Source organism: Mytilus trossulus, chromosome 11 (assembly GCF_036588685.1).
Source record: "Mytilus trossulus isolate FHL-02 chromosome 11, PNRI_Mtr1.1.1.hap1, whole genome shotgun sequence".
Lineage (NCBI taxonomy): Eukaryota > Metazoa > Mollusca > Bivalvia > Mytilida > Mytilidae > Mytilus > Mytilus trossulus.
This window is the reverse complement of record NC_086383.1, coordinates 22,595,830-22,667,918: the sequence shown is the minus strand read 5'-3', so window position 1 is coordinate 22,667,918 and position 72,089 is coordinate 22,595,830. Positions and strand designations below refer to the sequence as shown.

General features: G+C 31.6%; 2 protein-coding genes across 3 annotated transcripts; both read left to right on the top strand.

Moving 5' to 3' along the window:
* The first annotated feature begins 17,205 nt into the window (after positions 1–17,205).
* On the top strand, positions 17,206–55,088 carry LOC134690885 (phosphatidylserine synthase 1-like). 2 transcript variants are annotated; one of them, XM_063551022.1, is made up of 13 exons: positions 17,206–17,388; positions 31,245–31,336; positions 32,522–32,566; positions 37,282–37,400; positions 38,023–38,181; positions 40,022–40,173; positions 40,352–40,411; positions 41,292–41,373; positions 42,881–42,993; positions 44,765–44,830; positions 46,022–46,121; positions 49,715–49,777; positions 50,776–55,088. In XM_063551022.1, the coding sequence occupies exons 1-13, from the start codon at positions 17,222–17,224 to the stop codon at positions 50,962–50,964; spliced, it is 1,407 nt and encodes a 468-aa protein (XP_063407092.1). In that variant the 5' UTR covers positions 17,206–17,221; the 3' UTR covers positions 50,965–55,088. The 2 variants fall into 2 exon arrangements, with proteins under 2 accessions (XP_063407092.1, XP_063407093.1); XM_063551023.1 differs by lacking the exon at positions 17,206–17,388 and adding an exon at positions 30,143–30,263.
* Positions 55,089–62,726: 7,638 nt separating this feature from the next.
* Positions 62,727–64,466, top strand: LOC134689857 (uncharacterized). Its single transcript, XM_063549826.1, has one exon. It carries the CDS (start codon positions 62,727–62,729, stop codon positions 64,464–64,466), a length of 1,740 nt encoding a protein of 579 aa, XP_063405896.1.
* The last annotated feature ends 7,623 nt before the right edge of the window (positions 64,467–72,089 follow it).

Sequence of the window (72,089 nt, the reverse complement as noted above, 5' to 3'; positions counted from 1 at the left end):
AAATATAAACGTCGGTATCATTATTTCTTTACTTCAGCATTGTCAGCAAAATACTATTCATGTCCACATATTGAAGAAAATATATTTATTGACCGGTTATTTTGCTTCTGAGTATGTTGATAATTTCGATTTTCAATGCCATCACCGAAATTTGTTTTGTGAAATTATCACTATTATATATACGGTATTCGGAAAATCAGGAATCATGCGGAACATTAATTTGACATCTGCTTGACAACAGTTTTTTTTTAAATTCTTAAAATTTGGGATCAAACTATCAATTTTTAGGATCAAAACCCTACACCCCCTTTTTATAAAGTTAAAAGGCTAATCCCTTAGTGTTCTGATATGAATAGTATTTTATGGAATTGTTTGAAAAAAATATTGATTCTAACGTAAATATTTTATTTTTTTAAAAAGACAGGAAATATGTCGGTAAACCAAAAAGGTCAAATCTCATTGTAAGTTAAAGTGCCCATGAACTCACTGATCATGCACGAGTGATTCTATTCATACAAAGTGTCCGTGTAACATCTAAAAAGAGTCCGTGAATCATCTGAAAAGAGTCCGTGTAACACCCGTTAATGTACTGTTTTTTCTATAGCTCTGTGGGGGGGGGGGGGGGGATCGTACAAGATTATTTTATTGAACCAAATAACGTCAGAACGAAAGACGATAAGAATAGAATTGTGGATTGTATGATTTCCTCATCAATATTCAACAATCAATTTAAAAATCAGGAGGTGTGGCGTTATTGCCAATGAGACAACTATTCACCAAGGTGAACAATAATAATCATTAAGTGTCAGCTCTCTCACAAGCAAAAAAACCTGTAAAACGACAATACATGAAAAACAGGAAAATTCTCCATAAAATAGAGACGAATGATACCAGAGGGATATTCAAACTCACAACGCCTGGCTTAAAATGAAAAAGACAAACAGACAAGCAGAACACATGACACAACATAGACAAACTAAAGAATAAGCAACACGAACCCCTCCAAAATATAGAGGTGATCTCAGGTGCTCTGGAGGGGTAAACTCACACATTTGGTACCCACATAACACGGGCAACAAACCCTGCAATCAATATTAAAAACAGGAGGTGTGGTATGATTGCAAATGAGACATTATACAAGTTAAAAAAAACTATAAGAAAACAAAAAAATACTTTGAATTCGTTCATCCTGTTTCGTTAAAATATACCTATATTATTCATCCAAAAGAAATTATAATGTAACTGCAAACTTTTTATATATTCAGAGAGCTGGAAAAATCCAATTAAAACCGAGCTGTATATAGCGATAGGATTGGTGTCTGGTTCATTACTTCTACAAACAGTAGCCGTAGTGATACATTCTGTAACGAAACAGAAACTGTTTGTTGTCATTTTAAGTTTGTTTGCTACAGGAATAGGCACTGCAGGAGGTATGTTTCAAATTTAACCAAGTTTCTTTCGAGATGACGATGCACAAGAAAAATACGAAATAGTTCTCTTTGTATAATTATTATGTTTGAAAGGTTTTCGAAAACCTATTGTGGATAAATATGATATAATTTGAAAACCTTTTGTGGCTGAATGTGATATACTTTGAAAAGTCAGAACGTATGTCACCTGTCCATGCAAAATACTGAATATTAGATGTTTAGAATTTCTGAATATCAAAATCAAAATTTATGAAATGTTTGGTATAAATCATTAAAAAAGCCTTGGATACATTAGTTATAGAATCGTTGGAGAAAAATCAAGTTAATAATTGAAAGTGAAATATTTCCATAGAATCAGAACCGTTAGTGATGAGTTTAAAATAATACTTTATATAAAAATCGGGAGATGATGTTTGATTGCAAATGAGATAGCTAAAGTTCAAATGTAGATGATGTAAGCAATTATATACTATCATACGTCTTTCATTCGCCTATATTTTAGAACTGCTTAATGTAATTTTCGTACACAAATTATCTGGTGGAACTTTTTCCTTTTCTTTTTCAAAATGTTCTGTAGGCCTCATCGTCTGGAATGCCTTTCAAACTATTGCCAGATGAGGTGGTGAAATGATTGGTAAAAGCTATAATTAAATAACTATTATGCAAGAACAGTGTCAACTTGGTAATTTTATGTATAACGAAGAAGCGCGAGATACCAGGGAGGCATTAAAACGTACAAGCCGAGTTAAGTAGACAAAGTTATGGCAAAAACCTATTGATAAACGATCCATTGAAATTACTGCAACGTTTTAGACAATATTCTCATCGCAGATACTAGGATTGAAATTTTATATTTCCGCAGGGCGAATTATATTCGTTTCTCTGTGTGTTGCATTTTAACGTTGAGTCGTTTGTGTTTTCTCTTATTTTTGAGATATTGAGATAAGACGTGGCACGGTACTTGTCTATCCCAAATTCATGTATTTGGTTTTCATGTTATATTTGTTATTTTCGTGGTGTTTTGTCTGATGCTTGGTCCGTTTATGTGCGTGTTACGTTTCCGTGTTATGTCGTTGTTCTCCTCTTATATTTAATGCGTTTCCCTCGGTTTTAGTTTGTTACCCCGATTCTGTTTTTTGTCCATGGATTTATGAGTTTTGAACAGCGGTATACTACTGTTGCCTTTGTATATAACAGTCAACCAACTGATGATGTCGTTATTTAAACTTTCGATTGGCTGACTTATATTATACCAATTGGCACACTTGAATAAATACTATAGCTTCTTTCTAAGCAAAAGCCTGCTTATAAGGAATTTGTGATAAAAAGCAAGCATATAATATTGTGTTTGGGTAAAATATATTGCATACGCATGCGCTGCTCGAATGTAGCTTTAAGAGAACGCAAAGATCACAATTAAAATGCATTAATTATTCCGCATACCAAATGTACTGATTTTTGTTGAGTACCAATCCTTGATAGAGAAAAACTTGTATTTTCATGTTATTCGTGTTTAATTTTGTGGCTTTGGCAAATTTTGCATTCATTCCTTTGGAGAATTTATAATTTGTTGAAAATTTAAATACGTGTTTCCCCAGTACCCACCAAACCACGAAAATTGGTATCCAACAAATGTGAACGAGACCACAGTGAATAAATCCTACCTAATCAATAGTTTGAAGCATATCTACCAAAAAATATTTCTTTGGTTTTTTATTTCTAAATTGAGAGTATGAAATAATTGTTATGTAGACATGTATGAAAACACAATTATAAGATAGTGGACAGTATGCGTAGAACTCTGGTTTAAAGGCAAAGATTTAAATTTTGAAATAGTTTAAAGGTACAGAACCGTGTATATGATTTATATATTTTAAATGTATTCATATCACACTTTGAATGGGCAAATGTTTCGGTAAAATACTCAAAATGCGCATCTGGTGCAAGAAAATTGGTGCCGTCAATTTTATAATGTATGATTTCGTAACAATTTGATAAAATGAACGTGTTTTGTAGCTGTAATAATTCCCTGATTAACTCCTAGATAGCTGAGTTTGGCTCTTATAGGAAAATCTATTGATAGTTAAGTGTTCTACTTTTAGGGTATTTTGATTTGACAGCAACTGGAGATTACAAAGATGGACTCCCTGGTGCTATATCTAGTAACGTCAAACCATTTTATAATTCAAAAAAGGAGAAAATGCTGATCGGGTATGATCTTGCTAAATTCGGTGCAGTTTTAACGATTTTAGGAAGTGTATGTATGCTTTTATACATCAGCCTTTATATTCCGTTCGGCGATGGAAAATGGATATGGCAAAAGAAAACTGAAGTGTTACCAGCTGCAGATAAGTCGAGGTCCGGTAAACTGTCTGATGCGGTTATACGAAGAATACAACAAAACATTTATAAGGAAAAACCACTAGAATCAGTAAAAACGACAGTAAAATTTATCACTGTTCAAGAATTTAACTAAAATTAGTTCCGTGTTTCTGTATACTTGTCATATTGTATAGCCTGTATTATTTTGGTTATCCCCCTTATATGTAAATCTATAGCCTATAGATTTGTTTAGATTTATTCATAAGTTGTTTCTCTGAGGTCTAACAGTAAATTGAAACTTCTTCAGAGATGCTTATCCATTTTCATAAAGTTGTTGAAGATTAATATTTCAGATTGTATTAGAGTAAGACTTCAAGATAACGGGCTCATCAAATATTTCTATATCAATTAGTTTTGAATTTTAGTAGTAGAAAGCAAATGAAAACCATAAAGATATGAAGTTTTATTCTGGATGTCTTAAAAAGTAAAATCACAAAAATACTGAACTCAGAGGAAAATCAATACGGAAAGTCCATAATCACATGGCAAAATCAAATAACAAAACGCATCAAAAACGAATAGACAAGAACTGTCATATTCCTGACTTGGTACAGGCATTTTCAAATGTAGAAAATGGTGGATTAAACCTGGTTCTATAGCGCTAACCCTCTCTCTTTTATAACAGTCTCATCAAATTCCGTTATATTTACATGATGCGTTAAATAAACAGTCACAATTAATAAAATAGTCAAATTACATCAATGAAATAAGACACAGTATAAACGTAATCAAAAACTATCCTTACAAGAATATATATTTCTTACATATTCTATCAAATCGGCTTCCGAATAAGATTGAAAATCTGTGATAATACGTAACTTTGACCATTCACCTTGCAGACGAATTATTTTCTTGGAATACCTAACTATACTTCACCTTTATTTGAGATATAATAATTAGAAGTAAAAATCAATCCAAGATTTAACTTATAACAAGAGCTCAAAATTTTGTCGTAATATTTTACATCCGTCTGCTTTATATAGTATAAAATTGAGAATGGAAATGGGGAATGTGTCAAAGAGACAACAACCCGACCAAATAAAAAAACAACAGCAGAAGGTCACCAACAGGTCTTTAATGTAGCGAGAAATTCCCGAACCCGGAGGCGTCCTTCAGCTGGCCCCTAAACAAATATATACTAGTTCAGTGATAATGAACGCCATACTAATTTCCAAATTGTACACAAGAAACTAAAATTTAAATAAAACAAGACTAACAAAGGCCAGAGGCTCCTGACTTGGGACAGGCGCAAAAATGCGGCGGGGTTAAACATGTTTGTGAGATCTCAACCCTCCCCCTATACCTCTAACCAATGTAGAAAAGTAAAAGCATAACAATACGTACATTAAAATTCAGTTCAAGAGAAGTCCGAGTCTGATGTCAGAAGATGTAACCAAAGAAAATAAACAAAATGACAATAATACATAAATAACAACAGACTACTAGCAGTTAACTGACATGCCAGCTCCAGACTTCAATTAAACTGACTAAAAGATTATGATTTCATCATATGAACATCAGTCACAATCCTTCCCGTAAGGGGTTTAGTATCATACCATCATAACATATATGAGAAGAACATAACCCGTGTCATGCCATCAACTGTTTTAGAATAAATGTGTTTAGTTCCGACGCAAAGACCTTATCAATGACTCAATATTAACGCCAAAATATGCAATCTTTAATGACTTGACAACAGTATCGTAATTATATCCCTTCTTAATAAGTCTATTCAAAGGTTTTGTAAGTTTATGAGGTGAATATTGACACCTTTGTGCTTTATAAAGAATATTTCCATAAAACATTGAATGTGAAATACCTGAACGTATAAGAAGTCTGCATGTTGAGCTATATTTACGAATGATGTCTTTATACCGATGATAAAATTTAGTAAATGTTTTGACTAGTTTGTGATATCGAAAACCCTGGTGTAATAATTTTTCAGTAATACATAAATTTCTCTCGTTAAAATCTAAAACATTGTTACATACACGAGCGAATCGTACAAGTTGAGATATATAAACACCGTAAGATGGTGACAAGGGAACGTCACCATCTAAAAACAGATAATTAACGATAGGAAATGAAAAATCATCCCTTTTATCATAAATATTAGTATTCAGCTTTCCGTTAGTGATATAGATATCAAGATCGAGGAAAGGGCAGTGGTCATTGTTAGTATTAGCTTTATTTAAAGTAAGTTCACCAGGATAAATTTCATTCATATACATACTGAAGTCGTCATTATTGAGAGCCAAAATATCATCCAAATATCTAAAAGTAATATTAAATTTGTTTATCAGATGTTGTTTTGATGGTGTTTTGCTTATTTTTGTCATAAATTGTAACTCATAACAATACAAAAAGAGGTCCGCAATAAGTGGTGCACAGTTCGTCCCCATTGGAATTCAAATAATCTGACGATAAACGGAATCCCCAAAGCGAACAAAAATGTTATCTAGTAAAAATTCAAGGGCATATATAGTATCAAAACATGTCCAATTAACATAGTTTTTTTGTTTATTGCTACTAAAAAATGACCTAAAAGAGTTTGAACATATATATTCACATTCTGATTTTTTGAATGCCCATTTAATTAGGTGTGTATATTTTTTCTTAATGAGAATGTGAGGCGATGTGGTATACAGGGAAGAAAAATCAAAACTTTGAACAGATTCAAAATCACCAATATAAGCATGCAATTTATCAAGTACTTCCAACGAGTTCTTGACATTCCAAAAGTAATTTATTCCACTATTTGCGAAGGCCTTATTTCAACAATTTATTATAAGGTTTTTAATTGTACCAAGTGTGCTGGTAAGAATAAAAGACAATTTAGTAGTTGAACAATGGCTTGAAGACGAAATAAATCTATATTTGTGAGGGGTTTTGTGTAGATTCGGAAGCCAATACATAGTTGGGACTTTCATTGTATTTGGCTCTGCTTGTAAAGCGGTGGCTAAAAGTTTATGTTTGTTACAGATTTCGTTTTCTGAAAATGGAGTCAGTTGGAATGTTGGTGAATTGGTGATTTCCTTTTTCAGAACCTCAATGTAAAATTTACGTCAAACAATAATAATATTATTAGCAGCTTTATCGGCCGGGACAAAAACAAATTCCTTGGTTAGTTCTTTTAGTTTACGTTTGATACGAGAAATAGGTTTATTGTGGTTATTGTTAATAGTAAAATGTTCTTTAAAATGTTGAATACGTATATCAACTATCTGCATTACTCAATTAAAAAAAGAGTCCAAAGATTTTTTGTCAGCTTTTTCCCGTTTTATCCATTTCATACAGTAAGTATGGAGTGAGTCGTGGATGATATTACGACACTCATTCCAATTTATATTTGACGGGGGACGATATTTAGGTCCTTTACTGAGAAATGATTTTAACTCTCGGTCTTGAACGATGTTAAGATCTCCTGTTATAACATGGGAAATGGGTCCATAAATATATTCGGAATTACTGCAATTACATGAAGTAGGTGTATTTTCACTGATATTAACATCTTTACACAATTGACTATAATTAAACACAAATTTCCGGGTAGATTTCTTGTAAATATAACAAATAAGAGGTAGCTCAGTATTGTCAAAATATCCAGGAATTTGTTCTTTAACAGAATGGTCTTTAAATATACCGGCAATATTTACAAAATCAAAGCCTTTATTGACATACTTAATTTTAATAAAATGTTTTTTTATGATCTTCAGGGCGATCAATTTTGGGAAATAATTTAGAATAACAATATGCCATAATAATTTGAACAATTTCATACTTAGAACTGCTATATGAAATTGTGTTGCAATCCTTCAAAATTTTATTTAACTTATTAACCGGTAACGAAAAGAGTTTTGTTAACAGATAATGTCTGCCGTTGTTTTTTTAAATAGAAATTAGGTCCGAAATATTGGTAAGATTGGCCCGAAATTTTCTTTGATTGCGATTTGTTCTACAACCGTGAGAACGGTTTTTACGAACAGTTTTAGAAACAATATCCAAAATGTTAACGAAATTGGTTCTAGATATATTACCAATTCCCATGATATTATCATTTAGACCGAGAGGGTAAACTGTCTGTAATTTTGTAATCCAATGTAATTCAATTATTTTCCGTGGTCGTACAAACTTTGAATGCGATTCACCAGGCTGCTTTTTTACTACTTCTAAAGGTTGAACTGCTAAATATTTAAAAGGATGGTTGTGCTTCTTAAGGTGTTGGTAAATGATACTTTTGAATTTATTAGGTCTTTTAAAACGATACAGATGTTCTTGAGTGCGTTTTGATAAATATCTTCCAGTTTCTCCTACGTACTGAATACCACATCCCGGTTTGTTTCATGTGAGTAAATAAATAATACTGTTTGTTTATCAAGTAATCAGTTTCAAAATTTAAAGAAAATATGCGACCATTAAACGTGGACCTTATCGTATTGTTGGTGGAAAGACGGGGACATGTAAGTCATTTTTTGGCATGACACTTATCGATAGAAGGGTAACCACGATTTTTATTGTTAAAAATGTTAGCGATGGTAGTATTTTTAGATAACCGATTTTGAAGATTGAGACGTGTAGATACCCTTTGAACAAGTTTAGTATTTAGTATTTTTCCATTTCTAAGCTTCATAATTGTTTTGTTAGTGAATTACATAATAAAGGAGCAAAGATTGGCGTCCAGAATATGAACCAGCATACAATAATGAAGTTATGTAAAAGTGATTAATTTGTTCGGCTGAAAATGTCAAACGCTATCAGTATTAATTACCCGAAAAAGATAGTGTATATCAGGGTAGGACTGATGGCTGACCAAATAGTAGAATGGGGCTGAATATTGAAATACTACTTTTTGATAAACATTCCTAAAGTAATGAACTAGAGCAGTTCTCGCTCGGACACACACTCCATAATCTAGTATATTATACGATGTCAAGCCATCGATCAACCCTAGTTAATCACGGGTATAATATTTAATGAAACTAAAAGTTACAGAATAAATTATTTAGAATACAAATGCCGATGAAAAATTGCCAAAATACATAAAATGACAAGGTTCCCGACTTTAAGCTGGAAAATTAACAAACGATCGAACTAGACTATTGGGTACACAAACCATGCATTATTTGAATAAATAAGTACAGATGTAAAAATTTAACTTAATTTTTCAAAATGAAACAAGTTACTGACAGTAGGCAGATACATCTAAATTGTACAAAGTTTTGAGCATTGTTGTCAGAAAAAAAAACATGTTGCCATTAATGTTATTTTGTGATATTTTATATTTTAAAGTTTATCATTTCTAATTTGTTTTGACTACATATATCTGTCATTCAGAATCATAACTACACTTACCCACTGTAGAAGACCAATAAATGGTTGACAAGTTTGTTTCGCCACCTTTATGATTGAACTCCATTTACCTAACTTTGAAATATTTGTACAATTTTTATTCTTCCATACTATGCTCATGATGTTAGCACTCTGAATAATTTGTAGATTTTGCTTTTAATAATTTCAGATTAATTACTTGTGACTGTCATTTTTTAAAATGTCATTTACGGGACGTGACATTTTCTTGTCGAAAGTTGGTGGTTCTTTACGGGCATTTCAGCTTTCTCAAACAATAAAAAACTGGCCGACTCAAAGATGCAAATAATGAAGCACGTGTAATATGGAAAAATAACCAATCAATTTTGTAATGAATTCCTTACCTTATAAATACTTTACGTGATCATTCGGATTTTTTAAAAGGCCTCAAATTGCTAAAGCAATGAATGAAAACAAGTGTATATAATTTCGTTTCTACTTTTATTCCTTTTTAGCAAAAAGGTCAAAAAGGTCTTTGACTATCATCCTTGAATAAATATTTGGTTTTGAGCGTTCCTGCTTCAGGTGAGAACAAAAAATCGCTTCGGATTCATGACATTTATGAATAGATACAAATGTGTCAACGTTTTTATTCATTCCTGTACAACATCTTTGGATTTGAGCTTTTTTGAAAGAGCACTTTTTCTATTGTAAGTTTCATTCGCAAATTCTCAATATTAACCAGCAGAAAATAAATTCACCAAATTAGACAGCCCTATTTATAATAACTAAAATTTGAGTATTTTGTTTATATTAACATGTCATTCTATAAATAGTTTTACATTTTTAAAGGACTACTTGACTAATCTGAATTGTTTGTATAATGTTTTAAAAATTTGTAAAACATTGTTTTGCATTGTATCTATGAAAATAACACCATGTAGGCCGTTCTTCACGTCAAATTTGATGTGATTGTAGTTTCAAATGTGTGTATTTTGTTTAACTGGTTAAAATTGTTACACGGACAAAATCCGAACTTACTAACGGTGTGATAATGGAAAATAAAACATATGTCAATTATTTTGCCATTAGCTTTCACAGTTTTAAGATAACAGATAAATATTTAATAACACTCATATACTATGTACCTTATGCAATCCGGGGGAGATGAAACTTGGGGTCTTGAGTTAACAATGCTTCATCACAAGTGGTTTGATAATGAAACCTTTTATGAAGGGTGTCGTTATATTCATAAACATGGTACACTTGTATGTAATCATTTCACCTTAAAATGCAATCTTTTTCAGATACAGATTCTGCGCACTCGTTTAATCCATGCGTCGTTCGGTCACGCGTTGTCTTATTTTTGATATTCAAATACGGCGATTAGTTATACTATAGAGATAGATTCTTACATTGATACCAGTGGATTATCGGATTTATTCATTCGAGATAGTTAAATTATCAATTTTATAATTTAACTATCGAGATTGGATAAATCCGATAATCCACGAGTAACTATGTAAGAATCTGTTTCTCTAATGATTTGAAAAAAAGTCAGTTTCTTTTTTGGTTTACCGAAAATCTCCCTTTCACATTGCACGAAGTTGTCAATTTCATTAACACCTGTTATCATATTTTGATTCATCCAGTTAGCTAAAAAGGTCATGACCCTTAAAATCATCCAATGATCTTTTGAGATCACCAACAACCACATGTTGATTAATTTTTTTATACAATGGGTTCGGAAAAGGATAAATTTCCATAGAATAAGAGAAATATCAGTAAAGTTTTAGAACGAAATAGATTGGAAATATTATCGAGTTCATATACTAACATATACTATCAATACTATTTTGCGGGTTTTTTTTTTTTCTTTCAATTTTTCTTTTTAGTAAGTTCACTTCCTTTAATGGGGTGCATTTTTAGAGGTTTTATGGTTTGCTTTTTGATGTCATTATCAATACAGCTATTCATCCCACGATGATAAATGGACATATTAATAAAAACGGTGTGGATGTCTATAATAACAGTAAAACAAGCAAAATTTGCTAAAAAGGACTCCAATCACTCGAACAAAGAATGCAAACATTTGTATATTCTTTTATTTTTACATTAATTCATTTTTATTATTATAGCTCTTTGACTGTTTCGGTTTTTATACATCTTGGCTTTTAAATATGCAGCTATAAACATTCCTGTTGAAGGTGATTCCAAAACATTGATTCGCGTGCATGAAAATAAAAAAAAATATAACTACTAACGTGCCAATCGATTTAAGCATATGTACACGATGTTTTGGTATGAGCTTTTCTAATGGAAATAGTTATCAAATGTACCAGGCTTATAACTTGATACGCCAGACGCGAGTTTGGTCTATATAATAATTACATTGCATGTATGTTTCATTTGCTTACGGTATTTTTGATTGGTTAACAGCATTCTCTCCTACTTCTGAAATTGACATGCATTACACAATGAAATTTAACATTTATAATGACACGAGATCTCACACTGATTAAATAAAAACTTGAAAGAAATCGTGCTTTCACGATCCTAGAAAAACATGGAATTTCAAGGGGTTGTAAAAGCGTTGACCGTGCGCACATTTTTAGAATGAAGCCTTGTCGTACTTCTTACAAAACGTACTTCGGTCAACGCTTTTACATCCCAATGGATTTATAAAAAGAAGCATTCAATTCCTAAATACTCATCAGTGACGCTCAGATAAAAATAGTTAAAAAGCCATACAAGTACAAAGTTGAAGAGCATTGAGGACCCAACATTCCAAAACGTTGCGCCAAATACGGCTACGGTTATCTATAAAACATTGCTTTTTATTGTAAGATTCATTCGCAAATTCTCCGTATAAAGCAGTAGAAAAATTACCATGAAACTTATTTTCACCTTACTTGGCATCCCTACTTATATAGCTATGCTATTTGACATGTATGTTTGCACTTGATTTGTTTTATGTTGTTTATATCAACCTGTCATTCATTGTGTAGTTATGCATTTTCAAAGGACTTCTTTATTAATCTGAATTGTTTGTATATTGTTTTTAAAATATGTACAACATTGTTTTGCGTTGAATCTTTGATAATAACACCATGTAGGCCGTTCTTAGTGTCAAATATGATGTAATTGAAGTTTGAATATTTTTTCAAATGTACAATGAAATGTGTATATTTTCTTTAACTGGTTAAAATTACTACACGGACAAAATCCAAACTAACAACTGGTGCGATAATGTAAAACAAAACATGTTCGTCAATTATTTGTCCTTAGCTTTCACAATTTTAAGATATTAGACAAATCTATATAACAACACTTAAATAATGTACCTTGTGCATTCCGGGGGAGTTGTAACGAGTGTCATGGGATAACAATGCTTTATCGCCAATGAAAAAAAATGATTTAAGTTCAGAATGTATAATGGTTAACGAGAATGATGTCTTATAAATATACATGTAAAAGGTTTATTAAAAGAAAAATGTCAATCAATGCCAATTTTTTAAGGCTTTCAAATGGATATATAAAATCAGAGGATTCCGAAAATCTGGCATCCTTATAAGTCTTATAAAATCTTTATTTTTTAAATTATATTCGAAACCTTATCCGTGTCAATGATAAAGCTATGAAAAATTAAAAAAAGAACATTTTCCCACAAATGATTCATATCTCGAAAACAAGCACTTTAACCTATATTGTATTTTTGCTATTTTGGTTCCTTTATTAATTGATATCAATATATACTAGTGTTATGAAAGCTTATTATTTTGAATTTGAGTAGTGTTCTTCCTTAAATTGATTTTTATTCGACGCTTATACTATTTTGAACATATGCAGCTACTGTTTGGTATGTTTTATCATTCAAAGAGAGGTAATCATGACGCATGGACTGTCTAATCTACCTTTAAAAAATTAACGTATTTTTCCCAAAAATTCGTTCAGTTAGAAAAAAAGTATTTAGATATTCTTGTCTGATTTGAGATTTGGTACTGTCCAAAAAAATGTTCAATGCATCATATATCTGTACACATTTTATTCATGGACTTACAAGGTTACCCAAATAGAATTAGTTAACGGATACATTTTTTAGTGATTTTTGTCACATTTGCAATCCTACCGCCTCTCTTATTTTTCATTTGTATATTTTGTTGTCTAAGAGTGCGAAAGACACCAGAGGGACAGTCAAATTAATATATTGAAAAAAAAACTGACAACGCCATGGCTAAAAAATACAAAGACTAACAGACAAATAATAGACACAACATAGAAAACTAAAAAATAAGCAACACGAATCCCATCGAAGACCGGGGTGATCTTTGATGCTCCGGAAGGGTACACAAATCCTACTTCAGATGTTGCACCCGTCTTGTTACTTATGTTATTACAAATTCGGTAAGTAGTCTCCTTTTAACACCGGCTTGAAAATAGTGTAGAGGTCAAAAGTTAAGGTCATTTCTAAATATTTTCTCATGTTTGTGTGAGCATTTTATTTTATACTAATAAAGCTGCAAACAAACAAAAATGATGCTAAAAATTCTGGTTGATACGAAATAATGGTACATTAAATCCGAGTCGATCTGATTATACCTTATATGAGTAATTGTATTAATTAGTGTTGATCATTTATTATTTTTCTGAATGAAAAGAAAAATAAGGGACAACATTTTTGTTACAGTGATTGTTAGAACACTGAATGGCAGATAAATTGTCAATTTATTAAAAAAAAATATATCATGGTACATTTGTTAATTATATCTTCCAAGCAACAGTAATTGTTCCTTGTTGAAATATTTTCTCGTTTTTAAAGTAATTAAGCTTATAACACAAAGTTGTCTGCTGTACCCCTATTTCTTATATTCTTACCTATTATATGTTTGTTTTATTCACACATATTGGTCATTACAGTGGAACTGCATGCGCTAGTCATACAGGTGAGAGGTTTAGCTAGCTTTATAACCATGTTGAATCCACCATTTTCTACATAAGAAAATGCCTGAACCAAGTCGGGAATTTGACAGTTGTTATCCATTCGTTTGATGTTTTGGGGCTTTTGATTTTGCCATTGGCTTAGGGACTTTAACCTTTACAATTTTCCTCGGATATCGGTATATCTGTAATTTTACTTTTTAGATATTTCATAAGCTCGTGAATCCAGTACGACAATACCAAACTGTCAGACTGCGTCAACAAGGTTAGCGTTCCCTGTCAAATAAAGGCAACAGTAGTATACCGCTGTTCGAAATTCATAAATCGATTGAGAAAAAAACAAATCCGGATTACAAACTAAAAATGAGGGAAACACAATAAATATAGAGGAGAACTACGACACAACAGAAACACAAGACTAAAATGTTACACACACAGAAAAGAACTATAATATAACAATGGCCATTTTTTTTTTATACATGTCAAAATTGTTTCACTTGAGTTCGATTATCCCTTACTATCGTTTATATTTTTCACAAAAATATATATTATCTTAAAATTTTCAATTGCATAAAAACCGGAACATGCCAACGTCTCTCTGATCCTTTCTAGTTCAACACACATATTTATGGTTATTTTTTGTTGCCTTTTGAAAAGATTACGCTACAAGAAGTTTCATTCAAATAATATATTGTGGGGTCAATTCTGGTTTGATTTCATCGAATACGATGCGACTAGAAGCAGAAGTGTCACAAGATTATTTGCTTATTCTTAATTTCTGTTGAAATAAATAGATACTGTTGTATGGAGAATTATTACAAACAAAAGCAAGAAGTGAGCGAGAAAATAGCAAAAAAAAAGTTTTAAAACTAAGACAATGATGTTTAACAAAAAAAAAAAAACACCCAAAAACAACATCATAATACCAATGCTGTTCAAATGCAAACAGTTTGAAAGTAATATGTATGAAAAAAAAAGTATAAACAAAATCTCTGAAATCCATTTCAAGGTTATACCTAATAGGGAAGTCTATAAAACTTACAAAAAACAATCTAATTAAAATTAAATATCAGCACTCGCTCATTTTTTATGCTTGGTCGCTGTGTGGGTGCGTCATAATATTTCTGATACCTGTAACAACAGAGGCGGCTTTAGGGGGGCCAGGGGGCCCGGGCCTCCCCTTTTTGGGAAAAAATGTGGTTGCTTATATATAGGGAATCACTAAAGCTTGACTGGAGCGGGACCCCTCTTAGGCAGTCAGTGGGCCCCATCTATGAAAATTTCTGAATCCGCCACTGTTAAATCATTAGATACTCCAAAATAATAAAGCTTTCTCTCAGTTTGAAACCCATTCCATTTAATCTATCATGCAGCAACATATGAACTGGAAATTACTTATAAACCTAAAATTTGAAATTATAACAGTAATCGATATTTCGGTACTGAGATGTTTGATACTAAACCTTTATCAAATTGTACGTTTACAAATTTGAAAGTTTGTAGGAAAATACGGTTTTAACAACTTAAAGTATCTCAGGCCATTGTCCGATTTGACTATCAGTTTATAGGTCCTTTTTCGGTCATGTAATTCGTCAACTGTTGTTATACAGTCTTGGCTTTCAAACATTCGGCTTTTTCAGGGACTGAATTTTTGGCTCTCCCTTGACACCATTTGCGAGTATGGTCTTGGGGAAACGATGATAGTCCATCGGAAGGGGACGATAAATGGCTGACCCGTATAAAATAAAGTGTGATCCACCATTTTTTAGATAAGTAAAATGGTAATACCTTTACCCTGAGACTATTTTAACACATTATAATAGTCTCAGCTTTACCAAGTCATGAATATGACAGTTGTTATCCATAAATTTGAAGTGTATTGGGTTTTGGTTTTGCCAAGGGGCAAATGAATTTTTCTTCGAATTTTCCTAGGAATTCGATATTTATGTTGTTTAACACGGTATGTACATTTTCCATTCGTACGGTGGTGGTAAAACTAATGAGACTCTGACGAAAGCGTATAATGGAACGAATCACGGTAAAATGGAGAATGAAAATTGGGAACATTGTCAAATAGAAAACAACCCGCGCAAAGAGCAGATAACAGTCGAATGCCATCAATCGGTCTTCAATTCAGCGAGAAAATCCCGCTGGCCCCAAATATAATATGTACTAGTTCAGTGCCGAATGTGAACGTACCTCACACAGGCACAAATTGCCTCAGATAAAAAAAATCCTATATAAGGTATATAGACAAGTGCCTGTGGTACCTCATACTAAAGATGCTAAACTCCAAAACATAAATGAACTAAGATTTTTTTTTAAACCGCATACAAGTCTAGAAAAAAGGCCAGAGGCTAAAACTTGGGACAAGCGCAATAATACAGCGGGATTGAACATTTTTTGTAAGAACTTAACCCTCCCCCTATATATGTACCTCTAGTCAATATATAGTATAAAAACACACACATACGCACAGTAAAACACAATTTAAACTTGGAGTCCGAGTCCGCCAATGTCATAATACATATGTAAGTAACAAAAGAAACTAGGTAGACTAAAGAAAATGACAATGATACATAAATTATCAAAGGACTACTAGCAGTTACTAACATGCCAGCTACATACCTGAGTGAAACTGATTGAAAGAGTATGTCTTCATCATATGAAAATCAAACACATGTATATAGTTTTGATTGCTTTGGGGATATTTGTTGTTTTCTTTTTCGAATTGATCTCCAAATACAGTTTTACAACAATTTGAAATAGTGTTAGGGAGAGAAGAGAAAAATGGTTAACAAAATCAAATGGTCCGAGTTGTTCAAATTGATCATACTGTCTTTTAGAGTGTTCCATACATAGTTCTCCTTAAATTAGTCCGAGTTGACTTAGTCCGAGTTGTCTTTGGGTCGAGTGTTTCTGATTACTTTCTTGTGTAGTTTTACGCCTGTATATGCTACTTTAACTTATTCTCAAGCGGTCTATTCATTTATTTGGATCTTGTATCTTTTTTAATACAATAGATACAATCCGGAATGCATTGAAACAGGGATTGAATGAAATATAAAACCACAATTTTAATTTTGTTTGGCCTACCGGTATGAAATTAAACAACACTTAATTATCTCCCCTTGCTAAAACTCTTTAAATTATTCTTATGCAACATGGCGAGTGGCGATGATGACCTTCCTCTTGATGAAGAACAAGAACATTTTAGGATAATTAATGAGAAATCTGTGGATGATATTACATTGGCATTTTTCTACAAACCACATACTATAACTTTATTGACAGTTTCAGTGATAGGATTGCTGTACGCGGCTTTTACGAGGTAAGAAGTCGTGCGTCGGCTGCTTCGTCTGATACATCGATTTTGTAAACAGTGAAACACGTGTGTTTATCATGTTGTGGTGTGATGTGAATCAATTTTTTTTTCTCTCTCTCTCTTTTGATATATGTGCCTTAATACTGAGATATATGATAAAATTGAATAAAACAAATAGTTTTGTCCATGAGGTCATGATGACATTCGTTCCAAATGTTTACACAACGATGAACGTAAAAGGGGGAGGGGTCAAGTGGGGACGAACGACTATAAATCATTTTTGGATTTTTTGGGGTTATGATTTACTTTTCAATGTAAACGAAAGTCTAATATACGTTTTTTGTAAAATCATGACTTTAGATTAAAAAAATTTAAACAGATTATAATTTATAATATAAATGCAAGCAGTCCAAATAATGTCAATGATTAGACAATTTTGTCTTCTTAGAATGAATATGTATAGTTATTGTCATAGGAAAAAAGAAAACATCAAGACATCATAATTATTTGAACTAGATCTGGGCCAAAAAACTGGTTTATGCTGCAAGAAAAACTTCCTCAGTTGATAAAACCCACAGCATTAAGTGTTTAGGTCTTGGTGATAATTACATGTAAATACATATATTAAGAAATAAATAAATATACCAGCATGTTTAAAACTACTGATGATTAAAACTTAGTATGAGTGTATGGCACAAACTTATTAACAATAAATGGTTTCTATCACTATCAGAAACATATCCATAGCCATGGGGATTCCTGGGGTTCCGATGACCCCCCCCCCCCCCCCCCCTTGAAACCAAATAAGCACTGATAAAGTCAACATTCTGTTCAAATTGTGTCCAAATAGCCCATTATGTAATGTCTTTTTTATAACAAACCAGTTTTAAAAATGAATTTTTATTGAGTTCTTTTCTTAGACTGATAAATATACATTTTATTGAAAGTCTCATTCAAACAAGAAAGAAGAAGATTTCTGCGCAGATCCTGAAATTCTAAAACACGACATTCCATCATTAAAAAAACATATTTTTGAACGATTTTGAATTCATTAGTATTATAAAAAAATTCGGGAAATTTTCCTGATTTTTTTTTTTTTTATTGAATTTTCTACTGTAATAAGGGACTTCATCCGCATATAAGCAGAAAATTTCACTTTTTATTGGCAATATCTTTAAAGCAAAAAAAATATATAGTACTATCAAGCACTAAAGTCTAAAAGCTATAGCATAGTCACAATTTGACAAAGCAATGTTTGTGTTTGAAATTGTAATGAATGGGAGATAACTCAACATCAATGAAATGATTAAAGATAATAGGCTTCATTCTGTCTTCTCAGGCTATTTATCAGTTTGTCTATGAAAGAAAAAGACCATGGAAACAAATATAAATCAAGTCAAAAGAATTGAAATATTAAAAATTCTAAAATACAGTAATTATTCCCTATATACAATATCATTACCATCATATAAAAGTGAATCAATAAAAACTTTATCATTTTAAAATTTATAAATGGACCAATTTGAATCAAAACATGTACATGTGCATGTGTAACATAAAATAATATTTCGAATAATATATTGTAGGCTAGACAAAATTTCATAGAAATATAATAAGATACTGTCTGCAGACATATTTATCATGTTTATAATATGAAGATTCTGGACACTACAATGTACATGTATTTCATTATGAAATTATATAAGTAGATATAGGAAGATGTGGTGTGAGTGCCAATGAGACAACTCTCCATCCAAGTAACAATTTAAAAAGTAAACCGTTATAGGTTGAAGTACAGCCTTCAACACAGAGCCTTGGCTCACACCGAACAACAAGCTATAAAGGGCCCCAAAATTACTAGTGTAAAACCATTCAAACGGGAAAACCAAGGGTCTAATTCCTTTTCTATAAAATTTGGTCATGTTTTTTGCGACAAAATTTGACTGTGATATGCTGTACCTGATAATATTTCAGTGTCATGAATGTGAATTTCTGTCCATTACAGAACAACTGGCCTCATTTAAAAAAAAAAAATAGATCTACAAAAAATGTATATATGGACCATAACTTGCTATTGGGCTCCGTTTCCTATAACTATAGAAAAGTGATAAAATGTGAATAACTGTAAGAAAAGTTGTAACTACATCTAAAGATGCCATTATTTTTATCAACATACAAGTGTATGCTACTCTTCCCTAGAAAAAAAAAAATTGAAATATTCGAATTTCAAAGATTCTACAACCGTATTTTTGTGTGGTTTCTTGCCTTACTTTTTGCTTCCGAAGAGCATAACGCTGACTGATTTATAGATAATCGTCACCGGCAAATTCGTAACTTTTTCTTTCAAATAACAAAGAACATCGACTAATAAGAGTAGTGAGAAGAAAATGCCGAGAACTATAAGTATTTATGTAGCAGATGTAAGAACAGTGGCGTGACTTTTGTGTCCGATTTCGTAACGCAAATTTAGATGATGTAATCTGCTTTGTTGTAATAGAATTCTTAAAAACAATATGCAAATATGAACTCTCGCGAGATGTTCAAACAGGTAAATCAGAGATGATTTACATTCTTGTTTTGATCTTCGTAATAATTAAGTAAGAAAATGACGTTATCGTTATGCGTTACATTTCACACGAAACAGAAGTCCAGTTATTTATTAAAATTGTTTTTGTCCTTTAGTTCTAATCATTTCCAGTCATACGTGAAACATGTGACTAACATGTGATCACGCCATTACGACCGGATGTACGAAATACTATGTCTAAACATTGTTTTTGTTTCCAACGGGATGTTAGCAAACATAATCTGTAGACGTGTTTCGTCTTGTTTAAAAGAGGAAAATACAATTTTCAAAGAGATTGCGCCGGGGGTCTATTATTTTTCCTATGTGCATAATGTTACATACGATCTTGTGTGAAAATAAATGCCCAATGACTTGACAAAATCGATTTCAAATTTGACCGACGTTTAAACACACTACGTTTCCCAATAACGATGTAAAGGGTCCTTGGAAAATTCAATCGAAATTACGTCTCTTATCATAGTGCCGATGTTCGTTGGATTGATTTTGCTTCAGCAGTAAATATGACTGGATATTTTAGGTGAATAAAGATAATTAAATGAAAAATGCATGTTAATATACCGTTACACTTGGAATGTACAAAGTTGGTAACTTTGTCACAATTTATAATTATTTTTTTCTATTCATGTTCTGCAAACACTTTTCAGAAACGCAATAAACTTGTCAAAGGAAAAGTAAACTTTTACCAGGCATGACTTGAAAGGAAGTACTTTATTGATTTTAGCCCACTAAAGTAGGTTAAAATGTGGAAACCATGTAGATTGTTTACAGGTCACAAATATCACATGGTGCCTATTTTAAAGATTTTAATTCAAAGTTAAAAGTTTTTTTCTTTACTGGATTTAAAGAATTTTACATTGCCAATGATTTGGAATAAATTTTATATAACTGGAATTTCAAAACCAAATATAAATATATTTTTTTGGCCAAAACATCAAGATACAACGATTATGGTATCCTGTATCAATGAAGAAAATATGGAAAATTCTGAATAAATTGTACTAATTGTTTTCAAAACAAGCACATATTTAGGAGTTTTATAATACTGTTACATTTAAGATGGATTTTAAGAAAAAGTATACTGTTCAGATTATTTTAAGCAGATTTTGCAATAAAATAAAACTAAAAAAATGCTTTCGGTTTCTTATGGTTTCCTGTCACTTTTAATATAACATTGAAAATAGATTTTAAATATTAACATGAAGCAAGTAACACTAGTTGTGGTGTTTATTTATGCCTTTTGAATTATATTGTGCAAAATAAAGAAAATAAAGATTGGTTTCCTGTTTGGTTTCCTCTCGTGAAACGGTGAATCAAAATGTATTAATTTTTTCGCGAAAAACTCAATTGTTCCATTCATACTCTAACACCAACACAACCCTCAAAATAAAAGTTAAAATTTTAGAACTTATAAAAAAGGATACAAAAAGAAACAACAGGCCGAATACCAAATTATGGTCCATATAGGGAAATGTTGTGGACTTAAACAGTGTAAAACCAAAAATTTCCATAAAGAAAAGTACATGTATGGTAATTGAGGCAATTAGGCAATTAAAAGGAGAACAAACTTGTATGGAATACAATTAAATTTTTTATATAATTTAGCCTTCACTATAAAATTATGAGTCTGTCCACATGCCCCAAGCCAAAATTTCGAAAATTTTAGTTGGATTGTAAAGAACAATTTTACCAGTCCAAAGCAATTTTACAAGCCAATGATGTACTGTAGGACTTGTGGTTAACACACATTTTCAGAAGCCGAAACCCATCTTTTTGATAGACCTTCCTTTTCACCGATATTTTATACATGTATGTACTGGGTGCTTGTATAAAACTTCATCCTACTGAGAAAATCAGGAAGTCAAGATGAGCTGATTAGTCAGATTACTTTAACAGATTTAACCAGCTATAAACTGTAACAGTCTGTTTACTAATATCTTTAACATTGAATTTTTTATTGTATTAATACAATATAATAAATATTGCATTAATTAACACAGTGTTGAACAACATGACATCAGACCACACACCCATATTTTGCATAATTTTTTTTTTATGTTTTTTTTATACAAAGTATTAATGCTATAAAGGAAATTTTGCATGTCATAGGTGACATATATATGTGTAACATGACTTCTCTGGGTCAATTATTATGTCATACATGTACATGTAAGTTATATCATTTAGCATGGTTAGATTTGATTTATCTGTCAGGCCAAATAAAATAAGATGTGTGTTTCCTATTACATCTTTGATAAAATAGGGTTGGTAGGTTAGGTAGGGATTTTTTTTAAATATTTTACAGTTATATTTAAACATTGAATCTTTTTTGAGAGAAACTCTGGCTTCAACAGTGCTTTCTGAAAAAATGACAAAAAAACTTCTTTTTTTTTTAAGCTTAAAATATAGGGTAGGTAGGGAAATAGGAAATAGGAAACACATATATTTTTTTTGGCCTTATTGGTCTATATGTAGCAAAACTGCTGGTCCTCAATAATGTTTTTAATACAAAATACTAAAATTGTGTCGTCCTTTGCTTATTTTGATCGTCAAATCCTTCAGACCACCACTTTTTGAGAACTCTGCCTTCTAGTGTTCGTAGTGAGTGAAATATAACGACTTGATTATTCATGCTACATGTAGTATATAAGATGCTTCTGTAAATATTCTTTTAAGCATGCACATATGGGTGAAAGAGAACAGTTTTTTAGATGAATTGTTAATTATTAGTTGATATTAAGTATGTTGGGAGGGAGAAAGTATAAAAGTTATTTTGAAATGATCTAAAATCAAATGTCTGAAATTTAAGTTGATTTTAGTCGACATTGCACAAGTATGTTTAGACAAGAAGAAAACAATTTCCTCATATTACTTATTGATTCTATCTTATGATATTCTTCCTTAAAGAGATAAAACAATTGTTTTTGCTAAAATTGTTTTGATGATTATAGCAGACTTATTTCTTTTATGACAGAGTCTAACACCTGAATATTTAAGCTGCTTATGATTTTCATGTTTACAAAACAGATGGGGAAGTTTATCCTATTTATGCTTATCTAGTATGTGTATTACATTTTATTCATTTTAAGGATCGACAGTTACTCCTGTGTAAGACACGCATGTCTAGCTCATACATGTTTTCATTTGTTTAAAAAAAAATATTACATTTTATTCATTAATTGATTTAGCAAATAACTCCCGTGTAAGACACACATGTACAAAAATGTATGCTTAGCTGGTACATGTATTTATTTGTTAAATATTACATTTTATTCATTAATTGATCGAACAATTAACTCCCGTGTAAGACATACATGGCATGCTTAGCTCGTACATGTATTCATTTGTTAAATATTAAATTTTATTCATTAATTGATCGAACAATTAACTCCCGTGTAAGACATACATGGCATGCTTAGCTGGTACATGTACTCGTTTGTAAAATTTTACATTTTATTCATTAATGGATCAGACAATTTACTCCTATGAGACATGTTTTCTGTATTCTTAACATGCTAAAGGGGAAGTTTATCCTGTTTATGCTACCTACATTGTAGTACATGTATTCATGTGTTAAATATTACATTTTATTCATTAGTATGAGACGCACATGCTTATAGCTAGTACATGTATTCATATGTTAAATATTACATTTTATTCATTAATTGATCAAACAATTAACTCCCAGGAGATGCATTTGCTGTATTCCTAAACTCTTTTCTCCAGACACCTTATATGTGATGGCTGGGATAATTGAACTGGGTCGATTCTTTGTTTGTCTATAATTGATTTGGTGTATGATTAAGAAAACAGGCATAAATAGATACTTGATAACTTCTCTTAATCATAGTCACAACAGACAGTATTGAATTAAGCTGCCATGGATTTTTGCAAGCTTGTCGATCGCTGCTGATTTTGATACAGAAAAGCTAAAACTACTGTAAATTCAGAAATCATTGCAAGGTTTTATTATTGCGAAAAATTAAACAGAGTAGTAAACACAACAATTTGAACTCGCATTTTGAAATATTTTATATATATGATTGAGTTGAACAGGATTTTTCTCAATATCGTAAAAACTAAAACCGTGTCAAAGTTTAAAATGACATAATTATTGCAATAATAAATGCATGCAATAATTTCTGGATTAACAGTACATTTTTTGTACTTTGTTTTTCCAAAATTGATAGAAAGTTAATTTATTTAACTTTTCATTCTTTAGTCTCAGCTAGTGTATAGTTGTCCTTCTGACAATCATACCACATCTCTTCTTTTTAAACAACCACTTTAAAAAAAGTGGGGTATACTGTTCAAGGTCAGTCTGTCTATCAGTCAGTCCGTCTATTCGTCCCAGGAATATTTTTTGTCGCATCTTTCTAAGGAAGTACAATACATCATAAGGATTTCTGAAATTAGATTCATGACTCAACAACTTCACACTTACATACATCATGTACATATTTTTACACTATTAAAATTATTCAGTTGAAATGGGGGTAATTACATGTATATCAGTGAGCAGTTTCACTTGTTTTATATAGTTTCAAGTTTTTTTTTACATTGGAAGACTGGCCATCCTATTACATTTAAACCATTAGGGTTGGTAGGAGAGAAAATAAATCCCTGCAATAGAAATAATGTGTCCTTTATCGAGTCTTGCTCTAGAGGAGGAGCTTGATTTTACTGTTTGATAAGGAACTTTCTGTTTTGAATATTCCTTAGATTTAAGAATTTATTTTGTTTTACTTCTTTAATCGGAAATTCAAAAAGAATTCAATTGCAAACCTTCTTTATTATTGTGCTAAAGGTATTGAGAAATGTTTAAAGTTTTGATCTAACATAGTCTCAAATTACAAATGAATATATTTAAAAACAAGCAAACAATTTTTAAGGATATCATTTGGTATTAGAATTATCAATTCCTTGCAAAAGTCGTTGTCTGACGATAGTATCACAATAGGGTAGATAGGGATCAAAGAGCAGTAACACAATCATGCACAGTCCTCTCGTTATTTAAGTGTGTGAAATCCCAGGCTCCTGGCCTTGCCCTCATCTAAGAATGACAATTGGGTGAGTGGGGATCAAAGAGCAGTAGCACAATAACATACTCCCTCCCCTCCTTCTCAGCTACCAATTTGATTGTTAGAGGTCCATATTGCTTTGCCCTATCCCCCTTTCCACTTCTTTGTATAAATTTGTAAGATGTAGCAAGCATATTCCAGTCTTATTGTGACAATTGACAAGACACACAACATGACCAGATAATTATCCTCCTCAGGGACAATCTAAAGAAAGATATTTTCTTCTTCATTTAATTGATTTTTATGGGAACAATAGGAGATTTTTCCAACAGCTTGTACCAAGGCCATGTCAAATGATTTATTTGGTAATTAGGCTCATTTTATGGATGATTTCATTGCTGGGTGGTGTTAGGCCATGGTAATTTAATTATTAGTGACTCTTTCCATGTGAAAACGAGTTACATTTAGTCTAAGGAATTGGTATTATTTCTTTTATTTTGAATTTTAAATAAATGATTTAAGACCATGGGTATTTCAGTGAAATGGAACAGTTTGATTTATATTATGTGCAAAATACTATTCATTGTAAAATGTAGGAATTTTTTTTTATAGAATTTGATTTTGTTTTCCTATTAACCCTTTGCTTAATTGAACTGATATTTTGGCTAATTTGAATAATAGAATTGAGTATGGGCATTTGTATTCCCCACCTTAGATAGTCAAATCAACTTGAAACTTAGTACACTTGTTGCTTAATTCCAAAAAAAAAAAAATGTATGATATGATCTTTCTAATTTTAAGACCAAATTTGACCTTTGACCCCAATTTCAAGGTCCACTGAACTTAGAAGTGCAAGTTTCAGGTTAAAGTTTTTGGTCAAGGTAGTTTTTGATGAAGCTGAAGTCCAATCCACTTGAAACTTAGTACACATGTTTCTTATATGACATGATCTTTCTAATTTTAATGCCAAATTAGATTATTGATTTACCCAATTTCAAGGTCAATTGAACATGGAAATTGATGGTGCATCTGTAAACTTTGGACACATTCTTGTTTTTAGTAGTATTGTTTTGTATTAAGCAACTATTGTTCATCAGCAACACAAACTAATAGATTCACAAACAATGTGTAGAGATGGAAGACTCCATACATATTGAACATGTTGAACCATCTTTTAATGGATTAATGGTTAATTGAATATAGTTTTAACTTTTAAAAAACAGTTATAAAGGAGGAAAAGATTTTAAATAAAAACAAAAATATGGCAATTTAATTGAAAATTGATAGTGATACTGCAATCAGGAAATTCATTTGTCAAGTTTATCAGTACTTAAATTATTTTCCCTGTTTTGTTTCTTAGAAAATGTATAATAGTATAATTAAAGCTTGGGTTAAGTAAATATTTAATTTGATGACACTCTCATTCAACATATATTTGTTCCACCTAACAGAAGTTCCAATGGAAACTTTGTTATAAACATTGTCATAATATCTTTTCCTGTTGGAACAAATGTTCTATACCATTTATTCTGTTAGGAACATATACTATAATATTTATTCCTGTGGAAATAATATTCCAGAATTTTTTTTCCTTTTGGAACTTATATTATGAAGGAACTTCTATTATGTGACCACACTTCCTGCACATTAAGTTATCTTGTAGCATATTTAGGCGAATACTTTCAGTATCCTTATTAATGTTATTCCTTCTTAGAAGTTTTTCTATAAAACGGCTCAAAATTTGTAAAAAGACTATTTGTTTCAGAGTAGAATGTGACAACCATTTTCCCCAAACTACACAATTTTTCTTAGAAGCCAGCTGAAGTCCACCCCAGGGTGCCAGATTTTATCTCTGTGTTTAAGAATCATTTGTGGTCAGTGTATAACGATACATGCAAGCATGGTACGGTGACCTATAGTTGTTAATGTCTGTGTCATTTTGGTCTTTTGTGGATAGTTGTCTTATTGGCAATCACACCACATCTTCTTTTTATATCATCTGTGAACACATTTTCCACTTTCTAACTTGCTGTTACTGTAATTGATTTGTTTTTTAAGTGGTATCAAGTGTAAATATTGTGTCCATTTTTGCCCCGAGTGTTCAGGTTTAGACCTCAGCAATCTTATCCAGCTGCGCTCAGCGAAGCAATTTATCTTTGTTGCTTGTGCTGTTTCTGTAATTGATTTGTTTCTTATAAGTGATTAAACGAATAACTTAGGACACCCAATCTATTTTAATGATGTGTTTTATGTTAATCAATTGCTTAATTATATTTGTTTAAATGGATGCTAAAGACTTCATAGATTGTTGTCAGCTTAACACACACAAAGACTTGGTCATGGTAATTTAATTAGATGTATATATGCATTTTTTAATTAGTCTCATTTAATGGATGACTTGAGCTTGCAGTCAGTGTTGGTAGAAAAAAATCTGTGTTTGTAGTTGCTCACAACATCTATAATAATAATACTGTAAATTCAGAATTTATTGCATGCATTTATTATTGCGATTCCGTCATTAAAGTTTAAAATGCGTTTTTAATTTTTGCGATTTTGGAGAAAAATCCTTTCATAATTCGAGTTTAAATTTTTGCAATTATAATGTGTATGTGACTGTCCCAATTTAGTCAGGAGCTTGTAATTCCATGATTCTTTTTTGTTCCTCTATACTATTATATGAAGTTTCATCGTTTGTTTTTTGGTTCATAAATCATCCCATTTAGTTTGCATTGTTTAACATTTGTTATTTCTGGGACTTTTATAGCTGACTATGCCGTATGGGCTTTGCTCAGTGTTGAAGGCTCTATGCATGGTGGCATACATATTCAATTCCTAAATTGGAGTGGTTTGAATTTTCCTAAATTCATAAAAAGAAATCTTAATGACATGAATGATATCAAACTTTCGGAAAATGTCTTATCCAATCAAACATTCTTCAACTGTTCCCTTAAAATATTGACCAGGATCCAGCATAGATCAATACATACATACATATGAATCTGTAACTGCTAACTGTATTGTCTTAAAGAAATTCAATTCTAAAATCTTGCATCTTTCCAAAATTTTGAAGGCTTTTAATCCATCTAGGGGATACTAAAACAAATTTAATACATGTACATGTATCGGGGAAAAAATCACCATAAGTTATAACTAATTGACTGTAATATCGGAAAAAGATCCGTCAGTATTATACTTCCAAGTAATGTAATTAGCCAAAGTCCAATACGGAGAATGGAAATTACTTGCTGTTTTGCGTTATGGGAACTTTCAGGTAATCATTTTTGGTTTTGTTTTTTTTCCCTCTCACTTTTATACTTTATGTAGACGTAGATTTAGAGCACAACATTTTTGTTTCCAATCTATGCACTGGATTGTTATATTATAACTTCTTGAATAAAAAAGATATTAGTAGATTTAGGTTTGTTCAAGCATATGAATATTTTATCAATTTATATATATGCACACCCATCTATTGTGTCTGTATTTTTGTACATGTATATAGTTATGTAACCACAAATAGGATATAAGATAACTAAGAAATGAGTTGTTGTTATTACATGTTCAATTTTGTTTTTAAGCAAAAGAGAAAAAGGAGATGTCTTTAAACTTCATATAAAACCATCACTTTAATATAGAACTGACTTTGTTAGCTCAATCTCCAGTTTTCATTTTATAGAAATAGAAGCAATTGATTTTTCAAGGTTTATTACCTTAACACATTTAAACCAAAGAGATTTACATTTTATAGTTACAACCAAAAACAAATTTATAAATTTATAATTTAAGAATTGTTGCTTTTAAAAAATATATATGGTGTTGAAATCAATTTGCCATATTTATTTTTTAAAAGCAACAATTCTTTAATTATTATAAAAGTCTTCTTTTTTTTAATAGTTTTTTTTTGTATTTAGCTTGATTGTTTTTAACCTTTCAAACAAAGGGATTTTCATAAAAAATACAGGTTTGTGATGAAACTAATGGAAAGTAATATATCAGAAAGTTTTAATTGAAACATATACATGATATATATAAATATATTTTGAATACATGTGGTTCTCAGTATAATATAAAGTCTAAGGTATCAGATAACCCAGGACTGCAAAAGGGGAGGGGGGCACAAACAATAAAGCTGATTGGAATGAGTTGTGATTGATCCCAACATGCATCCCTTACAATTCTTATGATGAGGTACCTCTGTATAAAAACATACATTTTAAGTAAGAAAAATTCCAACTTGTATGCATGACAGTTGTTTATATTTGTGGCCCAGTTTGGGTCACATCTGTTCTCTGTGTTTATCTATGATCCATTAATATTAGTTCTGTGAATGTATAAATGTACATCAAGGAAAATTCTTTGAATCAATAACATAATTAGGATATTGCCCCTGTTAGAAGAAGACATTATAAGAACAATGTTCATGTAATATAAAATATATAAGATGGAAAACAGTTCTTAAATCTATGTCAGAGCTTCATTTTGGACCTTAGTGGTCTTTTGGTCCAATTTGTTTAAGCTTCTATGGTCTTATTTAGTCAGTGTTTTAACAATCTTTATCATTATGAGTATAACTATTACAAAATTCTCTTATCTACACTGATGAATTCGTCCAGTAATTGCTGACATGTTACTGGACCAAACTATTTATTACTGGAAATTGCATCATGTCTGACAGACATAATGGGAATGACTGCTGAGGATGATGAATGGCTGTTTAACTGGTGTCTCAGATTAACTGCATCCAGTAAATATGATCGAATAAAAACCCTAATTTGTAAAAGGCTGATCATTACTGACATATTGGACCAGAGATTTTTGTTTGGGCTCCACTCTGATCAAATCTTTAACATGGTAACAGTCATCACACCAAGTGGCAGCCCAGGCTAGTAAAATTGATCTCAGGCCTGTAAAAATCACATGTACAGGCCTAGGCCAACAGAATCTAACAAAAATATTTCAAAATTTGAGCTCTAGGCCTGTAGATTTAACAGTTCATCGTGAAGACTGTGGTAAGCCTGATTTTTTTGGTTGCCAGTTAGATAATGCCGTAAATGTTCAATTGTAGAGTATTAGCAATCTTTACATCTATAATAGTTAATTCAGCCACTTCCTGTTTGCTAATAAGTTTAATTGTACAAGGAAATTTTTATGTACAAATTTTCTTGCCTTCTGCATTTTGTTCTAGTATAGAAGGGAATGATCTAAATATAATTGGTGGGCTGCTTGCATATAATGCTTAGTAGTAGTGTGGCCAATGTTGACAACATTTACTTGGGGTAAGAATATATGCTTAGTAACCCTGTTATAAAAGTATCATGTTTATGTTTTATTTCTATAATAAATTAATTTTGAATGTAAGATGTCTTCTGATTGGCTGACGTTAAGTTTGTTATCAGCCCATAGACATTATTTAGTCATCTGACTGTGACATCATCAACGTTTTTACATGGTTTAATTTCTACGTTTTAAAACGGAATTTAGAATTAATTATAAGAAATGACTGTAATATTTTTTCTGTCTATTCGAAATAAAATAAAAAATGTGGTGCACTGTTAAATAACCCGCTACGTGCGTTATTCGGTGTGCACCTAATTTTTTATGTTATTTCTTCATAGACAGAAAAATATATTACAGTCATTCCTTAAATAATTTTCTGTTGATATACACACAGGTATTTCATATTTTAACATCCACCAGTATTCACTGGGTTTCAGCATGAAACAGTTGGTAATTGGAATGACATCCCAATTAATTTATGAAAAGAAGTATTAAATCAGAAATTATTGCCACGCTTTAATTTTTTGCGAAAAATGCATCAGGATCATAATTGCAATAATTTAAACTTGCATTTTGATTTTTTTGATCAACTAAACAGGATTTTTCTCAACATTCCAAAAAATCAAATCACATTTTAGTCTAAAATGACAAAATGGCAATAATAAATGCACACAATAATTTCTGAATTTACAGTATTCAGTTCCTAAATGTTTTATTAGGGCAAATACTTCAAAAGATAATAGATACCTGTCGAATCAATGTTATTTCTTATACAGTCATTGATTATCTTTTTTCCTTATTTTATTTCATAATTATATGATTATGTAGTAAAATTATATGTTATTAATATTTTTTGTATTGATGCATCTAGAGAAGGATAGCAGGTATATATATGATCGGAGGCCAATTCTGGTAAAAAAAAAGGGGGATGATTGATTATTATAGGCAAACACATTAACCAATTTTTTTTTTTTTTTCAGAAATGATTCCGGGCCAGAAGATAATTTATGGCATGGATTTTGTTGTGTAGTATTCTTTTTCTTGGTAATCAGTCTGCTAGCTTTCCCTAACGGTAAGTTGATTTATTATGTACTAATTAAGTTTCTTGTGTATATATTACAATTACCTACTACTCTAATGATTAAGACAATGAGCCAGCTAGCTGATTGTCCAGGACAGATTTTGACTTTCCAAGAAATTGCCAGTCTGAATATAAATAAGGAAGAATGAAACACAAACATTTGTTATCTGATACAAATTATCTTAGCATGATCTTTATCCTGAGTTGAATAATTTATGAAATGATAGATTAAAACATAGTATAAACATGCATGTACAAACATTGCTTCCTGAAATAAAACCATCATATACGTTCGTTTATATAGTAGAAAAATTTGAACTTGTAAGATGAACACACCACAAAAAAATATGCCCAAAAAAATTGTCAGACATAAAATTTTGAACCCAAGAATAATTTTCAATTATAATTATGTACACTTATTGTTACTATTTGCAAAGGCCTATGACATCTTACAAAAAAATAATGAAATTTAAAATGTTGAGACTGTCCATTAAAAAGAAAAGATCTCTCCTAAGATATTGGAATTTAGAAAACAACTCAAACATTTGTATAAACTATATAAAAAAGAAGATGTGGTATGATTGGCAATGAGACAACTCTCCACTAGAGACCATAATGATAAAAAAAAAATAACAATTATAGGTAACCATACGGCCTTTAACAATGAGCAAAGCCCATACCGCATAATCAGCTATTAAAGGCCCAGAAGTGACAAATCTAAAACAATTCAAACGAGAAAACTCTTGTATGCATGTATAAGACAAATTCAGGAAAAGTGTTATCCAATGAATTTACTTATGCATCCATTACATGATAGATAATGCACATTAATCTAGTTTAAGTGTATGATTTGTTTAGAGATTGACATAAAACCTGTGAAAATAGGTTTAGTCACTTTAAACATTAATACTATAAATTCAGAAATCATATGCAATGTTTTTATTATTTTCGAAAAATGTGACAGAGTTATAATCACAATAATTTAAACTCACATTTTGAAATTCTTTATATATGGACTAAACAGGATTTTTCTCATAATAAATCGCAAAGATAAAAACGGCATTTTAGTTTAAAATGACAAAATTGCAATAATAAATGCATGCAATAATTTCTGAATTTACAGTAGTGGGGAGTCTATGTTAAGATAAAGTTGTAATTTTTCCAATGTATTTGTAGGTCCTTTTACCAGACCACATCCTGCACTATGGAGAATAGTCTTTGGTAAGATAATTATATTCAGAACTGTACAAAAAAGTTGAACTCATGTTTGCTCAGGCCAAAAAAAAATATATGTCTGTTTCTTGCTTCCAAGGCAAATAAATCAGGGTCGGTAGCTCAGGATTTTTTTTTTTTTTTTTTTTTTTTTTTTTTTAATTTTTGCACTCCCTGTCAGATTTGCAGTCAGTTAAATGTCATGTTTGGTTAGGGTCCTGTACCCCAAAATGATTTAATCCCTTTAAAAAAGCTTAAATTTAATAATTCTCCCAGTGCTGACGTTTTTTTTAAACCTTAATTGTAGCACATTTGTGCTGGGAGCAGCCATTTTATTGTTTGGGCATAGTAAGATACGGATCTGGATCGGACCGGAAACGTTTTTTTTCCTGATTTGATTAAAAAGATCTAGGGTCAGGGTCGGTCGGAAGCAGGAAACAGACATTTGGCCTCATAGTCATACCAAATAACTTTTTAATAAGCTGTGGATGACAACTCTCAACCAGAAACTAGATAAAATTAGCAACTATATATGTCACCTTATAGCCTTTAACAAAAAATATTGTCTGTCTTTAAACTCATACCTCATGGCAAGCTATTAAAGGCACTAAAATGACAAATGATAAAAAGAAAGGCTGGCTGATTTATTTGCAATAGATTATTTTGGACTTAAGGTTGTTATTTTGTTAGCCTAATTGGCATAGATCTGTCTTAGCAGAAAGATTGATTAGATATTAATTTTATTTTCGGGCTAATTTGGCTCTAAATCATAATTTCACTTTTGCATGGCCTCTAAATGTAGAAAGTAAGAAACTCTGTTTATCATTATAGATTTTCCGTATTTTGCACTGATTTTGGCCTGTAGTTGAAATGTTATAAGCCTTGGCAGTTGGCTTAGCTGAAAGATTGATTAGATATTAATGTGATTTCAAGGCTAATTTAGCTGCAAATCATAACTTCACTTTTGCTTGGTCTTTAAATGCAGAAAGTGACAAAGTAACTCTGTTTATCATTATAGATTTTCCGTTTTTGGAAAGTTTGCTATAGCTTGCTATTGCTACTTTCCATAGCCGTTGGCCTCAAACTTATGGTGACAGATTATCGCCATTTATTCTGATCCGAGATAATTTAGTACTAGTACTAGTGTTTGAATTCTGATTCTTGGAAGGTTCTTTTAAAATTTTGAGTAACTTCTCATTTGACTGAAAAGATAACAGCTTTAATAAAAAAAAGAATTGAATGTTCAACAACGATTCAGATGAATTTAACTTCATTTTGAAAATGAGTATCTCAAACACTACTTCGCTGATCCGCCATACGTTGAAGAGAAAATCACAAGAAATCTACGCCAGATTGCGTCAGTTTCATTCATGAAAATTTAATGAATGAACATTTTCCGCTCTACTTTTACCTGTTTACTATGAACATACGTAAACGTGGTAAAAGCCCGAGAGAATCGAAAAAAATCGGGAATGAGGTGACGAAGCCGACGGATAATTGACAAGTGATAATCGGTTTGTTATAACAAAACACAGGTGATAGAATATAAAATACTCGATTATTATATGTCTAATGTCTCAGTAATGGACGAGTACAGGTAAATACGGTACCGGCTTTCATAAAAAAAAATCTATTTAAACATCGACCGATAGGTTTTTGATGCAAAAAAATCATTTGAAAACTTTTAATTCCGTTATTTCAATACATTCCAATGTGGATATAACAAGAGCTTTCACTCGTTCAGCATGCTCAAGTGGATCAAACTGACAACAGAAAAACATTGACCCAACGTCAATTCTTCTTCGGTCTTCTTCCAATAATTTACATCATACCACCTCTGGTGTATTATCGCAAATTCGTATCATATAGCATCCATATTAAAAGCAACCGAGTCAGCATCTTCTTCTTAGAATAACATAGGTCAGGGTATGAGCATTTTCACCTCAAAATTTATATAGATTACAGACAAACACGTTGCATAGCATGCCCTTTTTAAATAGAAATTCAATTGCTTTGTCATCCAAACACAGAGGCAATGATTACCATAATCAGAGACATATAATAATGTATTATATGTCTCTGCCATAATATATCAAACGAATGGCTTACAACAAAAAATTTATGAATCTAGCGTATATAAACTTTTATTCCTGTGGTCATACTGCTGTTGTTATGCTCCCACCGTATTGAGTTTTATCCTTGTTCTTCTGTAAGTATGTACTACATTCTTCCCTTACTTATAAGTACCTCCGTATATATCCCAAAATTCGTTTCTGTTCTCTTACTTAGTTTGCCTGAACCAAATTGTATGAAACTGATACGCAATGCTTATAACCACAATTCACAAGTCAAATTTGAATTTTAGTTGCGTAACTTTTACCATTCTAGTGTTTAATGCTACTTTACAAAAAGAAAAGTTGCTGTAAATTTAAGCTTCTGTTCTCTAAGTATAGTTTGTCTTAACCAAATGTTATGAAACTTATACACAATTCTCATTACCACAAACACTGATCAAGTTTGAATTTTGGTGGATTTAATTTTACTGCTCTAGGGTTGTGCCTTGTTACAAATGAAACCAGATGATCTGCAGGGCACAGCTTTATACGACTGCAGAAGTCGAACCCTAAACAGTTGGGACAAGTATGGACACAACATTCAAGCTTGATACAGCTCTGAAATTGGATTGCGATCAAATTGTTGACATAACATATTGTTTTCTGACACAAAACAAATGTCAAGATCTTACAATTCTATTGCGCAATACTGTATAATTAGAATGAATACACAATGTTTATTAACCCATTAATTAGATCAAGTAAAAAATGTGGTAGTGTCACATTTACAGTTCTTGAGTTTATAACGTTAATTCTAGCGAGGGCATCATTTGAGTCCCATGGACATGTTCCCTATTTTTGATAAAAGCCTTTAATATAAATTCACTTTCTTTACAGTTGTAATGATTTAAATTACTGTAATTGTCTTATTTATAAGTAAGCATGCAGTATTTTTTTTGCAAAGAACCAATGCTATCCAAAAGAGTTCAAAGAATGAAAATGTATTGGCCACAATAAAGGTCGTCAATAATGAGAAATGTTTGTACCATATACATGTAGAAAGCTTAAAAAGACCCCGATATGAAACATGTGGAACAATTTAAAAAAAACTTACGTGTTAATTTACTAAAAACAAATATGAAGGCCCTAAACCAATAGAAAAATACTAATTCACAGGCCCTTGAAGTTGACATGGCATGGGTAATTTTAAAAAGAAATTAACAGAGCTTTCTGCATGTATATTTCATTAGTTTAGATCTACAGTTTAAGGTTTTAATCATGAGAAAATATCAAAACTTAAAAAAAAGTGATTTTTGATAATTACTGACGAGACAATGGTTTAGTTTAAAACATCAAAGCTGTGATGAAATACATATTTTAAAATAATACATGTATATAACCCTTTTGGAATAATACACAGCTACAGTTGCAAACTTTCCAGAGGTGCTATCCAGCACTTTGATTTGCACAGATTTTGGCCTGTAGTTGTAATTTTATAAGCCTTGACAATTGGCTTAGCGTAGACATGGTAAAGATTGATTAGATATTAATGTGATTTCAAGGCTAATTTGGCTGCAAATCATACTTTCACTTTTAAATTTGCATGGCCTAAATGCACAAAGTAAACAACTCTGTTTAAATTGTTATAGATTTTTGGTAATTTTTGCACAGATTTTTGTGGGAAAATTTATCCTTAAAATATACGTCAATATGTTTATGGAAACAGAATGATTGTGTTATTTCAAGATAATCTATACCTGAGTAGCAAGCTATCTATGGATTCTGTTTTGATGCTAGTAAAATCATTAATTTCAGGAGGAAACTATTTTGTCCCTGTAGATCATTATCGTTGATTGAATGCTATTGACAGACTGTTGAATGTATTGGAAAATTGTTTACAGTATAATTTGAAAAAGTTTGGTTATGAATTATATTTTTCTGTGAAGAGATATTAAATTATCACCCACGATTGCAACAAGCTTGACAAGGTAGTAAAAATTTGGAAAGAAATGAAAAAAATAAATGAAAGCATAAAAAGAATTTTTAAGAAAAACATACATGCCTGATGACATATTAATATGTATTGTTTCTGAAAGAAAATATAATAAAAGGTCAGAATAATTTGAACCATCAGGGACTTTCCATTAGTAATAGTTAATGACCCTTACTAGACTTTTTGGTTGTTGTTGTGCTTCATTGGAAGATGTGAATATAATTTATTTCTGAAATATTATTATCGGTTCATGCTATAATTTACAAGCAGGCTCTTGCTGCTTTATTAAAATTCGAATTTGTGGTAGGAATGCCAATGAGACAATTTTCCACAAAGGTAACAAATGACACAGAAATTAGCTATAGGACAAAACAAAACATAACAACGCAGTCTTCATGCTGAGTGGCAGCCCCGGCAGCCCAGGCTTGTTAAATAGCTGTCTGGACTGTATAAATCATATCTATAGGCCAACAGAATCTAACTAAAAATTTTCAAAAATTGAGCTCTGGCCTGTAGGTTTAGCAAATTACATCGTGAAATGAAACCTAAACTAAAAAGTCAGCATTACATGAACCCCAAACAATTTACTTGGCCAATTTCTACTTCAACTGTTGTATATCTGTTCATGCAAGTAAAATAATGAATAAATTTATGTCCATTATATTGTTATATTTTAGGTTTAAGTGTCCTGTATTTCCATATACTTGTTTTTTTCCTGTTCCAAAACCGTCAGGATGTGAGGAAGATGATAGAATGGTTATATCCTGACCTAAAAGGGGTTGGACTATCAGAAAAGGTGAGTCGAGGTTACATTAACATAATTAACCTACACTTGTTAACTTCTCATTGGCAATCATACCACATCTACTAATTTTAGCTTAAGCATGCCAGAAGGGCAAAGTGAGCTTTTCTCATCACACATCTAAGCAAACTTAGACACAATCATCATTTAGGTATCTAGTTTTAAAAATGTGGATGATGACCCTACCTGCCATTACCAAAATGGCTAAAAAAGAATGTACATAGGGTCAAATGCAATGAAGAGTAATGTTATATACCTTTCTGTTAAACGTTGAAACCAAAGGGGACATAAAAAAATATCAAATTGTAATCGACAGACAACACCATGTAAACCATTAACAAAAAAAAATGATGAAAAGCCAAAAACAAAACAAACAAACAATATTACACAGAAAGGTAAAGATTGAGCACATTTAAGCTCTTGTATTGACAAAACATACAAATCATCAAATTTAACACTGAAGAATTATTGCAATCAAGGGAGGCAACTCTTATCAATCAGATTAAGAGAGTTACTGAACATTAAAGTGAACATATTTGCAACAAAATACAGGAAATACTTTTGTATGTGTACATCGTATATTACTCTGTTTAACAATTTAACATTTATTTTTTAGCAATATGCTGTGAATTGTTCCCAGATTGATGTAGCGAGAATATGGTCACACTTAGACCTCTTTGCAGTGGCACATTTTTTAGGATGGACAATGAAAGCACTGTTGATCAGACATTATGGAATATTGTGGACAATTAGTGTCTTATGGGAGTTTTCTGAGGTAACTCTTACAGGAGACAATACTAAAGTATAATACTGCAGAAAGATTTTCCTTTTAAACTTATGTAGTGCTCCATTTTCTTGGGTTTTTTTTGACAAATTGAAATGTTTACCATCCTGTACAGGGTTTTCACATAATAGAGCTGTTCTAAAATAGTGTTCCATTATAGGAATGCCATTGTTCCCTAATTTATTATTGTTTTTTTCTAAAATGGTGTTGGAATATTGGAATGCCATTGTATCTATGACTTTTTGTGCTTGTACTAAATGAAAAAAGATTGTGACCATTTCATTGAGAATACAACCCAAGGACACTACTGTGAAAGTACTTTAATTCGTGGGTATCAATTTTCGTAGTTTGAGCAATATTTACATGTTCGTGGGTTTTTAGATTTGTGGATTTAAGTTTTCTAGAATAAAAAATGAAAAATTTAAGCCTTTTGAAACGAAGTTTAAAAATAGTCTGGATTGAAGGAAATTGCAAAGTAAACATTGAACCGTGTAAAATGTAGTGACAACACTAATTAACCAAGGATAAAGTGATCAACAAATTAAGGACCATCAGAGGTGTTAATTAGGCCATAAATATGTCACCTATAGAAATCAGTATAATAAACAAAATGCTATAAACGTATCTCGAATTGTCAAATAATTCTTATCAAAATCAAGCCCAGTATGAAATTATTATTTCCCATGTGTAGGAGAACTATGAGGATATAAAATGAACACTTTATTATACTAGCATATTAAAACTGGAAATCTGACTTTCATTGAATTTTTTTTTTATGAGAATTAAAAGATTAAAAGTTGTACAGTTTAAGTTTAGGTTATGAAAATAAATGGGTATAATCCTGCATTCAGTTGTTGTTCTGAGACTGCTATTGAAGTATTGTCAGAATCAAGGTTATTCATCATATTCTCTAAATCATATCAGTAATCAAACCTTCATGAGGATCTTTTCATGTCTTGATTTGGACAATGATTGTTTTATTTCTTTGGCCACTTAAATTCATGGATAAAGTCATCCACGAAAACCACGAAAATTGGTACCCCACGAATAAAAGTACTTTCACAATAATACAAAAAAAAATTCTAAAGACAACACCGTAACATTGTATTCAATCATAGGCAATTGAATTAAGCTCTAAATCACCATGAGTTGTAAGATTAATTTGATTAGACCGAGACACAAGGATCTGCCATTCAATATCAGTTGGAATTCTTCAAAAGACAAGAAAAATAGATAACCGAGAAAAAAAACTTTTGGACATGTTCCTAAATATTTGACAGGGTTACTTTAATTATTATACCCCCGCTTTGAAAAATGGGAGTATACTGTTTTACCTCTGTCTGTCCATCAGTCCGTCCGTCAGTCCCATGAATATTTTTGTCACATATTTCTCAGGAACTACAAAACCAGGATTTCTGAAATTTGGTTTCAGGCTTTATATAAGTCATTTATACCGTGTCATGTGTTTTCAGATTCATCACTCAACAACTTCCTGTTTACCGAACACTAACATATTTTTACACTATAAACATTATCCACTTGTGGTGGGGGTATCATCAGTGAGCAGTAGCTCACTGTTTCACTCGTTCAACTTATTTTTGTGGATACCCTATTTCAGTTTCAGTCCTTTCTATCCCACTTTGCAGCAATTTAATCTTGTCATTTTAAAAATTATTCGATGTAGGTAATTAAAGAGAGATCTGCGTTTTAAATATTCATGATGATTTATACATCTTATATTCACTGTTTTTTTATGCCCCTGAAAGTTGCAAAATTAATTGCTCACATAATTAGTTGGTATACAGCATTATTATATTTTGTCCTATTTCAGATTGTATTTTGTCATTTACTGCCAAACTTTGCTGAGTGTTGGTGGGATTCTTTAATCCTTGACGTGCTGATCTGTAACGGTCTAGGAATCTGGATTGGCATGGAGATCTGTAAAAAGTTAGAAATGAGAAACTACCATTGGGAAAGTATTAAGTAAGTGTCAGGATTTTGACATTCAGATTTTTAGAGTTAATTGATGTTTTATCAAATTTTTGATACAGATAATATTTTTCAAATCAGAGTTAATATTAATTGCATTATTCTTGATTAAGATTTTGATATAGTACCTAATTGATAGATTTATAAAACGACATGATTTTTTATTTTTCAGAGCTATACATTCTACATCAGGAAAGATCAGAAGAGCAGTGTTACAGTTCACACCAGCAAGGTAAAGATAGGGCCAAAAATAAATTTGAATTGGTTGATGTTGCCTCTCAATCAACTTAAAAAGCAACCTACCTCAAAAAAACTGTATGTTACTAATTGGTTGAAATTTTTCTTCCTCTGGTTTTAGCATATTTTTTTTTATATCTAGAACATTTAACTTATGTTGCTTGCCAAAAACAAAACAAAAACTAATCAACATGTGTAGGCAATATCAAACAAAAACTTTTTTAAGTGTTGCCAAATGACGACAATATACCTTCTGTAACGAGTGATACATTAAAATAGTAAAAAAACTACTTGAAAGACGACACCAACCAAAAACAACCTTAAAAAAGACATCAGGGTGTTTGTTCCTCCTTTGTTTTCAAGTTAAGTTTTTTTTTATAAATGACTAATGATATACGGTGTTACCTCATCGTTGACGGATGTATCCCTACATATACATCTATATTTCCTTCCATCTACATCATTTGGACTATTCAGGATAGTTATTAGTCCCATTACAAAATGATTTTAGGGGACGACTTTAGGTTTGCACTCCGTCCATCTGTATTGCCTGTCAGTCAATCTGTCAGTCTGGCAAATCAATTTTTTCACTTTTTTCTTCATTCTTGAAGATATTGATTTGGTATTTGGTATATTGTTTTATCATAACAAGTTTGAAGTTACAGATCAAGTTCCAATTGTGTTCCAGTCTGATAATTTGTGCAGTTATGGTCTTTTGATTTTGAAAATTCACTCAAGCATGAAGACGTTGATTTATTAGGAATAACATTATTTTGATACATTAAATTTTGAAAACGATAATAAAGTCTGATATTAACAAGTATAGATTTGTATTCTTTATATAACCAGTTTAATTGATCTTTGTCTATTTTCAGTTGGACTCACGTGAGATGGTTGGATCCAAATTCATCTTATATGAGAATAGTAGCAATCTGTATAATAATAATATTCTGGCAGGTATGTATGTTTAAGTTAATTTGTTAATTACTTCTTTCATTAATTTCATTAGCTAAATACTTTTTTGTTATTTTCGCCTTTTCTCAAATTTTCTTTAAAACATAAATTGCAAGTATATTAAAGAAAACTTGTTTATTTTTATGCCCTACCTACGATAGTAGAGGGGCATTATGTTTTCTGGTCTGTGCGTATGTTCGTCCGTCTGTCCCGCTTCAGGTTAAAGTTTTTGGTCAAGGTAGTTTTTGATGAAGTTGAAGTCCAATCGACTTCAAACTACTTGGTTCACATGTTCCCTATGATAAGATCTTTCTAATTTTAATGCCAAATTAGAGATTTTACTCAAATTTCACGGTCCAATGAACATAGTGCGAGTTGGGCATTCGTGTACTGAGGACACATTCTTGTTTTATTTCTAATATGACAATGACAATTATTCAACCTATCAACCAATTACTTCAGTTTTGGAAGGGGAAACCATATTTCTGTAAAGGCTTGTAGTTTAAAATCTAACATCAGATTTTTCTTTTCTTCATTTAATTTTGTTAGCTTGGCGATGCACTGTACTTGGAATTCTCTTGATTTCAATATCAGTGGTCATAGGATTATTTCATGATTTAATATGGTTATAGATAAAGCTTGTTGGTACTGTAGAGACCTAAACTTTATCCAATACTTTAAAACATAAACCAATGTCATGAATGTGTTTGGTTAACAGGAAAGCTTAACTCTTGTTGAAATGTTGGAGGACAAAGTCAAGGTCACACCATCAGGTGATTGAAGCTTTTTGTCATTTTAGAATTCTACTCTTGCATTCAATTGTAATTTGTAACAGTAAGGAGAAACGCCAATGTCCACCAGAGTTCAAATGAAGTAGATGAAAGCAATTGTAGGCAACTGTATGGCCTTTAACAATGATAAAAACCCATACTGTATAGTTGTTAACTTTGTATGAAGGTGATTTCAAAGAAACAGCTTCAAAATATCGTTTGTATGAGAATTTTAATGGTTGGCACATTCTTACTTACAACTATTTCCATGAAAACTTTTGAAAAAAATAGTTTTACACATTTGAATCCAAGCCCCTTCTCTGATATCATTTCATATAGATTTTGTTTTCAGTACATTATTTAATGAATGGCTATTATTTATTTTGAATTTATTGAACCATAAAACTAATTTTTGACTCTTCACATTGAATAATCCGCGACGCGGATTATGTAAAATGTGAAGAGTCAAAAATTAGTTTTATGGTTCAATAAAATCAAAATAAATTATTGCCATTCATTATAAATAAATTTCTATCAAAAATAAGGCTCAAAGAACTTTTTATATTATTTATCTTGACAATAACAATGTACGCACATGCTGGCGTATGAATACACAACGTCAGAGTGGGCGTGGCGCCATTAAAATTGGCAACATTGAAAATAAAACTAATAATTTTAACCAATCAGAAAACAGTAAATACACAAAATTTATTTATTAGTTTATGTTATTTTGTTTCCAGGTAGTAGAATTGAATACGTTTTTCCTGAAACATATACTAGAAATACAAGAATCTCATCCTCTAAACTTATGGAGGCTAACTCTTATCAGTCTTATATCTGCTCCAACTATAAGGTAAGTATTAATGTTTGGGGGAATTTAAGGGGGAGGAATGGATATGAGGTATCAATCAAACACACAAAATACTAGTACATAAAATTATCAGTCTTATATCTGCTCCAACTATATTTAAAGTAGATATAGGAAGATGTGATGTGAGTGCCAATGAGACAACTCTCCATCCAAATAACAATTTAAAAAAGTTAAGCATTATAGGTCAATGTACTGCCTTCAACACAGAGCCTTGGCTCACACCGAACAACAAGCTATAAAAGGGCCCAAAATTACTAGTGTAAAGGTCTAATAAGGTACGTATTAATGTAATGTTGAATTTGATTGGGGAAAATGCATACAAGGTATCAATCAACTACAAAATACTAGTACAGTATTATCTGCTTTATCAGACACCTGAGTAGTGCAACATCCTGCTTTAACCGACACATTTTTTTAGCCCCAAAATATGCCTATTCCTGCAGATAAAACCTGAGTAATCTGACACATTGCTTAATCAGACATTTTTTTCTGGTCCCAAGAGTATTACACTAGCTGCACTTGAAATTATCAGTCTAATATCTGTACCAACAAACTTAAGTTAAATAAATTATGCATACAGTGTATCAACATGTCATAAATTCAATTGGCTCTACATTCAAAGGAATAGCACTTTTTTATGTTCTTCATCTCAAGGTCACAGTGAGGCTTCCAATGTGGAGAAACAGGGTTGAAGATACCAGAGGGACATTCAAACTCTTAGATTGAAAACAAACTGACAACACCACTCCACTCATTAGAATTATTCTCTCTCTCTCAATATTAAATATACCCAAACTATGCCATGTACATGTATGTGGCCTTTTTGAATTGAATTAAAGCACTCTTGAAAAAAACTAATTCTAAGCATGCTCAAGATAAACACTATTCTGGTGAAATTTTGCTAGTTGTCAATCACACTTTTTATAACTTTAAATTGAGAGACACAGCTGTATGAATGATAGCTACTATCATATTTCAAATTTATTTTTAAAGAAGAAGGTAACCAAACTTAACATTTTAGTGTTTACAAAATCTTTTTCTCATTTAAAAAAATTGATTTAAAATATTAAACTGTTGAGTAAATGTCAGAAGGCTGTTGATTTAGAAATCTCTATATTAAATTTTCCCTGGTGACGAGTGAGACTGAGACCATCTTCAAGTTTGTATTTAAGGCTCAGTGGTCTAAGTTATTCTACAACTGTAATCCTTAGCCAATCAACATGGGGCCCATGAAATAGCTCAAATTGGTCAAAATCTTTAATTGTTTTTACATAGGCGGTAATGGTAACGTTTTTATCCTATAGCTTAGTCTATAACAGAAACTTGGATATGTATGATAGCTCGTTTCGAAGCTGTGACATTTTCATGTATGTGCTGAAATTTTCGGGGTACGAAGTGGGATTACTTTTTTCGTAAATTAGCTAACCCGAACATCGTTTTGTGATGCTGCTCCTTGTGGTAAAATATCCCCTTTTTAACACAATAAGTTATTTTAAAATTTAATACTTTGAACACTTTTAATAGCTCCATAGATTTTACACATTTATTCTATGTTCCTCTACTTTCCTAATCACCACAAATAATTAAGTTCAGTCATTTGTTAAAAATAGAAACATGTCCAATATCACTTCACAGAGATTTTTTTCTTTACAGGTGACTTTTGAGTTCCTCATTTCGAGGCGCATTAGGGATGTTGTCCCAAATGTTGTATAAATACACCAATAATCAATCAATCAATTTTAATATATTGTAGACAATGGTATGTTTATGTGACAGATGTACAGTGTAGAAGAGTTGGTGTTCAGTGTTGGATGTTTTGGTAAGACTATTTTATATCAAATGCAGAAGTTGTGTATGTTAAAGGGTTTAATCTTTTAGTTGTATGCATAAAAACTTAAATACACTGTCTGACTTAAATCAGAAACATGGTTTTGGTTATCAACAGATCGTAAAATTGAGAAATTTTATTTGCATTAAGTGTTTTTCTACAACCTTGCACACTTTTAATAAGCAGGCATCACATTTTAGGAACTACTGTGGATTTTCGTGGGTACCAATTTTAGTTGTTCGAGGTAAACTGACATGTTAGTGGATATTTAATTTCATGGTTTTGACAAAGTCTACACTTATTCCTTTAGAAAATTTGAAATTTGTTGAACATTTGAATTCATGGTTCTCCTGTACCCACGAAAAGTGGTATCAAACGAATATTAATGAATCCACAGTATTCTTGATATCTTTTTGTCAGTCCATCACCTATATTCCTTTAAGACATAACTTCTCTTAAACGAATAGAAATTTTACAAAGTTGTATACAGCTACATTTGGATGTGCATACAGGTGTACAATACCAGTCCTACATAAGGGGAGAAAATCTAACTTAAATATTGCAATTGGGGTAAAAGTTTATCATTTTAAAGCACTAATCCCCCAAAACAGTTAGACAACACTGAAACTTTACACAGTTACACAACACTGAAACTAAGGGCTGCAATAACAAATTAAAACCTGGTCTAAAGTAATCAAAGGGAGATAATTAAACTTAACTACTTCAATGTTGTATTATCGTCCTTCCCTACGCCTATATCACCCTGCTCTGTCTCTCAGTAATTCTCATATCAAGACGAGACCAGGCATTATCAGAGACATCACAATGCAAGAGGAGAGGTTATCAAGCTTGCTTTCGTCAAGCGTAAAACTGTCTGAGGGAGTGGAAAAAAGACCATTAATAGAACAATAAACAGATAATCCGGTTTTCTACTTATAGATTTCATAAAATATCAGACACTTGCCAAAAAGGTTCACATTGTAGTTTGAGGCTGATATTTTACAATATTAATGTGTAGAAAACCCGATAATCTATACTTATATGGTTATAGTCAATCCAAGTGCATTAAAGCATAACTCCTAAAAAATGATTATTTATGAAACTTTGTATAGTTGTATACAACTACCTTTGGATTTGCATACAAGTATGTTTTGGTATAAATGTATTTTTTCTCCTTTACAGTGCAATAACCTTGACAGAAGCAATATTATGTTGTAAGCTTGGACTAGAGTTGTTTAAACAGACTTCAGTTATATATTTACTACTGTGGTTAACTATACAGGTATGTATGCAGGCCTGGTCTATAACTTTATTTCTAGATCATTTATTCAGATCAGCGCCTGTGGTACGTTTCTTCTGCTATCATTTATATCTGCTATCATTTTTAGATAAAGTGGTATCGGACATCGTGGTTATCTTGTTCAGTTGTTATTTCGTCGCAAGTGTGGAATATTCCTTGGTCTATGGTCCATGTATATGTACATGGACCAAGGAATATTTCTGAATAAATGATCTAGGAATAATTCACAACCATGCCATTAAACAGACCAACTACTGAAGACGATCCAAAAAATTATAGTCATCAAATAATTAACAAGTGAACATTTTTCGACAATTTTATTATCCATAGCGACGACCATAATCTTCCTATTGTTACCGACGTGCAAGGGAGTAGTAACCTCCAACAATGGCCAGGTTGGAAGAGAAGCCTTGCAAAGTGGTAGGAACCATGGGAAGTTCGACCAATAATATACCAAGCCTTTAGAACAATTTCATGTATCATATAAAAGTAAAACGAACTCAATTTACATTGTAAAGAAACTTTAATTTTCTATATTTATCTTATCTATTTATAACTCTGTATTGCTACTTTCACTTTTCATTGTTTCTCTTATGTTTACATAAATAAGGCTTTTAGTTTTCTCGCTTAAATTGTTTTACATTGTCTTATAATCGGGGCCTTTTTATAGCTGACTATATGCGGTATGGGCTTTGCTCATTGTTGAAGGCCGTACTGTGACCTATAATTGTTAATGTTTGTGTCATTTTGGTCTTTTGTGGATAGTTGATTCATTACCAATCATACCACATCTTCTTTTTAGCTCACCTGGCCCGAAGGGCCAAGTGAGCTTTTCTCATCACTTGGCGTCCAGCGTCTGTCGTCGTTAACTTTTACAAAAATCTTCTCCTCAAAAACTACTGGGCCAAATTAAGTCAAACTTAGACACAATCATCATTGGGGTATCTAGTTTTAAAAATGTGTGGCGTGACCCGTCAAACGTGACGGGTCACGCCACACATTTTTAAAACTAGATACCCCAATCATCAGATGCCCCAATGATGATTGGGGTATCTAGTTTTAACGCCATGGCTAAAAATAGAACATGGGGGTAAAATGCAGTTTTTGGCTTATAACTCAAAAACCAAAGCATTTAAAGAAAATCTGACATGGGGTTAAATTGTTAATCAGGTCAAGATCTATCTGCTTTGAAATTTTCAGATGAATCGGACAACCCATTGTTGGGTTGCTCCCCCTGAATTGGTAATTTTAAGGAAATTTTGTCCGTTTTCGCTTATTATCTTGAATATTATTGTAGATAGAGATAAACTGTAAAGATTGGACAATAATGGACAATAATGCATAGATGCCAACCATTACGATTTTCCCGTAATTTTTCCGATTTTGCGATCAAAACTACGCTATTACGATCAAAGTCGAATAGTTACGGATTCGCAATCATCATCGTTCAATTTTGTAAAAAGCGGATTTTTATCATTGCTTTTCCGTCTTGTTCCGGTATTTAGAAAATGCCAATGTGATACTTCCGGTTTCTCGGGAGTTATCGACCTATTTTTGGGTAACTAACTGACTTCCAAAGAGGCAAACTTGCATTTTATGAGTAGCTTTCCCCCTTTCTCTACTTCTCCTTGACAAAATGAAAATATACGAGTCGAGAACATCTAAACAATTAATGAAAAGAATACATACTACAGATAACATGTTTAACGAAACATTTTAGTGCACATCACTTTGCAATCACTCTTCAGTAATTTTTATTGGTAAATGCACGTTTTTGAATGATTACTGAAAACTTTTCATAAATACGGAAAATTTGATAGTTTGTTACTGAATGGGTCAAAAGGGGGTTGGCATCTATGAATAATGTTCAGAAAAGTAAGATCTACAAATAAGTCAACATAACCAAAATGGTCAGTTGACTCCTTTAGGAGTTATTGCCCTTTATAGTCAATTTTTAACCATTTTTCGTTAATCTTAGTAATCTTTTACAAAATTCTTCTCCACAAATTGAACTAAACTTGGCCACAATCATCATTGGGGTATCTAGTTTAAAAAATGTGTGGCGTGACCCTTCAAACTAACCAAGATGGCCACCATGGCTAAAAAAAGAACATAAGGGTAAAATGTAGTTTTTGGCTTATAACTCATAAACCAAACCTTTTAGAGTGAACCTGATGAAGTAAAATTGTTTATTATGTTAAGATCTATTTGCCCTGAAATTTTCAGATGAATTGGATGACCCGTTGTTGGGTTGCTGCCCCTGAATTGGTAATTTTAGGGAAATTTTGCTGTTTTTGGTTATTATCTTGAATATTATTATAGATAGAGATAAACTTTAAACAGCAATAATGTTCAGCAAAGTAAGATCTACAAATAAGTCAACATGACCAAAATGGTCAGTTGACCCCTTTAGGAGTTATTGTCCTTTATAGTAAATTTTTTACCATTTTTCGTTAATCTTAGTAATATTTACAAAAATCTTCTCCTCTGAAACTACCAGGCCAAATTAATCCAAACTTGACCACAATCATCTTTGGGGTATATTGTTTAAAAAATGTGTGGCGTGACCCCGTCAACCAACCAAGATGGCTGCCATGGCTAAAAATAGAACATAGGGGTAAAATGCAGTTTTTTGCTTATAACTCAAAAACCAAAGCATTTAGAGCAAATCACACAAGGTTTAACTATTTATCAGATCAAGATCTACCTGCCCTGAAATTTTCAGATGAATCAGACAACCCATTGTTGGGTAGCTGCCCGTGAATTGGTAATTTTAGGGAAATTTTGCTGTTTTTGGTTATTATCTTGAATATTATTATAGATAGAGATAAACTGTAAACAGCAATACTGTTCAGTAAAGTAAGATCTACAAATAGGTCAACATGACCAAAATGGTCAGTTGACCTCTTTAGGAGTTATTGTCCTTTATAGTCAATTTTTAACAATTTTCATGAAATTTGTAAATTTTAGCTAACATTTTCCACTGAAACTACTGGGCCAAGTTCAATATAGATAGAAATAATTGTAAGCAGCAAGTTCAGTTAAATAAGATGTACAAGCACTGCACCATCACAAAAACACAAGTTTGTCATGAATCCATCTGCGTCCTTTGTTTAATATTCACATAGACCAAGGTGAGCGACACAGGCTCTTTAGAGCCTCTAGTTTATATATACTTGCAGGCAAAACATGTAGACCATAGCAAATAAAATTGCAGACCATTTGAAGTGTTGTTGTCAATTTGGAGTATTATTTTAATGTTTCATTCATTTGCATAATTTGACAACCCGGCATACCAAGGTATCCACTTTAAGGACTCTATCGAAATGATTCACACAGGCGTTGGTTCACATCATGGAGTTAAATATTTTATTATGAAAAATACAGGTATAAATTATAAACACATTCACAATAAGAATCTAGAAACAAGCAACAATTTGATGATTTATTGCACTAGTGCAATAAAAGAATTAATTGCACGCTTACTTTTGGTTACTTTCTATGGGAAATATTATATTGCTATGCAATAAAGTTCAATTCTTAAACAGCTAAATATAACACCATTTGTTTTTCAGATAACTGGTAGTGGTTTGTGTGTTTATTTGTGTGCATTGTATGCTAAAACTTGGAGATGGAAGGTACGGTAAATAGTATTGAAAAAATAGCCTTTATAATTAGGTATGATTGCCAATGAGACAACTCTCGTCAAGAGACCAAATAACAAAATATTTAAAACTATAGGTCACTGTAGGTATGATTGCCAATGAGACAACTCTCATCAAGAGACCAAATGACAAAATATTTAAAACTTTAGGTCACTGTAAGGCCTTCAACAAAGAGCAAAGTCCATAACCTATAGTCAGCTTTATAAAAGTCCTCCAAATGGCAATGTTAAATAAATCAAATAAGTAAACCTAATTAGATATAGAAAGATGTGGTGTGAGTGCCAATGAGACAACTCTCCATCTAAATAACTAAACATGTAAAAGCTCTCTCACAGGCAAACAACCAATAACTGAAAAATATAAGGGCATACACTTCAAGCAAGGGGACACATTGTAATTGCCCATTTGAGTTTAAGTTGAAAAAGGAAGTATATATATGAGACAAATAAATGCTCAATGACGTACAAAAACCAATATGCAAACTTTTGAAGCAATCCACAAAAATTCAGTTTTTCTTTGATCCAAGAAAATTGATATTTGAGCTGAATATGGGTTTTATTTCTCCTACTACTTTCTCAGAGATATGTATTAAGCAAAGTCTTATAAAACCACAAACCAAGTATTCTATCAAATAAAATAGAGTTTTTCTGCAATCCTCGGAAATTGGTACTAACAATTAAAAATGAAATAAATGAAACTACAACATTATTAAATTAAATACCAATTTTTGTGTACTGAACATCATATTTTGTTTGATACATGTATTAGATTGCTTGGCTTGGTTTAAGTCTGTGTACATGAGTATTAAAAATTTGTACGTCGTTGAAAATTTAAATTTGTTGTTCACCTGTAATCAATAAATCCAAGAAAACTTGTATCCAATGAATAAAAATAAATTCACAGTTCACAGGATCAAATCATGTTCTTCAGGGTTGCTTTCTAGGTGTAACATTTATATTTTTCTTTTACAGACTCTCCATGAAGGGGTTTACTTGACACAGGCTGAGTTAGAGTCAGAAGCCAAAAATGGGTCGTATCCAAATTCTCCCAAACGAACAATTACCAATATGAATGGCCAGAGTTTGATATCTAAGACAAAGGACAAAGAAGTGAAGTACAATTTACGGAAAAGAGAGATTCAGCTTACTACTGGACATTGAATTATACATTTTGGCCATAGTTTCAGAGGAAGTTTGTAGGAATTATGGGTAATTTGCAATGTGTTCATTGTTATACCTAATGAAGAATTCACTGCCTAAAATTACTCATACTTAGCGTTCATATTAACATTAACGTGACAGAGAGATTCAGATTCTGGACATTGAATTGTACATTTTGGGAATAGTTTCAGAGGAATTTTTCTCGCATGAGTAGTTTGGAAATGTGTTCATTGAAGTAATTAAAGAAGATTTCACTGTCTAAAATTACTAAAAATTAGTGTTCATATTTCCATTTATGTGGAAGAAAGATTCAGCTTACCGGGTACTACTGGTCATTCTACTGGTCATTGATTTATACATTTTGGCCATAGTTTCAGAGGATGTAATGGAGGACATTTTCTCTTGTGGGTAATTTTGTAATGTGTTCATTGTTATACCTAATGAAGAATTCACTACCTAAATTTACCCAGACTTAATAGTGTTCATATTAACATTTATCTAAACCCTGTGCTAGAAGATATATGTGAAATTCTTTATTGAATTGAGAACTGTATATAAATGGTCTGTCTATTTTTGACCTGTTTTGGGTATCAAAGATATAGGAATGGAGAAGAAACTAACCAATGCCATCATTTGTCTTTTTAACTGCAATGGAAAATTTATGTATTTTATCAGATCTTTGTGATGTAATATCCTGTTGTTGTATAGACCTATTTCCTATTTGTCAAACATTACTAGACATCGTAAAGGTTCCCGTAAAATTTTGATGTCACAATAGAAAATGTCTTGACATCACATGCAAAAGTGATTGTATGACATCAAAAGTTCAAAGGTTGCAGATTCCAAAATAGCAATAAGGTCTATTTGGGCTGTTCCGTAACTAAACACTGTTGTGGCATGAGGTTTTTTTGGACACCTACCCAATCTAAAGAAAAGACAACCTTCAACAATTAACAAAGTTTTTGTCTTTTAAGGGGGCTCGCGGGTCTAAATCCAAATTTTTATTTAATATAGGATTTCGCTATATTTTTCTATAAATGAACTTTATCTTATACTTAATAGAAAAATGAAATAAAAAAATGGGGTCACTGTTCATTTACGCTCACAATCTGCCTTCGAAAGAAGCAAACATTTTTGATAATGTTCTTTTCTTCTGTTGACCTAATATGAGAAAAAGCGATATTATCGAAATAAAAAAAGAGCTAAATTACAGAAATCGCTTAAATTTCACAATTATTTAGTTTATGTACAGCTTTTTCGAAAACAACAATAAAGAAAATAGGTCACCGATGAGTTAAAAAAGATATTTTAATTTAAATGCCAAAAAATGGCATTTTTGCACCAAAGGGAGATAATTTAGAGCTTTTTCAATGATATCAACATTTTAAAAGTCACCTGGGGCCAACAGGAATTGATTTTTTTGGATAATTTTTGTACCATATGATAAAGTTACAACTACTCAAGGTAATTAATAAAATTTGTAATGAAAAATAAATGTTCAACATTTTTCTGAAAATCTTATACCCGTGAGCCTCCTTAAGCCCTACAATTTGATGGATTTTGGAATACATTTTAACTGTTGGTTTTATCTTGTTACTTATAAACTAATTGTTAAGAGGTATCCTTGGGTAGAATGTAATTACTTTTTCCATCAGAATGATGTAATTATTCTAGCATAAGTGATCACTACTAAAGTCGAGTACATAAACAAAGCTGGTATTATTTTGTCAAATGTATACATATTGTATATTAACTTATGAGATTATTTTTCTGAGATTTTAGCATATGTTCCTTTGAAGTGAAAGGAAAATGATTTTTTTGTTCTTCAAACTTTTTATAAAAGTTCTTGGTACAAAAGCTAGATGTTAATTGTTAATGGATATTTAACTTTTTACTGTCTCAGAATCCATGTTTTTTTTATATAGATTAGACTGTTGGTTTTCCCGTTTGAATTTTTTTTTTACTAGTAATTTTGGGGCCCTTTATAGCTTGTTGTTCGGTGTGAGCCAAGGCTCTGTGTTGTAGGCCGTACTTTAACCTATAATGGTTTACTTTTTAAATTGTTATTTGGATGGAGAGTTTTCTCATTGGGACTCACACCACATCTTCCTATATCTATGAAAGTTTTCTGTAAATTTTGCCCATTCATATTAAATATGATACAATTTCCTTTAAGCTTGAATGGATGATGAGGAAAAGTTCAAATTAATGTTTTATAACATGATGAAATATATAGTCCCATAATGTGCTCAATTTGGTAAATACAATGATAATTAACAAATCAATTTTAAAAGAAAGGGACAATTTATTATCCATGGTTTTGATTTATCATGATAATTTCCCAGTTGGTGGATCCAAGGGGTTGCTCGGGTTGGAAACCTTCTAGTTTTTATGACAACCAATGCTTTTGAGTGAGGACATAGGTTTGGAACCCCCCTTTAGCCTGGGTTGGTTTGTATTCAAGCTACAATTTCTATGTTACAGTTCTTTTCTGTCTGTGCTGCCAAAAACTAGTCAAATATTTATTTCCGTTTTATTAGAAGAAATAATGCCACATATAGTTTGTTTGGCAATAGTTTTGTCTTAACTTGCAAATAAACCAGTCAAGTCTGCCAAATAATAAATAACCTGACAAATTTTTGATAGCAACTGCCAAACTAATCATGAATCAATTTTTGACACTTCATGGAAATTAATGAACCTAATTAGTTAGACATTTAGTTTATTGTAACAATAGTATTCCGATATTGTTTTGTATTGATTTATTTAGAATGATATTTTATATATTTTACTCAGTTTTTACCGTTTTAAAGTTATTATTTATACTTGTGTGTTGTCTGTTGAGAGATTAATTTGAGCAGATGTTTATACTGTAGACTTAAAGATATCCCTATGTTGAAGTCACCTATGGTTTACTTATTACCTTTTTAGTTTTCATTATGTGTTTATCACCAGTAGTATATTTGTTTTGTTCATTTATTTACCAATAATATAGATTTTATAACTAAACATTTTAGTAGCAGTTTTGATTTGTTTACTGACATTTAATTTTTTTTGGGAATGGATGAGAATTTTCTCCTGTTGATCATATTTCAATGAGTCAACCAAATTTTTTTGCATAACCATATTTGTTAAAATTATTCAGTGCCAAAACTTAGAGTAGAGACTTTTAACCTTTTAACCCTTTAACCTTTGAACCATAGTGTTTTTAATCAATGATTCATTAATAATTGTGTACTTAATGTCCAGTGGAAGATATTTCTAACATTTTTATAACTTAATTGAGAATGGAAATAATGTCCGAGTCAACGGGATCAAAGAGCAGATTTTAACAGCCAAAAGCCACCAATGGGTCTTCAATACAGCAAGAAAATCCTGCATCTGGAGTTGTGCTTCAGTATGCCTTTTAAATAAAAATGTGTACTTTCAATGATTATGGACGTCTAATACTAAACTCCAAAACATATAAATGAACTACTTAACTCCAACCCATATTTATAAGTCGCTGCCTCGGTTAATGGTACTCCTAGCTGATATATTTTATGTTCTAAAAAAATATTTTAATATTACCATTTAATTTTAGTACATACTTACCTATTGTTTTTAATTTGAAATAAAAACATTTTCACAGATAAATAATACCATAAAGCATTTTGTTGTAGTAATACAAGTATAAATATTATAAAGGGACCAAGCTTTAAGTTTAAACCATGAAGATGTCTAAAAAGATTTCTAGTCTAGATTTGAAAAAAAAGAGGTTTCTCATTTTTGATAATAAATAGGAGAAATTCTATTTATCATACGAAGGATTTGCTTCTGTCAGAGCTGAGATAAAATTTACAGTTTTATCAGTTTTAGCTGTTAAATTGAAAAAAAATATGATTTTACAATGGGGGAATTTGGTTATGAGGGATTTACATAAACAGCATTGCATGTCATATTAGTGTATAGATGTGGATGTCCTATGGTCATTTGCTGATCATCACAGCTGAGATACAGTGAAATGTTGTTTTACATTCAATATTTTAGGTCTCAGTGTATTGTATATAGATGTAAAAGTAGATGACTTAAGCTTATTGAGTACTTAAAGCTTTTTTCAATACATGTACCTTTTTTACTTTCATTTTTTTGTAACAAGGTACATGTTTAAACTTCATTGGTTAACCTAAGAAGAACTCAAAATATATGAAATCTGATAAGATTTGTGTCTATTTAGTAATGTAATGTACAGTTTCAGCCATGCTACGAGATGGATCTGTACTTGTAATAAAAAAGTGTAGTATATATGATTTTTGTTGTAAAAATCAGAGGTTTTATATTGTATTGTATCAATATATGTGTTATATTATTATTAAGAAGAACCTTTAGTCAGATATGCCAAAGTCAATGTGTGTCAAACAGTTGTATCTTTTCACTTAAAATGTTAGTGGTTACATTTATAGTTGTCAGTTATGATCTTAATGTTGTTCTTATGATAAACCATGCTATGATATCTAGTGGGTACATTTTAAGTGGCCAGTTAAGGTCTTACATTAATGTTGTTGTTTTTAAACCATGATACATAAGAAAGAAAAGAAACGATATTTAGTGGGTACAATTTAAGTGGCCATTTATGGTCTTAATGTTAATGTTGCTGTTATAATAAACCAAGATACGTAAGAAAGAAAAGAAGCAATATTTAGTGGATAAATTTTAAGTGGTCAGTTATGGTCTTAATGTTGTTGTTATAATAAACCATGACATATTAGACAGAAAAGAAATGTTATTTAGTGGGTACATTTTAATTGGTCAGTTATAGTCTTACCTTCATGAATGTTGTGTTTATAAACCGTAATATATTAGAAAGAAAAGAAATGATATTTTGTGGGTACAATTTAAGTGGTCAGTTATGGTTCTTAATGTTGTTGTTTTTAAACCATGATTCTGGAAAAAAAACCATTACGAAACAATATGTATAATAAGAAATAACATCACATTATCCATGAGATGATTCATATTGTATATATATTTCCATTTTGTGTTGTCTCATTTATAATATCACTTCATCCTTTATTGAATATTCAAAGAAAAGATGGACACAACATATCAATTTTCTGAAAATTATTTTTCAGATGTTATAGATGTATAGTAAAAATTACCAACCTGCCAAAGTTGTAAACAGGATATCACATTGATTTTTCAATATTTTAGTCAAAATGGCCAAGGTCCCATTTCAAAGTTAAATCTAAATTTTCCATTTGATTGTTATATTTTTCATTTAAGTTTAAAAGGCCAATGTCATATTTCACATTTAAGCTAATTCCCCATTGTCCTATTTCACATTTCAGTCTGAATGGCCATGGTCTATTTTCACATTTGAGTCTGATGGCCTTAGCAATATGTTAAGCTGCAAATGGCTGAAGAAGTTTACAAAAGTTTCTAATAACAAAACACACCTTTGACTTTAAATCCTCAGTCGATTGACTCAGCACCTATTTAAATAATACATTGAAACACTACCTGAAGCAGTTGAATGTAAATTTTTTTGAAAACGGGGATTTTTTTCTCATTAAAATTATATCTAAATGCTGTAGATAATTGGTAATGCTTTAACTTACATGTGGAGGGTATCCTTCGCATAGTGGTTCATTGATGGTTTTCTTCATAGTGCAGTTTTTCAATGTGAGACAGGTTAAAAACATTCAATTTGGTGATTCAAAGTCCTTTTGATAATAAACCTAAACTAGAACACATCAATAAAATAATGAAACAAGAGTAAAAATGATAACCATGCATGCATTCACAAATGTTCCTTGGATGTTTTATAAATTACTGTAAACCAAATAATTTTGTGCAACTTCTTCTGTGCAAAATTAAGACAATTACTGTAAGCCAAATACTTATCATAACTTCCCTTGTGCTAAAATCAGACAATTACTGTATACCAAAATATTTTTGTGACTTCCCATGTATGCAAAAACAAGACGAATATTTTAAATTGTTGCTGATATCAATATTTCTAACATTAATATATCAGGAAAAGTTCAAACTTGCAAAAATAAATTGTCTAGCAGTTTAGAAAGTACAAAATGCAAAACAAAGTACCTGCTAAAAAAAGTTGGTTTAAAATATAATCCTGCTATATATATTTTAATTGAACTGAATGAACTGGAAATGTTGAGTGCTATTTTGTTTTCTCTCCAGTACATCAGTTACATTTATTTATGTAAGAAAGTGTTTTCAACACAACAAAGATTTCATAAGTTAACCATAGAAAATGTCAAATTGTAAGAAATTACATTACTATATTAGTACATGTTTAAATGTTGTGAATGAGTAGATATCTTGGTTATTGAGGAGGTCCACTGTGTTTATGATCTGTGCATTTTACAGTATTATTTATATGTGTAATGACATTTTATCTGTTGCATTTTTTATTTATTATAGTTAATGATAAGCACAAATTAAAATGGTCACACACACAATTCTGTTGTTATATTTACTGAGTTATTATAGCATAGTAACTTGCCAACTAGCAGAAGTTTTAACATTAATGGTATCAATTTTACTGTAACAGATTCATATATCAACCATTAATGTTGCTTGAGAGGTGCTTAGGGCTGCAACTTTTAATTATCCAAAACCTAATATAAATGTCATACAGCTGATAAAATTTAAAAGAAATCAACGGTCAGGCCAAATCAAAACAAGGAATCGATTGTCCATCCAACACAAGTTTGTTACATTTTGTATAATGGTTAATCGCCTAAATGGTAAACTGGTACCTCAAAGGTCACACAACAAAGTCATGTATAGCAATGAACTCCTTGCTAGGAGACTTTTTCTGATGACTTGCATGTTGTGTCTTTGTCAGCCAAATGAGTGGTATTGACAAAAAATGCACATTTTTATACCACTGCAAACATTTTTGTCTTCATATGTTGGTATCACATCGTTGTCAGCGTTGTCCGAAGACGGATGGTTTCGGGATATAACTTTACTATAAGTAAATAAAAATCAATAAAATTTTAACACTGTTTATAACCACAAAAGGAAGGTTGGGATTGATTTTGGGTGTTATGGTCTCATCGGTTTAGGAATAAGGGGCCCTGAAGGGCCCAAAACATACATTTATCTAGTTTCAGGTCAATAAGTTGTGTATAAGTATTTCAAGTACTCTGAAATTATACCACAATGTTCATACCATAAAGTAGAAGGTTGGAATTTATTAAAGAGTTATGGGGCAAACAGTCCAGGAATTAAGGACCAAAAAGGGGCCAAAACAAGTATTGTTGAAGTTTCGGGACAATAACTTATGTTTAACTGTATGGATCTCTCTGACATTGTACCACACGGTTCCATATAATAAAGGGAAGGATTGGTGTCAGTTTTAGGTTAATATCCCAGAATAATAAGAAATATGGGGCCAAAAAGAAGCTTTTTTCAATAAGTGAGGGGTCAAAAAGAAATTTGTTATATATATTAATCAAATGACTTTTGAACGCTTGCATATAACATGAGGAGATGTAATTTACAGGTTTTCAGGTCAAAGTTGGTGATGAGGTTAGTGATACAGTGATACCTGACTAAACCGAAACCTGCGTAAACCGAGAACCTGTATAAACTAAACATGTTTTAAGCACCGTCATATCAAATGGTATGCGTTGCGAACCTGATAAAACCAAACATCGAACAAAACCAAACAAACTCGCAAGTCCGGAAATTGTTCGTTTTAAACAGGGTTCACTGTATTTAGAATACAGTCTTATCGCCCTGTGTTCGTCTCATTTGCATGGCGATCATATGGCCCTGACACTCCTCATGGTTGATTGATTTTCAAAATTTTTCTTAGTTTACATGTTGAAGTTAGTTTTTATACAAGTAAGAAGGTACGGTTTTTGTCCATTTGAAGGGATTCGCCTATGATAAGAAAATGGTATTTGGTATACAGCTGTATTAACACTGTCATAATTGATGAACATTGTATAGGAAGCGTGTAAACTGCCGAAAATCCGTTTAAGAATTACCAAATCTCATATTTTTAGTACATACAGCAGATCTTAAGCAATTTAAATGCAAACCTTACAGGATAAAAATTGCAGAATTTGAGGCACAAGTATAACTACCGGGTGTTAGAAGTTAGAAGACCTGAATGCTCTGTCATATTTCATTGTCTTTGACCTCATTTTCAAGGTTTAATAACTGCTTGGAGAATGAAAAAAATGTGTTTTGTTAAGTAAAATACCCACTTATGAGTTATAGGATAACTGTACTTAATAAAATTATATGGATTCCTTGCAACGTCTTCGTGTCCGTAAGGTAGGGTTCACCTAACATTGATCGTATTCTATGGATCAGTGCCTAAGGTTATAGTAAGGCTGATCAGTACGTATCTCAGATACTGTAAGCAAGAGGTCAACTTTGCTTGGTGTATGGAGTGATTGTAAGAAGCACATGTCCGAAAGACATTGACATATGACCTTGACCTCTATTTCATGGTTCATTGAACAATGGTTAGTTTTTGTGGTTTGGTATATTCCTCAGATTCTATACGGACAACTACATTTGTTGTATTGCATAATTGTAAGGAGTACCTGTTCGATTGACAGATTTCATTATTAAGGGCATACGATACATTTACAGGGGAGGTAACGACGTTGTTTTCGTAAAATGTTATTTTCACGACGTCAAACTGTGACATTTCGGGAAAAGATGCATTTTCGACTTATTTTTATCATTCAAACTGATTTAACTTGTTAACAAGTTCACGGACACGTCGTAATTAAAATGACATTTGGTTTAATTAATTACGTATGAGGATTATATTTACCAATTTTCATAAAAGAAAGTCTATACTACAATTTATTTTTAAATTTGATAAATGTTTATAAAAATATACGGTTTTTTTTCTTCTAAATTCATGATCATTTGATCAAAAAATGGGTTATTTCTAAGAACAGAAAATCACAATTGTGTAGGATACTAATATAGAATAAATATAACAAGTAATTTAGCAAAACTTGTGTTAATTTAATTTTTTTTTTTTAATTCTTTCGAAAAGAAAAATACGTCAACATTAATCCGAAACAATCTGGTAAAAATAGCCAATATCCCAATTTTCATCAAAATTTCAGTATGGAATCAAAACTGTATCGTTTGCCCTTAAACAATACTTTTGGGTTTGGTCTTCTTCACAGATACTGTTAGCAATAGACTACAGTTTGTGTATGGAATGATTATTAAGGGTAAATATCCGATGGACGGATGTCACCCGATAACATTTAATGAAACAAATTGTATGCGTCCGTAAAAAAATAAATGGTGGTTAAAATTAATTTTATTTTGTGACAACATAACATAGCCGCAAGTAGAGCAAGGACTGTGTGGTCTCCTGACGCACCTTAGTGTTTTTTTAAAAGTTTTGACTGCCGTGAATGATTTGTTAACTTACCTTTTTCTTATTTATTTGATAATCAAATTATAAAGTTCAACTGAAAGAAATCATCATTCATTCCCTTGACTTATTCATCCATTCTTTTACTTCTACTATCTATTTGTTTATTCAACAGAAATGCAATGTACAATATTAATCCTTATAACACCTTTTTAGCTCACCTGGCCCAAAGGGCCAAGTGAGCTTTTCCCATCACTTTGCGTCCGGCGTCCGGCGTCCGTCGTCCGTCGTCCGTCGTCGTTAACTTTTACAAAAATCTTCTCCTCTGAAACTACTGGGCCAAATTGAACCAAACTTGGCCACAATCATCATTGGGGTATCTAGTTTAAAAAATGTGTGGCGTGACCCGACTATCAAATCAAGATGGCCGCCACAGCTAAAAATAGAACATAGGGGTAAAATGCAGTTTTTGGCTTATAACTCAAAAACCAAAGCATTTAGAGCAAATCCAACACGGGGGTAAAATTATAAATCAGATCAAGATCTATTTGCTCTATAATTTTCAGATGAATCTGACAACCCATTGTTGGGTTGCTGCCCCTGAATCGGTAATTTTAAGGAAATTTTGCTGTTTTTGGTTATTATCTTAAATTTTATTAAAGATAGAGATAAACTGTAAACAGCAATTATGTTCAGCAAAGTAAGATTTACAAATAAGTCAACATAACCGAAATTGTCAATTGACCCCCTAAGGAGTTATTGTCCTTTATAGTCAATTTTTAACAATTTTCATAAAATTTGTAAATTTTTATTAACATTTTCCACTGAAACTACTGGGCCAAGTTCTTTATAGATAGAGATAAATGTAAGCAGCAAGACTAGTAAAGTAAGATTTACAAACACATCACCATCACCAAAACACAATTTTGTCATGAATCCATCTGCTTCCTTTGTTTAATATTCACATAGACCAAGGTGAGCGACACAGGCTCTTTGGAGCCTCTAGTTTTGTTTCTTCGTTACAATTATGTCTTTGCTCTGTTCTTATACATCCCGTCATTGAAATGTTGAAAATTTGTGTATTGTTGTACTTTTATTTATGCTAATAAGCTTGGTATATATGCCATTTTGTGCTTCTTTGTTACATAATTGTTTGTTTTTTTAGGGATTAAGACTATAACATAATCATGATAATGTTGACTACTGTGTACTTGACATGTTTACCTATAAGGTCTGTTTATTTTGTTCACGCATCGTTGTCAATATAATGGATTTTGATGCGACTGTCATACAAGGGATACGTCAAGCTAGCTATATACAAGGTTCAATCCTCGGAGTTCAGTATTTTTGTAATAAGTTTTTGCATAGTTTATTCAAAAGAAATGTTCTGCACAAAATAAAGTCTTATGATAAAATATTAAAAAATGACATGGCTAAAATGTATAAATAGAGGTCGGTCATTAACCATATCATATACGTTGACGTATACGCATCTGCAGATATACCAAAAATATATTGTGATCCCGACCTTAAGACTATTATACGTTTTTCCTCTGTCCCTTTAGTATCTTTCGTCCCTCTTTTCCAACAATTAAATCAGCTATACAATTGCATACCAGCATTATAAATTAATCAGTTGCCCATCTGTATTATTGAAAGTATATAAAATAAAAGCTCGGGATCACATAATGTTTATTTGTAAATCTGCAGATGCGTATACGTCAACGTATATGATATGGTTGATACGTCTTTAAATGACCGACCTCTAATACTGACATGAGAGGTAAATGACTCAGAACAGCATAACATATAACCGAATTATCAGGAATTGTTGAAGCTCATTTCGCGTCACAAACAAGGGTTTTTTAATGCGATTAAGTATTTTTGTTGAACTTTACGTGACATCATACATTCGGTTGGTAATTGTATACCATAACACTTTATAACAATTGCTTGTTCACATGTGTACAGTCAAAAGTAAAATCACAAAAATACTGAACTCCGAGGACAATTCAAAACGGAAAGTCCCTAATGAAATGAAAAAATCTATAGGATGATAAAACACATCAAACGAACGGACAGCAACTGTCATGTTCCTTACTTGATCAATAGTTTCTATAAATGATGTCAAAATCGCGAAACATCCCCGTTTATTTTTACTGAATTTTATCAGTATGTGTAAATGGAATACTTTATATCACTAAATTGTAATATCCTCTGTTCAAATAAAACGGATTTTTACAGTGTCAACCAAGTAGCCATTAACTACAGATATATGACAATAAAATCAATATACCAGTAAAATGTTTAAATAATAATACATTTAATCACGTGTTGTATACGTGTGATTAGATATACTATTTATACATTTGTGTACTTCCGTCTTGACATGGATTCGTCGGACTCTATCCAGAAAGCTCAAAATCCAGCTGTATGTCAATTCTGTGACTTTTCAAGTGACATTAAATGGAAATGCATTAATTGTGATTTGTTTCTGTGTGAATTATGTACGAATAAAATTCATAGCAGAATAAAAGGATTGTCAGATAAACACGTCATTATCAATATCAAGGACATAGGAACCCAAGAGGCAGCTGAAACTATCAGAAAAGGTAACATAAGAAACATCGTTTGTTCTGTTCACTTAAACGAACCGTGTTTTGGATATTGCGACGATTGCTCTTTACCTGTTTGTTTCGAATGTTCTATTGAAAACCACAAAGATCACTCTCTGGCTAAGTTAAATGTTTCTTATCAAACTAAATTAGACCAAGCTTTAGAAATAAATACAATCGCAGACAATGCTCATTCAAAAGTTTTAGCTCAGATTTCGAAACTTGAAAATATTGTTATAAGTGGTAATTCGAAATATGAAAAGACAAAACAAGACATTTTAAGCCGAGAAAATTTCCTGAAGAAAGTTGTTGAACAAAAGTCACACAATCTTTTACAAGAGCTTGACAAAACTTGGAAACCAGCCGAACAGAATATTAATAGCGAATACGAAAGATTGAAGAGCATCGCCATAGATCTTGAGAAAAGCCGAAACACAACGAAAGAAGCATTGGAGTCACAGGACGCAACTTCGGCAATGCTTAAGTTTGCATCAACAATAAAACTGCAAATCCCAGATGTGTCAGATGATGCGACCACGACAAAATATATGGAATTTAAGAGAAACGATGATGTTATAGATGTTTTGACAGAATCATTTGGAAAGCTTGTTTCAATGGATTTTGTACCTTTAAAAACATTCACTTTAGATTTACCAACTACTTCACTCGTGAAGATGAACAGTGAAAGTTTTTTTGTTAATTCTAGAAGTGGACGTGTCTTAAAACAAATACAAATCAATGATCAGGACTCAGATTTTCAAAAATTAGAAACAGACTTGCTAGTCGATATCAAAGTTTATTCTTTTGATATCATGGAAGAAAATATTTTTTATATTTCTGTTTTTGACGATACAAAAGTAATGATAACAACACCAAACACGGAGGAAATGAAAACATTTGTTGATTTGTCTCCATTCGTACCGCGAGGAATTCGAATTACAAAAGACAACGAAATAATGGTGGGTATGAGAACACCAGGAAAATTGAACGCAGAGCCCAAGCTAAACAGTGACATCTTGGGAAAAATTGCAATATTCAATTCTATGGGTCAAGAAAATATCAGCTTTCAAATTGATGAGACGTTTAAGTTAACTAGCCCGTCGGTAATTTTGGACAATACTGACAATTCAATTTGCCTCATCGATCTCAAATCTTCATTTAGTGGAAGAATTGTTAATTTCAAGAGAACAGGTGATTTAAATTGGACATATACGGGGTGTCCTGTTTTGAACATTAGTTTGAATCCTTTTTATCCTTCTGATATGGTTTCCTCGAACTCAGGATTAATTGTCATTGTAGATACATGTAAATTAAGTTCAGTTGATGTTCATAAAATGTCAGCTTTACATGTACTTACACCTGAAGGTGGACTTCTGTTGACCAAGTTAGCAGTAGACATTGGAATTATGAACATTATGCAGTGCGCAGTTTTTGACAAGAATGAGAACTTGTGGATAGGATGTTGGGGGCCAAACGCAAAGCATAACTTCCACATGATAAAATTTGTACATTAGTCACATAATGTCAGAAAAACTGTTAAGATTGATTTGATTAATTCATAAAGCCATCATATCATTGAAACGGAATGGGTTACATTTAGGTCGATTATTTTGATATATAAATATATGCGCAGTCATGATTATTATATACTGACTTATTGTTAAAATATAATTATTATAAAAATCTTTTTTTTTTCTGTATCTATAAAAATTACTGGCAAAATACAAGCTTTATACTTCCATATGTGATACTATCGCTCTTGTTATTGAATAACTATTCGTGATTTACTTGTGCTTAGCTAGTCCTGCTCTAGATTTCAGTACGCGGAAAACCCACCATTTTCCACATGAAGAAATGCCTCTTACTACTCAGGAATATGACAGCTGTTTTCCATTGTTTGATGTGTTTGAGCTTTTGATTTTAACTTTCCATAAGGGACTTTTTGTTTTGAATTTTTCTTGGAGGTTGCTGCTTCCCGACTGGGGTATGTAACTGGTTTTGATTACCTACAAAAGTTACTCAGTAAGAATACTAGTAATAATGATATCGCACTTGCTAATTGTACTACTCAATTTTCAACATGATCTTTTCGAGGATGTTTTGACTTTAATATAAACACAAGAGATAATATATGACTGTCATTGAGACAACTTTCCACGAAAGAAAAAATATGGATGTAAGCTAATATAGGCAAAAGTACAGACCTTGTGAAATGCAAAACAAAAGAGTATCGACAGACTGTAGTACCGTTAGAGTGCACAAAGTGTTAAATATGATTTTAATTAACTAATAACAAAATCAATATTTATACCAATGAAGACCTTATTACAATTTTTACTTGGTAACCTTTTGGAATAAGTCTATTCATTTATATTTGGAAGAAAATATTTCGGTGAAAAGAAAGTGTGATAAATAACAACAACATAAGTTATAGTTTTATGTTGCTCTTCTCCCATAAGCATCTCAAACGTTCAGAACAATAGGACATATAGAGTGTGTGGTATATAAAGTTAATTTTGCATAAGTTTTATACGTTAATGAAGTATGTCAATTATCCGTATCTGTTCGAAATAATCTCTTAGACGCCGGAGTTCAAGATAAAAACATGAACCACTATAAAACCATTGCCAAACAGCGAAAATATACACTTTTGAATTAAATGCACTACAATAAATCGTAAAAAGATGTGTTTTTAGAATGTGTATAAAAGTATGCTATTGCTATTTTATTCCTATCAGAATCACAACTACTGACCAGACTAAATTTATCTGCATAGCTACATTTAGGGATTGTTCGCAAGTTGAATTGTTAATCAAATGCTATAGACAAATCTTCTGAACTTTTTTGGATTCGAGAGTCATTGGTGAGTCTTTTGTCGACGAAACACGCGTCTAGCGTAAATACAAAATTTAATCCTGATATCAATGATGAGAAGATTTGCACCTTTTTTGAAACTTTTTCCTACAGGTTTATTATGCCCTTCTTCGAACGAAAGCAGTAATTATCTTACCACCATCACTAGTTATACTGGACGAATATTAAAAAAAATACTAAAGACTATTTCGAGGCACTCCGTCTTCCTCCTTCAGTTATAACAACCGCCATGAAATGTTTAAAAAAGGGAATTATAGATAATTTTAAACTTGATCACTGGTCCCAGGTAGTTTTAAATGAACGCCTTGTCGCAAGGTCTCTCCCTTTTTCTCAGAGTTGCAAGTAGGGTTTTACCATGATTGAGCCATCAGGTAGTAACGAAGTCATTTCGAGGATCGTTTATGATGGATTTTTTTCGATTTTTATTTAATGCAGTTGAATATTATATAGTTTTATGTTTCTGAATGATTAACAATGCCATAATACAATTTTAAATAACTTTTTAGCTGGTTACCTTATTTCGTTCATATTTTTAACTTCCCATGACTGCAACCTGAAATACAAATAAAGTCTGAAATGTGTGAGAAGTTTCAAACTTTCATTCGACTATTCAAAATAGTTCACAGATTAATAATGAGAAAGCACGATTCTGGAAAAAAACACCAATAAGAAACAATATGTATATTAAGAAACAACATCAGCACATTATCCTAGAAATAATTCATTTTGTATATATTTCTAATTTGTGTTTTCTCATTTATAATATCACGTCTCCAATTGTTGAATATTCCAAGAAAAGATTTAACAACATATCGTTGTACTGAAAAATATTTTTCAGTTGTTATAGATATATAGTTAGAAGTACCAGCCTGTCAAATTAGTTTACAGGATATCACATTAGTTTTTCAATATTTTAGTCAAAATGGCCCAGGTCCCATTTCTTATTTAAATCTAAATTGCCATGGTCATATATCACATTTAAGTCTTAATGATGAAGGTTCGGTTTCAAATTTTAGTCTAAATGACCATGGTCTTATTCCACATTTAAGTCTAAATTGCCAATGTCCTATTTCCCATTTAAGCTAATCGCCCATTGTCCCAATTCAAATTTTAGTCTAAATGGCCATGGTCTATTTTCAAACTTTAGTGTAAATAGTTATGGTCCCATTTCACCTTTCAGTCTGAAAGGCCAAGGTCCTGTTTCACATTTTGGTCTGATGGCCACAGTTCTATTTCCAAAAGCACTGGTCGGATATCAGACTTAAGTTGTGAAATTTACTAAATTAAAAAATATAAAGATTGTTATGTTTTATATCAATAAAACATGATTTCAATGACAAAACCGAAAGACAACACCTCAACAATATGCAAATGGAGAAGTTAACTAATGTTTCTAATGCTTAAGCCCACCTTTGACTTTTAATCCTCATCAGATGGGCTCTGCACCGGTTTAGATAATACATTGAAACACTACCTGAAGCAGTTGAATGTCAATTTTTTGAATACAGTGATTTATTTCTCATTGAAATTATATCTAAATGCTGTAGATAATTACCAATGGTAATGCTTTAACTTGTATGTGGAGGGTATCCTTTGAATAGTTCATTGATGGTTTTCCTCATAGTGCCATTTTTCAAGGTGAAACAGGTTAAAAACATTGATGATTCAAATTGTTTTGATAATAAACCTAAACTAGAACACATCGATAAAATAATGAAAGTAGTGGAGTGAAAATGATAACCATACATGCATTTACACATGTTCCTTGGATGTTTTATAAATTACTGTGAACCAAATAATTTTTGTGCAAAATTAAGACAATTACTGTAAGCCAAATACTTTTCGTAACTTCCCCTGTGCTAAAATCAGACAATTACTGCATACCAAATTATTTTTTGTGACTTCCTATGTATGCAAAAACAAGGCCAATATTGATTGTTGCTGATATCAATATTTCTAACATTAATATATCAGGAAAAGTTTAAATTGCAACAATAAATTGTCTAGCAGTCTAGATGAACAAAAACAAGTATCGGCTACAAACAAGTTGGTTTAAAATATAATCCGGCTATATATATTTTTACTGAACTGAATGACCTGGAAATGTTGAGTGCTAGTTTGTTTTCTTTTCAGTACATCAGTTACATTTATATATGTAAGAAAGTGTTTTCAAAACAACAAAGATTTTATAAGTCAACCTTAGAAAATGTCAAATTGTGAGAAATTACATTACTATATAAGTACATGTTTAATTGTTGCGAATGAGTAAATATCTTGGTTATTGAGGAGGTCCATTGTGTTTATGATCTGTGCATTTTACAGTATTATTTATATGTGTAATGATATTTTATCTGTTATATTTTCTATTTATTATAGTTAATGATAAGCACAAATTAAAATGGTCACACACACAATTCTGTTGTTATATTTTCTGACTATTTAAAGTTATTATAGTATAGTAACTTGACAACAAGAAGAAGTTATAACATTAATATTACTAATTTTACACAACAATCAGTGTCTCATTAGATTGCTCAAATAAAAATGGTCACACACACAGGGATGCTTACCCCTTGGCAGCATCCGATATCACCACCCTGTTTTGCAGGGTTCGTGTTGCTCAGTTTTAGATTTACCTAGCCCTTTGGGCCAAGAAAGGATTTGTATAGTAAGACTACAAATCCTGGTGCCAAGTGAGCTTTTTTATCACTTGGTAACCATCTTTGTTGTCGTCGTCTGTTAACTTTTACAAAAATGTTCTCTGAAACTGCTGGGCTAAAATAAACGAAACCAAAGGGTATATTGTTTTAAAAATGTATCTGATGACCATGACCACCATCATCAACAGAGATGGCTGCCATTGGTAAAAACGGAACATGTGGACAAAATGCAGTTTTGGCTTACAGGTATATCTCTGAAACTAAAGCAATCCAAGCAAATGGAGGGTAAAATTGTTCATCAAGTCAAGATCTATCTGCCTTGAAAATATCAGAAGCATCAAACAACCCATTGTGAGGTTGCTGCCCATGAATTGGAAATTTTGCTGTTTTGGGTTATTATTTTGAATATAATAAAAGTTAAAGATAAACTGTAAACAGCAAAATTGTTTAGTAAAGTAAGATCTACAAATGAGTTAAACATGACCAGAATTGTTAACTTAACCCATAGAGTTTTGCCCTTTTGAAGTGAATTTTAACAAAAGTTTTTCCTCTGAAACTACTTGGCCAAAGTCATTATAGATAGAAATAATTGTAAATAGCAAGAATGTTCAGTAAATTAAGATCTACAAACAAGTCATTATCACAATAACAGAATTTTATCATGAGTTCTTTTTTGGGATACGATTGCTGTCAAGCAATCTGTAGACTTTTACCGTTGACCCTATGATACACTCCCTCACGTCATTCGTTTTATTCTAAACATTCAGCAACATCTTAGATTCTTATGCTTGTGTTGCTTTAAGAGGTAAAAACAAGTAAAACAATTGAACATAAACAACTTTCCTGTAATGTTTTACTCATAATCTTCATGTGTGATATTTTCCTTGAATTATATGCGTGTTTTTAACTATACGGAAAATCAGAATTAAACAGCATTTATATTTAGTGTTTTTATAAATTTAGAAACACGTCAGAGGGAATTCCCAAATTTTGATAACTTGCGAGAGTTCTCTGAAAGCCGATCGATAATTCTATTTCTGTCACAAGAACTGAAGTGGAGTATTTCTATATTTTACCGTTATGAAACTGATATTTGATACTGTACTCTCATAAAGAAATGGAGAACCATTCATCATATCATTTAATAAACGTTCTTGTTCCAAATCGCAAGTCGCGGTTTGTTTATGTATTAATGCCCATGCGTGGTCTCACTAATTTGAGACAAAAAGAATTGTAGATCGAGACAAAAAGCGTCAAGAAGCGACAAAAAGAATAATATTAGCAACAAGAAACTATTTAGCTACAAGAAAACATTTTTATTTATATTACTTACAAGTGTGGACACAGATGAGTGTGGATAGTGTGTTTGGATGTTTGACAGTGTCTTATGACAATAAAGTTCTATGTTTTTCCTATATGGTGTTAATAACTGTGTTGCACGGTGACAACCGATCTGAGCATTAGGAGTGTTATTTATTTGATATTTTTTTATGTTCAATACAGACATGGGGAGACAGTAATTACATTAGTTACCAAATGATTATGATAGAACATGTTCTACATCTTTGGTTTTAGATACATTTTGTAACTGGGAATTGTTAATTTCTGTGTCGATTTGGTCTCTTGTGGAGAATTGTCTCATTGGCAATCATACCTCATCTTTTTTTTTTATATGTATTTGCTTACTATTGGTATGGTTCTATTTACATTACTTTGTGGTGGATCGTCAGTATCATTAGTAAAAAAAAATTAAAATGTCGAATTTCTTCCTCAGATTAGAATACATTTATTGGTTTTAAGTAATGACAATGGCTTAAGTCTGACATGATTATTGGGGCTAAATAAGATCGGAAGTAAACCTCTGTGCTGATTTATATCAATTCTTTATATCTCCTCCAAAGCTGGTCGAAGCAAAGACAAATTTTGACCAAAATAAAAATGATTTCACCAAAAGAACCTTTGTGAGCATGCTTCAAAGACTCATAACTGCTTCAAAAGTAATCTGATCGAATTTGAAGCATGTCAAGCAGATATCATCAACATCTACTTAATAAGTCTTAAAATATGTCTAAATACCTAAAAAGCTATTTAGTACTCAAAATGTATTGCAAAATTATTCCTTTTCATTTTTTGTTTTGTTATATGGATACAAATATAAGTGATACATGTACCAATACAGTATTTGTTGTGGTATGCAAGTGTAGTAATTAGCATTTACTGTAACAATGTTAATTCACACAAATTAAGAAAAAACAAATGAATGGAACAGATACTCCGCAGGGTGCTGCTTTATACGACTGCAGAGGTGGAAACCTGAACGGTTGGGGCTAGTATGGACACAACATTCAAGCTAGATACAGCTCTGAATTTGGATTGTGGTTAAATAGTTGACACAACATAGGTTTCTGACACAGATTGAATGTGGTCTATAAAGAACTTCAACTTAAAATTTTTAAATTGGACATTTACCTATTTTGGTCCAATATCCAAAATCTAAATACATGGTTAAATTCAGAATATCATAGAACCCGAAGAATTCAATTTTTGATCGGACCAACTTGAAAACTGGGCCCATAATCAAAAATCTAAGTACATGTCTTAAGACTCACCATATCAAAGAACCCCAAAAATTCAATTTTTGTTAAAATCAAGCTGATTTCAAATTTGGACCCTTTGGACCTTAATGAAGATCAATTTAAAAACAGGACCAAAAATTAAGAATCTTAACATGCTTAGATTTGGCATATCAAAGAAGCACAATAATTCATTTTTTTTATGAAAGCTAACAAAGTTTAATTTTGGCCCCTTATTCCTTGGGACCAAAACTCCCCAAAATAACCCAAACCTTCCTTTTGTGGTCATAAACCTTTATAGAATTCTATTAACTTATGCTAAAGGTATTGTTAAAAAAACCAAGAAAAATGAATATTTGGGACCTGTTTTTGGTTCCTAAATCCTACCCTGTTGGGACTAAAACTACCAAAATCTATTCCAACCTTCCTTGTGTGGCCATAGACCTGACGTTAAAATATCATAGATTTCTGTTTACTAATACTTGAGTTATAGAGCAAAAACCAAGAACAATGCTAAATTTGGGCCCTTTTTCCTAAACTGTTGAGACCAAAATACCCGAAATCAATCCCAGCCTTCCTTTCATGGTCATAAACCTTGTGTCTAAATTTCATATATTTCTATTGACTTTTACTTAAGTTAGAGTGCTAAAACCAAATGTCTTTGGATGAAGACGATGACGCCAACGTGATACAAATGTACAACCAAAAAGTTTTCAATTTTTGTGGTGGTATAAAAATGATCTCAAATCAAATTTCTAATGGAGTTTGCAACAATAATTATTCAACTACTCATTTTAATAAAACATTTAAAAGTATTAAAATATAAATGTCATACAGTCATGGTGATGATGCCCCCGCTAGCATATGACGTTAAAAAGGTACATAAAGTGAAGCTGCCAAAAATTGAACTTAAACTGAGTTTAGAGGTAATAAGCATTATATACACATTTCACTAAATTTAGTTGAGACAAACTTGAGAAATTTTTCCATTTGTGAAAGGGCATTACCCTAGAATGATAATCAAAGTGCT

Bases quoted from the DNA above. Each gene is read 5' to 3' on its own strand.
- LOC134690885 (XM_063551022.1), top strand. From the start codon at position 17,222: ATGGCGAGTGGCGATGATGACCTTCCTCTTGATGAAGAACAAGAACAT. The intron at 41,374-42,880 runs GTATGTATGTTT...TTTTGTTTCCAG, and splicing joins TAATAATAATATTCTGGCAG to GTAGTAGAATTGAATACGTT. The intron at 46,122-49,714 runs GTATGTATGCAG...TTTGTTTTTCAG, and splicing joins TACTGTGGTTAACTATACAG to ATAACTGGTAGTGGTTTGTG.
- LOC134689857 (XM_063549826.1), top strand. From the start codon at position 62,727: ATGGATTCGTCGGACTCTATCCAGAAAGCTCAAAATCCAGCTGTATGT.